This window comes from Cupressus sempervirens, chromosome 9 (genome assembly GCF_028749045.1).
Source record: "Cupressus sempervirens isolate cs-2001-9-10 chromosome 9, ASM2874904v1, whole genome shotgun sequence".
NCBI lineage: Eukaryota > Viridiplantae > Streptophyta > Pinopsida > Cupressales > Cupressaceae > Cupressus > Cupressus sempervirens.
In genome coordinates, this window is record NC_143126.1 from 651,305,055 (window position 1) to 651,377,143 (window position 72,089).

At 33.0% G+C, this 72,089-nt stretch overlaps 3 pseudogenes; 1 reads left to right on the forward strand and 2 right to left on the reverse strand.

Annotated features, from left to right (window-relative positions):
* Nucleotides 1–16,072: 16,072 nt before the first annotated feature.
* On the reverse strand, nucleotides 16,073–31,560 carry LOC149540416 (TOM1-like protein 4 pseudogene; annotated as a pseudogene).
* A 677-nt stretch (nucleotides 31,561–32,237) lies between these two features.
* On the forward strand, nucleotides 32,238–34,894 carry LOC149540417 (putative aldo-keto reductase 2; annotated as a pseudogene).
* Nucleotides 34,895–36,466: 1,572 nt separating this feature from the next.
* Nucleotides 36,467–36,948, reverse strand: LOC149540418 (geraniol 8-hydroxylase pseudogene; annotated as a pseudogene).
* Between the last annotated feature and the right edge of the window lie 35,141 nt (nucleotides 36,949–72,089).

Consider the following 72,089-nt stretch of genomic DNA (forward strand, 5'->3'; position numbering starts at 1 on the left):
CAGTGCAACCAAGCTACTCTATATAGGTCGAGTCATGTAAAGACTTGTGTATAAAACATGTATATACCGAGATCTATAGGAGTCAAGAAATTCTTTGGCCATCGATTATTTTTAATGTAAGCTTAGTCTAATGTTTATTGAGCAGTTTGAGCACATTGAAGTCAAGTTACATAGAAGGTGCCAATCATAGTAGAGATCAAGTGTTAGTAGTGTGTATAGTGAATGTCGAGTATCAAAGACAGTTAGTGTTGAGCAACAAAAAATTAACATTCAAGTCAAGAATGATACAAACTTTGAGGTAAACCATTTCAGTCCAACAGGGACAAGATATGTAATTCTTGTAGAATTTATTACACATTTTATGATGTGGATCACAGATCCCTATGTTATGTGCAACCAATTAGATGAAGAGGTGAAACAAGGAAGCATCTAAAAAACTCTTTACAAAATCTTTAAATAGAGATCTTAACCTAGTTTAATATCATGATGAAGAGTATGATGAGGAGTGAACAAGTTATTCATGCGATGCAAGTATAAATGTGTGAACATTTTCAAAGAAGGAAAAAGAGTTATGTTATTGTAGAATAGAAAAAATGACCTAATCAAAGTAGTGAAGGATAGTAAAGCTATATTAGATCAGAGATCAAATCAAACTAAAGAGAGGAGATCCAAAAATAGCTTACCAAAGCAAATTGAGGATAAGGTACTAAATCAGTTTTAACAGATTGAATCAGGGATAATCTATTAATATAGTGGTCTTAACATATCTTTGTAAACCTCCTAATAGAGTCCTTACTTTATTGTAAGTGTAAAATCCTTTAATAGTATAGGACTTAACATTCTTGAAGCTTTTAACAAGACAGACCCCTCCAAGGGTAGATCATTGGATATGGTCAAACATTATAACCCTAATAGCTTAACTTTATTACTATAGTAATGAAGATTTGTGGGTGTCATCCTCACCCCAATTTTACCTTCACCTTGGAGGGTTTCTAGGTTGGAAAAATATTTGTGTTATGTGTTTACATTTCATGCATGTAATTGGTAGATTAGATCTATATGCTATTACTATTTGATTTTACAAGCTATACATGCATAAGACATTAGACATGAGATGGTAAATGTAGTTAATGAAAAAGAATTTGTGAAAGGGTTTAAGTGTTACAGATACTGATATATCCCCCCTCTCCCACCCCCCCTCTCTTAGTATCTTGGTTTCCAATTAAGACTTCCAATAATTGGTATTAGAACTTAGTTCTCTTGGAGAACATTAACAACTTGGAGTTAAGATCTTGGAGATGAAGGCTTATAAATTGAACAAATTTATTGAAAACAAGGTGATTAGCATCAAACTCATACTACATCAAATTGAAATAGCAAGACAAGAACTAAAGAAATCCCTAAAAATGAGGAAGGAGTTGTCCATTCTACAAAATGAGTTTCATTATGAAGAAATTGAAAACCTAAGGATTGTTTGGGATTGAAAGTTAAAATGAGAATGATATAGAAGCTATAGATCTACTAGAAAAGAATAGAATCCTAACTAAGAAGTTGGAGGATTAAAAAAGGAGCATGAGATTTAGTTAGTAAGGCTATGTGAAGTGATCAAACAAAAGAAGAAAGTTGAGGAACACAAGGTTGTTGCTAAAGAAGACAAAAGGAAAATGGCAACTAGACTTGAACAAATGATATCTAATGTATAAAATCTTACAATTACTCATCTTGACATGATGAATCGAATTATGCTTGCAGATTAGGAATTGAACAGAAAAGACATGGAGATATAAAATCGGATATCATAGGAGGACTTACTAAAGAATGAACTAAAAACTAAGTAAAAACTTATAGAGAGATTCAAAAGCCTAATGAAGAAATGAGATAATTTGAATAACTAATGAGGTCATTTGGTAGTATTATTGGTTCAAGACATTCATCTACCAAGCAAGGAGAATTATGAATTGAGGAATGCAATATTTTCATCAACTTTAAGACTTCCAATAGTTCAATCAACTGATGAAGAAGAAGAAGAGAAAGACGGAAGAAATGTAGTAGAACTAGAAGAACAAGAAGATAAAGAAAAATTTGTAAAGCTAGAAGAAGATATAAGGCAATTGGTAGAAAGGAGTGAAAAATAGGATGTTTTCACCATTAAATATATTCCTGATTCATCTCCACCAAATCAAAATGTATTAACTGAGGAAGATTTGAAGAATATTGATATTGATACCTCAAACCTCTCTCTACCATGCACCAATCTAGTTTTGTTGCAAATTCAAGACTATCCAAGGATTGAAAGTGAAAAGACTAATGATTTTTAAGTGTCATCAGTTACAATGGTCTCTAACATTAAGTTTCAAGCAGCAGGACAAGGTAATAATTATGTTTCCACAATTTACCCATGTTACAAATGTCACCATAGTAAAATAAAAGGAGAAACAAATAGAGTTGGTAGAGAAACCCAAAGAACAAGAGGCTATCCAAGCTCTTATACAACTTTTGAATTCTATGCCAATAGAGGCATTAACTATTACACATGTTCAATAGGTTACATCAACTACACAGGAACTGAGATAGACATCTACATTGAGTGCTAAGGAAAAACAACCATAGGTATCACTACCTAGTGATAGCATGCCTTGATCATAGATTGTGGCATAGATAGATGTTACACAAGAGGAAATAGTGATTTTAGATCAATTAATTACATTGCTTATGTATGACTTGAACAATATGACTCTAGAGAAAATGCAACATTTGCAAACCTTGCTGAGTCACAAGACAAAGCAAGAATAGTTGAGAAGAGAACACAAGAGGAAATAGGCACTACACATTATCAAGGATTTTTTTTTTAATGTTTTTGAGATTTTTAATGTTAATGAGCAACATCAAATTTTGGACCAACTAGTGTATATATTTGATAAAGTTCAAACAAAAGATATGGAGACAATGAGAAATTGATGAGATGGTCTGAAAATAAATTTGAGCACAAAGTTTTGGAAAATGTCTCAACAGTAATTGCAATCAAGTGGGTTGAGCTTTCTACTCTTGTAACGAGTGTGGAAGAGATTTAGACAATAATTTATTCTTTATATATGATACTTTGTGATGTTGATTTCTTCACATTGGAGAACCAACACGCTATTGATAAATTACAGGTAGATATGAAACCTTATACAATTTTTTTGAGCAATAACGCAAGTTCAAGCTCACATTCTTACAATAAAATGACATATGATAAAGGGAGATTAGCCAAGTTGATGGCTAGAGGCATTAACATTTGGAAAAAAAAAAATCAATTCAATTTATGTTATTATCCCATTTGGAAATAATTTAAAAGTAATTATCACTGGCTCGGGATTTATTAAGGAAAGATCTCCATCTTTCAATAGTAGAGAGCCTAATTTGTCTAGTTGCTCAGCTTGAAATTCAAATACAATCATGGAATCAGTAAGAACAAGATGGAATAAAGGACTTGAAGAGATTTTGGCATTTGACAAAACATTTTTTGATAAATATCAATTGACCCTTGCAAACCCCAAGCCATGAGTTTCAAAAACAAGGGGTAAATATTCTCATGACATAAATAAAGTAAAGAGGGGTATGTATATAGAAGATGAAAGGGGGGAATTTCATAATAAACACGGGGAAAATGCAAGATCAGATGAGTCAGCATCAGAGTGGAAATATATATATTTATTTATTTATTTATTTATTTATTTATTTATTTATACTATAGCAAAGTCAAGTTTTTTGAAAAGTACATCACAATCTCAGGGGAGTACTATATTCTTTATATTTTTGATTACTAAGACATGAAAATGTATTTTTTCTACTAATGTCAAAGGGGGATATTGTTTATCTCTAAGCCCAAGTTGCTATTAGTGTCCAACACTAAGTCATTTCCAAGGTAGCATTGGTTGATCATCACTACAACTGAGCCATCTAGAGAAGGTCGAGCTACAAAAGACTTGTTTATACTACATTACATGTTGAACAAGTCAAATTATTGAGCACCCCAGTAGAGACCAAGCCAACATACATGCCAAGAAAAACAATGAAAACCAAGCCAAGTAAAGCTTAACTTATGTTGAGTGAGTTAGTATATGTCAATCCTATATAATCCAAGAGATAGCATGAATGTTAGTTATGACCGATCATTAGAACATTCAATTGTCAAGTAAATAAATTTTAATAAATGAGTTTGTAATGGCACAAACACTTATGTAAATCATTTTAGCCAACTTTTACTCAATATTTAATGATTGTAGAGATAATTAAGGATTAGATTGCACACTTTGGCAGAAGGCATTAATCCCAAAAAAAGCATATTAACCAACTAGAAAATTAAAAGGGATAAATGGAAAAAGGATGAAATATGGATTGTCGATTATGATCTAGAAATTTCTATGGTGATCTATTTAAAGAAGGGATCTAACCCTAAATTATCGTGATGTGAATAAGAATGATGATGGTGAATATGTGAAGGAGTGAACAAGTGAAGTATAGAGCAAGGAAGTCTAAATTAGAGAGAAGATTAGATAGAGCAACCTAATAGTGAAGGATATAACAAAGCATATTAGATAAAGAGATTAAATTGAGATATTGAAGAGAGGAGATCCATAAATAACTTTTAGAGAAAAGCAAAGGATTAGGTAGTAAGTTTTGATAGATTGAGTCAAGAAAATCTCTAAACATAGTGATTTTAATAGACCTTATTTAAATCTCCTAAAGAGTCCTTACTTTATTGTAAATCTAAAATCATTTAATCAAGGTAAGACCTAATAGTATTGTAAATATTTTAATAGATTAGACCCCTCATGGGGTAGATCACCATAAGTGATCAAATTGTAGCCCTAACAGACAAACTTTGTTGTTACAATAGTAAATATTTGTGGATTTCATCCCCACCCCAGGTTTTCCTTCACCTTGGAGGGTTTCTAAGTTACCAAAATCTTTTGTGTTATGTATTTATGTTTTCATGGATGTTATGCTTAGATAGAGTTCATTTCAACATTACAAGTTTATGTTTATATGGTATGAGAATCTTTTGTGTTATGTGTTTATGTTTTCATGGATGTTATGTTTAGATAGAGTTCATTTCAACATTACAAGTCTATGTTTATATGGTATGAGATCTAACATATGAGATGGATTAGAAGTGAATGTGGTTAAATTGAGATATTATTTTACCAATGAAAAGTTTTATAGATCCTTATTCAGCCCTTGGCCCCCTCTCAATATCTTGTTTCCCAATAAGACTTCCAACATAATATGCATAGCATCATCATATTTCAATAATCATTTTCATCTAACTAACCTCACATTACAAATCAAATACTCAAAGTATTAATGTTTTACATCAGTATTAGATATTAATATAACATCAAAACACCACAAAATGCACCTAGAGGTGTAACATACACATGAAAATTTATCTAGAAGAGTTTGACATCATCAACTAAAATGATAGAAAAGGGGTGAGTATTACATCCTTCCTCTTCCTTGCTCCTTTTAAATTATACTTACTCCTAGAATTCAACAACTACAGCTATGATAAATTGAAAGCCAAAATGTACTATCTATACATGTCATACTTAGAATCATACAAAGGGATGAATACAACTAATTTTTCCAAATATTTGTATATATATATATATATATATATATATATATATATATGAATAACCACTAGGTGTTAAAGAGCTACTAGATAGGGTCAAGCAAGAAGACTCCATATGATCTCATAAGATCACTATGAGGAGAATATAAAAGATAAACATATAGTCATTTAATCATGCAATCACACTTCACATAATAACTAATAAAAAATGTCATATTTATCCATTCTCACAAGGAAATTCATAGACAAACACTAAGAGAAATATAATCATATCTTAAGTATAGATCAAGAATCATATTCATCGATCATTCATTATTTAGAAATTTCTCAAATAGAGCTAGATATTTTTTTGTTCATCATCATAGAATGCATCTAGAAATTAATTATATAATGTACAGATTTGTATTTATATTGAATAGTAAATTGAAACAGTTATGTGGTCCTAGTTAATACAACATCCATACAATCATGCATTTCACTTTCACATACAAACATAGTGAAATATTTGTGATATCCTCCCTTATACATGCTACCAAAGTACCTTAATGAACATTATATACATAAGACTTATCACAAAACAGTGTCAACAATACAAATTATTCAAAATAGCCACCTCAAATTTTTAAAGGGTAAAACCCAATCAGGGGAATCCCAAGTTCAACAACAAATAATAATAAAAAGTGCACACATCCTTTCAATAGTAAATCAATTGTGACTAATATAAAAAATTAGATAGACAAGATAGTCACATAACTAAGGCATAAGAAAGTTTAAAAATAATAATGATAGCCCAAACACATGACAAATGAATGATTAATAACCAAAAAACAAATGTATCAATCATAAAACATTTTAAAAAAATCCAGCCACACCCAAGGGATTAATCACTTCCTAAAGCCTAAGAATACAACATCCTAGATGCATTAGAGATTGTACCTAAACACAATTGACAATGCTAAGCTAAGATGCATCTAATACAAATATAACTAATTCAATTTGTAAAATATTGCAAAATGGCTATAAGCTACAATGGTTCTCCTATGAATAAAATGTATAAATCAACTGGGGATTCAAGTCCTTGACCTAATTTGTCTACTATGAGAAAATACACATCCTAATCTATAGATACATAGTAAATGACCTATTATTTTAAATCATGCAGAAAGAATTTCAGTGTAAAAGAAAATTAAAATAATCTCATAATTATTCTTATCCTTTCACATTTCCTTGCAACATCCAAATAATAATATATTAAACACTCAAGCATGATCTAATCAATAACATATGATTCTATCCATTAAATAAAACATAATATCAGGTCATTAAGAACATAAGCAAAAAGATCACTCAAGAATCATAAAATTCTTAAAGGAATATGAATCATGAAATAAGGAGTCCCTCAAACTAGAAACACAACACTGAGGAGGGTCACATAAACCTAAATACTAATATACATCAACTATCATGTTGAGTCAAAGAGGCAATCCTATTGCAAGCATGAATGCTAATGATATTCCTATGGGGGAGTATTGTAGATATGTTACTATGATGATATGTTACATTCATGACTAAGTTTGTCATCGATGTCAACATAGCAATTTTCTGTGGTATCTAATAGAAGACCAGTAGAAAGATCAAGATGGCACAGATGACTAGTTGAGTATTATAACTATAGATGGTTATGAGAGATGTTTCTAAGTATCTAGTATATGTAGTTAACATCAAAAGAAGAAATGATAATTCTAGAAGCGGTTATGTAATTTTTGGTGATGTATGTTCTGAGATAGAGTTTACATAGGCATGTTCTAATAAACTTGTTATATCTTTTAGTAGAGTTGATATTCTAAGGATTGAGATTGAGGAAATCAAGAAGAGATGTAGGTGATGACATGGCTAAGCTCACTTGTCATAATATTGTGTGTACAAAAAGTTATTCAAGTTGTAAGGTGAAAGATTAATATTATCACTAAGTGTAACATTTTTTTAATGTGGTCCTATAATAATTAATTGAGAATGTCTAACAGTTGACTCATGGAATTGTTTTGATGACTCAATATAAAGAATGGATATTTTCCTTTATCATATGACATGGTTGATATATGATGTTAAGCAGCAGTAAGAGTAGAATGCAAAGTTGAGCAGAGTAGTGCGGAAGTGAAGGAAACTTGATTGTCAAGGTTTTGCTGAGTGATCTGAGTTTGGTGACCTAGTCTACAAGGTCTAATAGTGATTGGTTTGGTTAAAAAAATAGAGAAAGAAGAACATAATAATAAACTGCATGTTTGAGCAATGAGCTCTTCTTATAGTTGAAATTGCATGTTTGGGCAATGGGATCTTCTTGCATACATTGTACCATAACTCCTAACAAGGTTAGAATCTCCTAATAGGGATTCAAATTCTCCTAATAGGGACTCTATGTACTAAATTTTTTAATAGACTCCTAATAGGTTTCATCTTCTAACAAGGAATATTTATATTAGTACATCATCTTGTGGGCATCATTCCCACTGGGGTTTTCCCTTTGATCAAGGGTTTTCCTAGTCAACATATCTGATGTAATTGTCTATGTGCATCTTATTATGGTTGTTATTTACTTTGGTTGAATTGTTAAGTTTTTTTAAAGAAGATGAATGTTTTAATTTTCAAATAACTAATCCACTCCCCCCCCCCCCCCCTCTTGGTTATCTTATTGGACTAGTATTTCTAACAATTGGTATTAGAGCATTAGGTCCTTGAAGATAAAGTTTAACAACTTTGGGAGATCCATGGTGAACATGTTCATGAAAGACAGTCCAAAGTTTTATGGAACAAGTTATAATAGCTAGAAGGAAAAGATGAAGACACATTTTTTGTGTATGGATTTGGGATATTGGATCTTGACAAAATCAACAAAGACAATCATTGCGAAAAAGGATTTGGAAACTTATACCGAGGTAGAAAGAGATCTTTTTATGTGCAACATGAGAGCTAGAGAAGCACTATTGATTGCACTTCCTAAAATTGAGTACAATCAGGTAAAATCACTTGCTACTTCACATATGGTTTGAAAATATTTGGAAAATAGTTTGGAAGGTGATGCACATTCTAAGAAGTTGAGGCTACAAAGTTTTATTTGTGCATTTCAAAATGCTAAAATGATGGAAGATGAATTTGTAAGAATATATATATGCAAGATATTAGAAATTACTACAAGTATCAAAGCTCAAGGAGGAACCAAAGAAGATGATGAGGTTATATGGAAGATATTGAAGACACTAACACCATCGTTTACATCAGCAGTGTAGATGATATGGTTGTTGATATCTTGTACCAAAGGAGTCACTGCTCGAAAGACTTGAAGTAGTTAATAATAAGCTTACATGGTCTAGAGAATTGATCAAAATAGAGATAGCTTTCAGTGCACTGAATATTCAACCTAGTCTATCAAGGAGCACAAGTGTTAGAGAATATTTTGCTAACAGCAATAGATCTGAGGAGCATAGAAAGATTGGAGTAGCCCTTCTAGTAAAAAGAGAAAAAAGAGGTAATAAAATATTTAAATGATGGACTTGTGATGAATATGGTTAATATGCATCTAAGTTTCCTAAGAGAGAGAGAGAGAGAAATTTTAAGGGAAATTACAAATCTAGAAAAGACAAAGAGTGTTTGTATGCAAATGAAGACAATGATTCTGATAAACAAGCATTAAGTACTAGTGATGATGAGATTGGATTTGTGGCAATTAAAGAAGAAAGTCTAGAGGAAGTAGGTTTGGTGTCACTAGTTGAGAAGAAATCTGATTGCATAATTGATAGTGATTTTTCACATCATATGACTAGTGATATGAACAAGTTTGTTAACTTCAAAAGTCAAGATAGATGCATTGTCAGAGTTGGAAATAATGTAGCATGCCAAGTTAAAGGTATTGGAACTATAACTTTTGATGGTAAAACTAACATTGAGGATGTATATTTTGTTGATGGTTTAAAGCATAATCTTTTGAGTGTTGGAAAACTAGTGGACAAAGGTTATCAGTTGCAATTCATAGAGAAGACATGCATGATCAAAGACAAAGATGGAAAGGTAATTGGAATAGGATCTAGATCTAGAGGTAATGTATTTTAGTTGAATCCTACTAAAATGACATGTTTGGTTGCAAAGGAAGATGACAATTGGTTATGGCATACGAAATTTTTTCATACAAACTTTGATAGTATTGTGAAGACTAGTAGAATGTTTGCAGTTAGAGATTTTCCAAAGATTGTAAAACCTACTAACACAATTTGCAAGGAGTGTGTTTTGGAAAAGCATAAAAAAACTTCTTTTCCCAACAAGAAGTTTACCACTACAGTGAAGTTGGAGATTGTACATATAGATCTCAGCAGTGCTACAAAGACTAAAGGATTCTATGGTGAAAGGTATTTTATGATTCTAGTTGATGACTTTTCTAGGATGATGTGGGTTGCATTTATTAAAGAGAAATATGAGGCATTTGATAAGTTTAAGATATTCAAGAAAAAAGTTAAGAATGAATCTAGTATGAAGATTAAATGTTTAAGATTAGATAGAGGAGGAGAATTTGCTTCAAATGAGTTTAACATGTTTTGTGAAGAAAATGGAATTAAGAGACAAATATCAACTCTAAGAACCCCTGAGTAGAATGTCATTGTAGATAGAAGGAACATGTTAGTTATAGAAGCTACAAGAGCTATGTTAGTAGAGAATGATGTATCCAAGATGTTTTGGAAAGAAGCTATGAATATAGCAGTCTACACTATAAATAGAGTGCAAATCAAGAAAAACACAAACAAGACCCCTTATGAACTATGGTTTGGTCACTCACCTATAGTTAAGTATTTTAAAAGTTTTGGCAATAAGTGTTATATCAAAAGAGATGATGATATTGGTAAGTTCGATGCTAGAAGTGATGAAGGTATGTTTCTTGGTTATTCATTGAAAAGCAAGGCTTGTAGATGTTATAATCAGAGAACTGAGACTATTATGGAAAGTGCAAATGTGAGAATTGATGAGAAATTTAGGATACAAGAGAGAATAGTTTATTACAATTCAGATAGTGATGTTTTTACTAAGCCAAGGAATGATGAGGTATTTCTTGAGACTTAATGATTTGTAGAATGAAGGAGAGACAAGGTAGGAACAAAGCTCAGAACCTTTAGTAGAGCCAAGAGTTGAGATATCAACTCCTACTTTAGGAAAGAATATGATAAAGAATCACCCATCTGAGTAGATCATTAGAAGCAAAGACAAAGGTGTGATGATAAGAAGTAGAGTAAATAAAGAAATATGTTTGATATCTCAATTTGAGCCTAAGAATGTAGATGAAGCAAGTAAAGATGATTATTAGAAACAAGAAATGAACAAGGAATTGGATTAGATAATAAAGAATGAGACATGTGAATTGGTCCCCAGACCAGCAAACAAGAATGTGATAGGAATTAATGGGTATTCATAAAAAAAATGAATAAACAAGGTGAAGTTGTAAGAAACAAAGCAAGATTGGTATATAAAGGCTACTCATAGCAAGAAGGAATAGGTTATGAGGAGACTTATGTTCCAGTGGCTAAAATAGAAGTAGTAAGATTTTTCTTAGCCTATGCAGTAAAGAAGAAATTCAAAGTATATAAGATGGATGTCAAGTTGGCATTTTTTAATGGAGAACTTGAAGAAGTGTACATTGAGCTGCCTGAAGGATGTCCTTTGATAGATGGCAAGGACATAATACATAGATTGAGGAAAGCACTACATGGATTGAAGCAAGCACCTAGAACTTGGTATGCAAGGTTGGACAAGAATTTGACAAAGCTTGGATATAGCAAAGGTATGACAAATAGCAATCTATATTGGAAAGAAACTAATGATGGTTTGATGATTTCGGTAATATTTGTTGATGATATCATATTTGGAGGAAATGATGTGGAAAGAATTTGAAATGAGTATGATAGGAGAGATAAAATATTTTTTAGGATTGTAGATTGTATAGAATAAAGAAGGAATCTTTATTTCTCATACTAAGTACTTGAAGGATTTACTGAAAAGGTTTGGTTTGGAAACATGCAAACCCATTGGAACACCTATGGAAACTAGACACAAGTTATCCACAAAGGATGACACACCTACTATTGAGCAAAAAAAATTATAGATCTATGATCAGAGAATTGCAATATCTGACTCACACAAGACTAGATATAGCAAATGCAGTTGGAATTGTTGTAAGATTCCAAGTTGATCCCAAAGAAGCACATTATGCAGTAGTCAAATGGATATTTAGATATCTGAAGGAAAAATCTGAGTTTGGATTGTGGTGTGACAAATCTAATGACTTTACTATAAGTGCTTATATTGATGTAGATTGGTCAGGCAGTGTGGATGATAGGAATAGCACCAGTGGTGGAGCCTTCTTTCTTAGAGGAAGATTGGTTTCTTGGTTAAGCGAGAAGCAAGATTGTACATCACAAAATATAGTGGAATCAGAGTATGTTAAAGGAACAAACAATTGCAATCAAGTCATTTGGATGAAGTAGATGCTAAAGGATATAAGGATAGAAATAAATGAACCTATTGTCATACATTGTGACAAAACAACCACAGTAAATATATCTAAGAGTCTAGTGTTGCATTTTAAGACTAAGCATATTTCTATTTAGTATCATATGTTGAGAGAGAAGGTTGTAGAAAATGAATTTAGATTGGAGTATGTGAGCCCTAAAGAGTAAATTGTAGATATATTCACTAAGTCTCTTCCCAAAAGAGACTTTTGAGTATTTGTGACCTATGCTTGGGGTTATGCCCCTTCCTACATCAAAGTAGAAGATGCAAGAGTGCATCAATCCAATGTAATAGAGAACTATTATTGACTAAACTAAATGTTGATGCTTCTTGTATGGGGGAGTATCTATGATGGACAAAGTCATATAGGACTCTTGTTGAATTTATTTTTGAGCAATATCTTTTGACACTCAAGCTAAGTAAGAATTAGTTGTTGTAAAGTTTGATACAGAAAAGTTGGTTGCTGAAATCTTTGATATTGATGTCAATGGGGGAGATGTTCGGCATGAAAAATAGCATGGAAAAATAGTATGCATGATAGTTGGAGAAGTTTGGCATGAGTATAGCATGTTCAAAAGAAGTATAGCATGGAATGGCAGTTTGACAAAAGTACATTAAAGCTGGAGAAGTTAGGCATGAGTACAGTATGTTTGAAAGAAGTATAGTATGGAATAAAAATTTGACAAAATTACATTGAGGCATATCAATGAGGTAGAATTATTGATGAAGAGGATTTGAAAAGTAATATGAACAGTCTTTTGTTAGTATTCTTGGAACTAGACGTTTTCATCTATGTTTCCATCAATGCCAAAGGGGGAGATTGTTGCAAGCATGAATGCTAATGATATTCCTATGGGGGAGTGTTGTAGATATGTTACTATGGTGATACGTTACATTCACTGAGTTTTTCATTGATGTCAATATAGAAGGTTTCTATGGTATCTGACAGAAAAGCAAAAAAAAGATCAAGATGGTATAGGTGACTAGTAGAAAGGATAAGTCTAGAAGAAGTTATGTAAGTTTCAGTGATGTTTGCTCTGAGATAGAGTTTATAGAAGCATACTCTGGTAAACTTGTTATATCCCTTAGAAAAGTTGATATTATAAGGATTGAGGTTGAGGAAATGAAGAAGACATGTTTTTAATGGCATGGCTAAGCTCACTCATCATAATATTGCATGTAAAGAAAGTTATTCAAGTTGCAAGGCAAAAGATTATTGTTATTGCTAAGTGTAACATGTTCTTAATGTGGTCCTATAACAATTAATTAAGAAGGTCTAATAGCCAACTCAAGGAATTTTTTTGATGAATCTATATAAAGGAAGGACATTTTCCTTTATCAAATGACATGGTTGATATTTGATCTTAAGTAGCAGTAAGAACGAAATTCAAAGTTGAGTAGAGCAGTGCATAAGTGAAGGAAACTTCATTGCTAAGGTTTTGCTGAGTGATCTAAGGTTCGTGACCTAGTCTACAAGGTTTGACAGTGATGATGGAATTACAAGTAGGAAAGATGAACTACTGGGGGGTGAATTAGTATTTTAAACATGAACCCGTAAAACTTTTCAGCACTCATCCATCTCCTGCATTCAATACCTAAACTTGAAATAACATACAAATCATAAACATCTAAAGTATGTAAACACATAAGAAATCACACATTTTAACATCTAATATGATTACCTAAAAACCCTCCAAATGAGAAAGTAAAATTGGGGTGGAGATGATACCCACAATTCTTCACAACTATAGCAATAAAGTATCACCAATTAAGGTTACAATGAGTTGACCATGAGACATGATTTGCCCTATGAAAGGCTTGCCCTGTTAAAGACTTACAAAGACTATTAAGTCCTACCTTGTTAGAGGATTTCAACACTCTATTAGAAGTGTGCTTGACTAAAGGACTTCAGAACATCCACTTGGAATGTCACCCTGTTAAAGGATTTACAACTGTATGTTAGGACTACTCTGCCTAGGAGATTTAACCAAAATCACCTATTAGGATGTTTCAACATTGATCTTGTGATTAGCTCTAGTAGCCTGATTAAAGATCAAATCTATATTGTGTCCTTCTTGATCCTGTCTAATCTAACATGTCAATGTTGTATCCTCTATCCTTTGTTCTTCTCAAACTATTTTTGCGATTTGCTCTCTTACAACTTCTAAGTCTCTATGCAAACTTCGTTGTTCTCTACTTTCAATTCTTTTTGCACACACTCTTAATGAATTTTAGGGTTTTTTCATCCTTAAGAAGACTAGAAGACTTAGGGTTAGGTATGAATCTACGGATGAGATACATCCATTTTGTCACTTAATCCTTCCCTTTTTCTGATTGGCTGCATGTAATTACATAGGAAATCCACATATAAATTCATCTTTATCTTCAAAAGATCATATTCTCTGTCTTTAGGTCAGCTAAAAAATGGTTTACATAGTCCACTAGTATATTTGAGACCATTTTTCGACCATTATTGGTCAAAATTTTGACCCAATTTTTGACCAAACTTTGACCAAGCTTGACCAACCCATTGGTCAAAAAAAAATTGGTCAAAATTTCGACCAACCTGCTGGTTGGTCAAAATTTTGACCAATTAAGGTAGAAATTTTGACCAATGAAGGGAGAAATTTTTGACCAATAAAGGTAGAACTTTCGATCAATAAAGGTAGAAATTTCGACCAATGAAGGTCAAATATTTTGACCAATGAAGGTAGAAATTCGACCAATGAAGGTCAAAAATTTTGACCAATGAAGGTAGAAATTTTGACCAATGAAGGTCAAAAATTTTGACCAATGAAGGTAGAAATTTCTACCAACGTGTGGGTGTAATTTTTTTTTAGGCATTCTATAAAACAGTTCACATACCTTACATATGATATGACATTTTGCATGCATCTTGCACTCTCTCATTCAGCTGATGATGGAGAGTGGTCTGAAATGATGATGCTACAAAACACACACAATCAATTCCAAAATGAAATTGCATTAAAAATGGATTGTAGAAATCTGATATTGTTAATTTTGCATGCATGTCTACCAGGACAATCACAACTTAAACATATATATTTAAGTTTATATGTTTAAGTTGTGATTGTCCTGGTAGACATGCATGCAAAATTAACAATATCAGATTTCTACAATCCATTTGTAATGCAATTTAATTTTGGAATTGATTGTGTGTGTTTTTTAGCATCATCATTTCAGACCACTCTCCATAATCCATCATCAGTCGGATGAGAGAGTGCAGGATGCATGCAAAATGTTAAATCATATGCAAGGCATGTGAACTGTTTTATAGGATGCCTAAAAAACATCAACAGTAACCATTCTTTCCTACTCTTATCAGAAATAGTTCCATCAAGATAGCTCAAGTCCATACCAAATGTCTTAATGATTGAGTTTCTATATATAGTAATCTTATTTTAGGGCACCAAAATGGGTTTTATCCCCTCACACAAGTAAAAAATCTATTAAAATATCCTAGATTTGTAATTATAAAGCTTTGCTTCGAACAAAATGCCACAATCAAATTGTGAACTAGAGAATAGTGCAAGGCCACACAGGCAATTACTTCCCACAAATACTACGATAAGAAAAGATAATGCTCACACACTACTTGAGATCTGAAACAGAACAAGCTTTAGCAATACATTGCAATATATATATGGATCTTTTGGCACTGTTACTAAAATCATTTACCTTCTAGGTAAGAACATAAGTTTGTTTCAATATACAAATCTTCAAAAGGAATTTCATATCAGAAAATAAAAGTAACAAAAAATAAATTAAATTGCAGTGCACTAGGAATAATATAGCACATAATGAGTACTAAACCTCAATTGAACAAAAGACTATACAATAGCTTCAATAAAACTAATGCTACACCTAAACCATCACTTGTAGCTTTTAAAAAAAAATTCTTTTACTGGGTGAAGCTTTACTTTTTGCCTTGGCAAAGTCAACCAGGTCTTCAAACAGCTAATCTTCAGGTTTAACTTGTTTGCTGGAAGTTAAAGATTGTTGTGGATATGCATCATTGTAAGTTCCATCATGAATGGAGATGTTTTGTGTCATTGATATCAACTCATCATGTGTGGATTCATTGTAACCATGTGTAGGCTGGCCAGAACCCAAAGCTTGTTGCTACTAAAAAAACTGTTGTCTCTGATTGTACTTTGCTAGAGGAGGGGGAATAACTGTTATAACATTGCTATCATATATGGGAGGTCCTTGCAAATTATCTACACCTTGTGATGTATTTTTTGATTACTTCACTTCCCAAAGAGCGAGAAGAAGGCTTTCAGAAGTCTTTTGTGTTGATGCCTTTGAATTCTATGATTGTGGCCCATATAACAGATATGCCAATCAACAAGTATGCCCCTCATATTTGCATTGATCTCCTATTGAATTGTTTCAATGTAACAAGGTAATGCTCGTTGTTTTAGCTAAAAAATTAATTGATGACTATAAGTATTAATCAAAAGAAGCCTCAAGAAAATGTCACAAATTTAGTCTAGCTTGACACATGAAAACCGGTAACTTTTTTGCTTCAAGTACCTATATTACTTCATTTAAGCTTAGAACATTAACAAAAAAATGCAATTTTTAGTGAAGATATTTATCAACTAAATCTATATCTAGCACACCACATAAAAAAAAAGTAATTCATAGCTTCCTCTATAGAACATTGCAGATCCATCCAAGGATCTATAGTTATATGCCTAGAACATTGCAGATCCATCCAAGGAGCTAATCAAGAGTAACTCCATTTCCAGATAACAACTTGACTATTAATTTCCAGTTTGAGTTGCATGTTATTTCAGAAGAGAGTAAAACTAAATTACTTGATTAGGTAGTTGTAAGTAACTGGTATAACAATGCCTTACAAATTTTATGTAACTGTTTTGTAATTTCACTGTTGGCTAGTTAAAATCTTGTCTTCTGTGGGATGAAACTTGCTGTTTAAGGTGGTCAACAGTGACTTCACTCACAGATTATTATCGGCATCTTAAATCCCAGTCTGATTATGAATGCTATTTTGGAAGAGGTTAAATGCAATTCTACATAAGAAGAGAACTTACTCACTATTTGGCGAGATGAAATGACAAATCAACCTGAGATTACAATTCTAAAATATCATATGATGGACTTCTAATAAACATGTAGTAAGAAAACTTTGACACCTTTGCTCAGTGAAAGGTAAAATATCCATGTCATTTTTACATATATATACTTAAATGAGCATAGAGGAACCAACATGCAATATAAAATTGAAATACTAGGATGTCACCTGAACACAAGTAGCAGACACTATATCAAGAATTGTACTTTCCATGTACTAGTTTGATTGTAATCTTATATGCCTTGGTTCAATATCAACTAAACTTTTTGCCCAGAACGTGTACACTGATGGATCTGTCACCTGAGAAAAAGAACTGCTAGATCAATATATTATCTACACAATTGTAAAGATTACCAACCTGACAAAAAACACAAAAATAATTAGTCAACTATTCTAACTTAGGAGTGTATAGATTATCACCTCCCATCTTGTTATAGTGTCAAGCGGGTAGATTCTCAATGTTTTGAAGGTATTGGGGTCCAACATCTGAAGTCCATCCAAACCAATCTGTAGAAAGACATAATTCAGATAAGCCTTTGTAATCAATATGACTAAAGAAAGGATACAAAATATATATGGATTACTCAAGTAAACTTTGAACTACAATTCCACATTACAAAAACTACAGGAGTCGATGTTTGGAATAATAAGACATGTAATAGATTCTAGAAGCAATAAAAACAAGTTTTTTCTCTATTAACTAGCCACTGTTCCTCAGGTACAGTCATAACCAATACCTCTGAAACGATAGTTGAGTTTGGCTCTCAATTGATCATGATGTAGGAATCTTAAGGAAGTTGTGTACTATTCTTTTCACGCATTTTCTTCCTTATTTCATAGTTTTTAGATTCAAATAATCGGGCTGGTGTTTGTAAGATAGTGATTGGGGAAAATGATTGAAGACCTCAAAATATGAAAATAGGAAGACCTACAACCACTAAAGTCAATTACTAATATAATGGTCAATTACATGAATCTGAACTAACAATGTATTTTACAGAAACTGGTGAGTTGTTGGCATAGGATGACAAGAAATTCAGTTGGATTTCGCTATAAACATTATTTGCTACATTTTGAGACAATAAAATCATCACCAAGGTCTATTTCATAATTACTTACTGACATGCTCCTTAAAATGATTGGATCACAATCAATCACTAATGACTCAAACACGTAAACACACTATCTTTTTTATATATGGTAGACTTAGTTATCATATGAATTCAATAAAAGAACTAAGTTGGTCTTATGTAAACTCGGCAGTTGACATCAGAAACCTTGAGTTGCAATTTGATGCTACAAGAAAGAGTCATCCTTAATATGATAGGTGTGCAAAAAGAATTGAAGGAGCAAGTTTAAAGATTAAACATTGAATATTATAATCCATGTACGACACACTAGAAGCAAAAATTAATACACAATAAGGGAATGCAAAGAGATTAAATGTACATGGTGAGAGTGTCAAAGTAGTGTGCTAAGTACAGGCTGCCAGAGGTATAAACTTGTATGCGTAACTTTCATGACTACACATTAAAGTATCATGCTACACTAAGAGTTAATATATGTGTGTGTATGTGTGTGTGGGAAGGTACAGTCACCCTTCGAAAAGAGATAGTATAAATGCAAATAGTTGACATGCCAATGCAGTGTGCTATAGTGCATAGTCTGCCAGAGAATATTGCACTGTATAAGCAAATCTCAAAAACACTTGTAATAGTGCACATACCACATTAAAAGCCTGCCATGGAAGATGTCATGATTGTGGAAGCAACAATACACTCCATTGGTAAATAGTAACTCATTCAATTTCTCAAAGTCCCGAAGTTTACAAGTTAAAAACTAAAAAAAAAACAATTTCAAATGAATTCAAACTTTGTGAAAGGCACACAATTCTAGATCAATAAAGAAACTAGAAGTGCATAACAGAGAGTGAATGCTTCTCAATCTCAACACCCTCCCAGCCCTCCCAGAAACCACTAAAAAAATCCTTTAAAAAGTATATCCATTATTTCTCCTAAAAAATGGGAAAGAGTTAGAGATCACATTATCAATTACAACTTACTTGTGGTTGTTTCATGCGAAAAAATTCATGACCTCTTAGTCCATTCTCTGCAGTCCTTTTTTCTTTATATCTTGTCCACTTTTCTATAATTGAACTTGATGCATCTGTTCCAATTTTTTCATCAAATTTGAACTCTCCAAGCATTGAAAATTTCTCCAGTATATCAGTAGTAAATGTTGAGAAAACAGGAGGTGATACCAATTGAGTCTCATGTGCTTATTGTGAACAAACCAATCTGGATCATAAGAGAAGTGATTAGAGATTATTATGAAAGGGTGCGACTGAAAAGAGAGATAACTCACGTCATTTATGACATGACTAATCATTTCTAATGAAAGCTGTAAAAAGGTAGTTCTATCATTCAACTCAGGATGATTGGAAGAACTTATTATATTTTGTATCTCACAATGATCGCTCTGTAAGAGAGCATATTGCCTTTGGCACCCATTCAGTGCAGGCATATAAAGTCTACCATCAGAAATGGCATCATCTTTGAGTATATTTATATTGTCATATCAGAAAACTTATCACATTATTTAGAGCATAAATATAAAGTTATATCAGAGACAGCCTGCATATTTGCAAATTCTTACTTGTATATCAGACACAACAAACAGTACAAGGTACTGAGAATTTCCTTAGTCATTGCATGTAATTTCATGTATATCAGAAATAGCAAATATATATCATCTTGATTGTTATGCAATCATAATTATTTTGATTTGAACCATACTGTATATGCATTTGGAATTAAGAATCATTCAAATATTACTTTAATACAAGAAACTATTTCTATATTCATTGAATTGTGAAGAATTCAAGTAGTATCTCATAATCAGAAACATAAGGAAATTACAACCACCAAATTATGTGACTGAGAAGTGAGTCTATAGAGTCTGCAGTTGCTCATTTTACTATAGATAGCATTTTCCTAAGAAGCTTTACCCCAGTCAGGAATTGATACTCCAATGACACATACTCACAACCACTAGTTTTCTGTCCACCAGGGTCCCTGCCAATATTTGAAGGTTGCTCAAATATATTTTTCTCTACATGGATGGTTCCTCAAATGTGATGATCCCTCTCAATATCTGCTATAATTTTTCTTATCGTTTTGGTTTTGAGTTATTGTGATTGAATATTCATTAAAAACATATATTAAAATGCAAGTGCAATTCTGTTTGACAACAAAAATGAACAGCATATATCTTCACAATAAAATATTGTTATAAAGAACATTAAGCAGATATGAAGCTTCTAAATATAATGGAGGTTATAGATCTACTATAACAATTCTCCCTTTATATGAAGCTGTATATAGATATAAACATTATAATAAGAAATTAAATATATTATTCAATTACTATGAATAGAAACATTTCACTTAACAAAAACTAATATATCAAGTACCTCCATTTGAAGAAAAATTATCACTTGTTGCTCGAACATCATGGATACTTAATTTATGAGTAAGTCTTGACAATAAAGATGCCTATTTTTTGAATCTCTCACGTTTCCTTTTTGCATTCTGATCTTCTTGGAGAAGTTCTTCAATCTTTGTTGTACTCTAAGAGCTGTTTGAAGTAGAATTGAAAAATAATATGAGGAACACAAAAAACAAATATAACTAGTACCATGGCCATATTAGCCACATGTAATTAACCTTCACCTGACAGAGCTATAAAGTTGAGTCAGCATTTCCTCTTTGGCTTTCTCAACTTGGCAGAGCACCACAGCCTGTCAATCATTGAAGGACAAGTTAATACTCATGAGAACCATATAGAAGAATGCCTATTTTTGTAGTACTTTAATGCAAGGATGTTCTAAGGTTCTTACTTTGGGTACATTTGCAGCAAGACTATTCAAAACAGCTTCCACATAACCACATACTTCCTGAGACATCAACCTTAAATCCTCCTCTGGATCAACTGGTCACCTGGCCATTGTATCCTAATTACAAAGAACATGAATAAATTGAACGTTAGCTTTGCCTCATTATTTAATTTGTGTCTTGTTAGATAAATTAAGACGCATCATGATCAATCAACCTTACAGAAGGAAAAAACCATTCCTAGCATTTTCATTAAATAATTAATAGAAAACCAGCACAAATGTTTTTTACCACATTCCATAAGTTTGTTTTAAGAATGCAGATTGTAAAGTGTAGAGCTACTACAATTTTATTGTAAAGCAACTATGAGAAATAAATTGGCACATTGTTGAAAAGTCATGTGAGCTCCATATGAATGGATATTCCTAATAGTACATGATTTTGTGTCTCATCTCACATTTAAACTCAGTGACCTTCATTACCTAAGTTGAATTCCTTCTAAAAGGTAGCAACTAAGAGATAAAAAGATTTGTATGGTTGATAAATGAGAATAGTTCCATAGGGCAACTAAAGGGGAATCTGTTTGTCCATCTCACATTCAAACTAAGGTTTTGCATATCATCTCCACAGTTGAGTCATTGTCTTTACCTTCGAAATTCCCCTCACCCATGGACTTACTTGGAGTAATGTGCACATTTTTCAGGCTGGAAATCCTACTTCCAATGCAAGAGGACTTCTCTGAAGGTAAGTTCAACATTTTGGACATGGGCATTAGAGCTGAGATACTATGTTCCCAGCTTGACTTTTGACTGTATGAAATGATTCCTGAGACAATTTGGCTCAGAATCAGAGAGAAAATTGGGACTTGAATTAGAGTTAATAGTATTGTTTCTGGCACGGGCATCCTTGAACCTGAGGAGGAGCATCTTGGCAGTCTCTTTGCCCCTCAAAAGGCAGGCTACTTCATCCTTTGCAGTGTCAAAGGTGCCCAACAAACTAATCTTTTGAATGTTGTCTTCTATCTCTGCAACCCATCTCCTTGATGGCCTTTTTCTAATAGTAAGACCATTAGTTATGATAGAAGAACCATTTCCTGTAAGCAATATGTGTTGACACCAATAATATCATATCTGATTCTCATCACGTTGAATATACATGGTTTAATCTTCAAAACATTTGTGAAGTTCAAGGATTTCTTCTTCTGTCAGTTTAATGTTTCCTTGTTTAGCTTCTTCTTAATCAGAATACCAGCAATCTTTTGAAGTCAGTTTCTTAGTGAGATATTAGATGATACACATTCTATTATCCTTGTCTTTTTGGCCCACTACCAAGAAATCTCTCTTCCAATTGTGGTAAAACTTTGTACATCCCGGTCAGGCTTGACAAAGCAAGGTTTCATAGACCAAAAAGCATGTAGAAGCCCAAAAACAATTCCATAAAGGAAAAAGCATTCCATCCTAGCATGTATAGAAGATATAAAATATTAATTGTTAGCTGTATTATTTCTTGAATTTCTAGAGGCCTGTATGATTTACTCTATGTTCTTCAGATTCGTATATTTGCACTTTTTTTTCTCATCAAACTCATTCTTTGAATATCGTGAATAACCTTCTTTTCTTTGCACTTAGTTAGAGCAGTATCTTATTGTTGGATTAACGGTCAACATTTTCTTTTGAAATTTGTGAGATGGCTTAACTCTTTAAGTTCACTCACCAATTCCACTCGCCATGTCGGCTCGCCGAGTCAACTCACCAAGTCACCCCTCCAAGTCGCTTGAAGCAAAGAAAAATTTGGTGTATTGTGCAAGTCTAAATAATGCTATCATTTTATATTTATAAAAACACTTACTGGGAAACATAATGAAGTGTTCTCACATGTTGGTCATAAAATTCATAATTACATGAAAATAAAAGACACCATTGTGCAAAAATTAAATTTTCTCAAGCAAATAATTATCTTAAGCAATTTTAACATACTCATCCTCCTCTCCATTACTCTCTTCTATATCTTCTTCCATATTATTAGTGTAGTTTGGATCATAGCTTATGTAGTCCAGAGCAAGTTCCAAAATCGTATCACAATAAACAACCACATCTCTGGCACAACATAGGAAAAAACTCTCCAATGCCTGAAAATTGCATCTTTAAGGTGATTATTTATAGATTTTTGAATAATCAGGGTTTTCTATTTGAAGAATGAAATCTGAAGATGCATTTCACAAAACATACATATACTTTCAATATAGATGATATGAACTTTTAAAATGGAACCACTAATGTTAACAAATAGTGTGAGATGAAAATACATAATTTCTCTACAACCAAACTCTTTTAACACCTGAAAGCTATATTCTCTTAGCTCCTCATCAGTTTCAGATGCACTTTTACAATAGTTAATAAGTAGGGGAACAGTTTCATTTAGATGCGGTCCAAACCTATACCCAACAGCTCGACTGCATGGGGAAAGGACATCTATTAGAATAAGACTATAGCTTATATAGCTAAAGGCCATTGATGATACATTGATGAACACGTGGAGTACAAGATTAAAAAATGGAAACAAAATATAGAATCACATTTTTAAGTAACATAAAATTTCACAAATATTATATTGTTTTTATATTTTCTATATTAGTTACAATATTCAATTATTTTTCAAAAGGCCTTCACTTTTTTAGCTTCTAAAACCATTTTTCCCATAAGAACCAACCATTAACTACCCAACACGGCAATATATTATTAGTAAGTAGGAGATATTTTCCACAGCATGTCAAATTATGATATTGCTATGCGGATTCAACTTTGTAGATTTTAAGTCAAACTCATTGACCCATGTTTCATGAGTAATAGTTCACAAGGACTCATCTTTCATGAGAATGAATGGAACACTTAGCACTCATTGCAATTAGATGATGCTCATAGGTGGTGGATAAGATAATATTATAATTTATTAACTATAAACTAACACTATGGATCATAAACAAACAAAAGACTAGTAGACTGAAAATGTGTTCTTACCAAAAATAGTTGTTTGTAATGCCCTGCCCGGAGATCCTTGGAAACAAGGATTCAAATCAAACCAAGATATTTTTTTTTACAAGTATGAATGCACAAGACAACATCATACAGGGATCACAAAGATCGTAACGGAAGACTTCAACACAATCCTGGCAACCAACGAATCTCTGAACGCCACTACCCAACTGACACACACAAACAAAAGCCAACAACCACCACAACAAGATGAGGGCACTAGAAATGACCACTCATCAACAAAACACCAAGCTGGGGTAAAATGCAGAATCCCAAAATTTGGCTAAGCCTGAAATCCTGAAGCCCTGAAAATTGGCTAAGTTTGGATTTCTGAAGCCCTGAAATTTCCTAGAATCCATAACTTATCTCCGAGAGGTCTGAAACCTATCTCAAACGATTTTTCGCATTTATTAAAATATATCTTAAGTATAAAGAATTAAATATACTTAAATGATATATTTTAAACCCTGAAGGACTACAACAGAAACCCAAAAACTGAATTTCAAAAGAAACCTCCTGAATTCAAAATGCAACAACATAGGCTTGAAGAACGCCCAAAAGGGTATCTAGATCAACTCTCAAAAAGATTAGAACACTACAAAAAGTGCCTGTTGTTGGCATGCACAGGTTTTAACCAAAAGGTGTGCAACACTTTTCACTAAGGGAGGGTGACACTTCTCCCTTACTGCGTGTGACACTTCTCAAGAAGGCGTGCGATACTAGAAAAGTATCACGCGACATTTCTCATAAAGTCATGCGACACTCTTCCAGTGTCATACGACACTTCTCTAGTAATGCTTGCGACACTTTATAGTATCGTACGACATTCTTTCTATGGGCGTGTGATACTTTATCAGTGTCGCACAATGCTGAACAAATGTCGCCCATAGAAAGTAAAAGCACTTCCAAAACTCAAAAACAGGGAAAAACTGACAAAAGAACCTCCACACCGGGGAGTACCAAATCCACAAAGGCTCAAGGAATGAACACTTGAGTGCAAGAACAACACAGAAAGGATAACATCTATCCATCTAAACTACAGCAGCAAAGAACACACTGAAATAAACATCGCAAAGAACAAAAGCAACATCACAATGTATAGAAATACATCTCAGGAACAAAACAACCAAACTAAGTACGCAGTTCCTCCCAACCGTCAATAGCATCATAAGACCATCGTGGATCCTAGCCATCCCCCACGCGTAACATCCCAAGCCACTGACCAGGTCATCGATACTTTCGTAATAGGGACGTCACTACTAAAAACATGCAACAATATAAGCATAAGGAAAACTAACATGCTAGTAGAAAAGCATAAGATAATCCTACAGTAGATAACATCACCTATCACATACTAAACAGCAATAAGCAACAGATATGCTAGTACAATAATTCACAGCATCTAATCATATGCTAAACATCATAATAAGGGAATGCGCCAAATAAAATAACATCATCTAAACATGATATACAACATCCCAATGAAAGCATAAATCACAAGAAAGCATACTCCAGAACCCGAAGTACCAAGTGAAGACATCCAGCAACGGTCGCACTAGGACAAGAGATCATCTCTTTACACCGATCCCTAGCAGTGGTGAAGGTAGCTACACCTCCCAACCATGTGGCACCCGTAGGTCCACACCCACCGTGCTGATGGAGATAATGATCTAACCACAAACACACATAAAACATAACATCCATGGCTAACACTCACGCCAGACAATATGATGGCTGCAACCAAGAACCTAAGACAATGCAAGCAGTACAGGTCTAGGTCAGACACTCAAAAGGCTACTAAGTAGGGGCTGACATCATGGAGAGTTGCTTGGCATCGAAAAGCCCAAGCTTGGATCTGTGTAGCTCAACTCCCTCAACGAAAGGCCAATACACCGTGTAGCTCAACTCCCTCAATGGAAGGCCAATACAAAAAAGTACCATTTTATTATCTTAAGTTTTATTACCAAACACACATTTTCTTTAATTATCACTTATTCAAGCTCCTCTCAGCCATACCCGTGGCGTCATGATTGTCAAGCTACGAGATAGAAGCCCCCTCCATATGCTACCCTACCCTACCCATGCTCATCCTACGACAAGTGCCCGTGGGCATGCATAATCCCATCCCAACCCCACTGATCATAACTTCCGGCAAATCCACGAAAGATCGGGCCTCGCAAGTCACCCAACAAATGTACGTGCACGTACTCGTGTGTGGCACACCACCATCACGAAGATCATAACACAAGGACAGGAATGAGAACATAATGCAAAGAAAACACCCAACTGAAAGAAACATGGGAAGGACAGATTCTACACGAATCCCATAGCCAATAAAATCATACATCATGAAATCACTCAACCGGCCTCAATCTGAGAGTATGGATTCTACACAAATCCCAATGATGTAACAAGACCAAACATCATGAACTCACTCAACTGGCCTCAATCCAAGAGTATGGATTCTACACGAATCCTAGCGTTCATGAGCAAAAGCAAAGGTCCAAAAGAAACCATAACAAGTATAAAATCACTCAACCAAACACAACGTCGGGAGTACGGATGCACCACACATCCTAATGCAACAAAAGGTGCAATAGTGGTCTGACTAATATCCAAACAGATCATCCAGGTCCACAACCCACATTGTGCCAAAAAAAACCCAAGAAAATAGGGTGGCACGCAAAATGAGGTAAAAACCCCAAAAATTTGGAAAACTTCAAAATTAAAACCCATTTGGCCTTTGGGTTCAAAAACCCCAAAAATCCAAAAATAAATGGAATCAGACACCGTATGCAAAAACGACCAGCATAACAGCATAAAATCCCAAACCCTCATCCCAAAAAATAGGGAAATGTTCATACCCGCCCAACCAGATAGAACTAACATACAAAAACGGAGGGGAACACTAGTTCTCAGCCTCCAAACAAACGGCTACCAAAAATAGAAGCTGAAACGGAGCAGAAACAATAAAACAGAAAAGCCCTACCTCACAGCCAAAAGGGAAAAATGAGAATCTGAACCATAAAATAAATATCTCGCAGAAGTAGCTGAAAATTGCGGCAATCTAAGGTTTCCCCGAGCTGGATCCAACAAGCCCAACCTCGCGATGATCCCACGCTCGTAGCTCCCACAACGAACAAAATAGTAAATCCTCATGAAGAGGATTTTGGATTTTACTCTCCAACTTTCCAATTCAAAAGTGAGAAGTGAGGAATTAAATTCCTCTTTGGATACTTATTCACTTTTTGGGTGAATAATCGATTAGGGCATTTAACCAGCCAATCTAGTTAAACCCCGAATCGACCCAAACGAAAACAGGCTATTCCTATAAATAGGAATTCATCTATGGCAAAGCTACCAGAAATATAAAATAAATCAATTAAAAATCCCGAAAACCCAAAAACACATAAATCTCCTTAAACAACTTTCGCGACAATGCGAACCTCTAAATGCACAAACATGCTTACTGGTCTAATCACATAATGCAAATGAGTTTAGATTTAATAATCACCAAAAGGTTTAAAGTAAACATTTAATAAAGGATACATCGACCAAACAAGGACGACATTGGTAAAATATGAAAGGCTGAATCACTAACTCCATGTGCCACTGCCAGGGATATAATCCTGCACACTAAACAACACGATCAAGTGCAATTGCATATAATAATATAGCCAAAGTAATAAATGCATTAAATCACCTAATTTAACCATTTATTTAATTATATTAAAATAATCTATTTACATCACTCATGTTCACAAAAGGCATAGCAACGCAGGAATGAAGTAAATAACCATAGCATTAAATCCATCACATAACAAAATCAGAGGTATGTCCAAATACCAGATAACCAGATAACATCATAAAACACACTGTCATCTCAAAATGGCATCATCATGCAATATGATTAACTGAATAGCATAGTAGTCTAAAATCCATGATACTGGAATCAAAGAGTAACTTTTGACCCTCAAGTCATCTCAAATGTAAAACGTCACATAAGAACAAATATCTCTCAGATGAAAATAAAACAAGGTAAATGTCCGCAGCACATAACCAAATAATCCAACAAGAACAATCCATTCTAATTACTTAAGCATTTAATAATGATTGATTATTGTGCATTAAAAATGCATTTAAAACACATAAGCAAGCACAGTCATAAACATGACTAACCACTGCTACAGGAACCTAGTCCAATGTAGCATGGTAAAAAGTGCACAATGCAATCTCTGCACACATCTCAAGGTAATCATGGAACAACCTCATGATACCACATTGATCCTGGTAACCACTGGCACAAACCTCAGTGAGCCAAAATCACATCATAATCTCAAAGATCAGTCAAAAGAATAACCAACGCAACTGATAAAGAAACATAAATCCAAACACCTCAATAGTGTAGACCACTCAGGGTCACGATCATGATCCATCACAACAAAAGATCAGGAAGGGTGTATCCATCAGGACGACTAACAAAAGTCAAATGGGAGAGGCACTACATTGTCTATTTATTTAATGTGACAAGAATGTATTCAGAGCCATGCATGAGAATCTCAAAAGAAGTTCAGCTTCATTGTTTGACTGTCATGGCTATACTAGGATAACTATGGTACAAGGGGTGAATTGATAAATGTGTCCCTACAATTGGGACTGACAATAGCAACAAATAAATAAGCAATATTTGAGAGAGCTTTAAACAACATAGATCACCTGGAAGGCTCTTAAGGTTGGTGCTAGATGACAAAATCAGAGGTTTGAAAAGCATAGTTGAATTACTAGTCACAATGGGAAATAGAGGCTTGTTGCCTACCACTTGGAGAGCTAATGTGGATCCAGAACTGTAACATTTCTCATTCCTATACATGTGATTTGAGATATAACAATGCCTTAATATTGACTATGAAACTCAATCTTTGCTTCTTTATAGTTAGTTCTGCAATTTATATTGCCAAAGCATTGATGAGAAATATCATTCAGTGTGAATCTATAATTTGCTCAAGTAATCTGGTTCTAGATGTTTGGTGTAACAGGATCACAATGTACTAGTCATTTGAGTTCTTAGCTTTCAATATTGGAATCAAATTAAAAAATCAAATTACAGTGTCATTCAAACTTACCATATCTGAAGGGATATAGTGGCTGAAAGTGCATATTAGATTCGTGGCACTGAATATAATGGATGGAAATTGCATATCAAATCCATGTAGGATAATATCAATCTTTCTTTTGCAGATCATACTTCATATCATACCTTAAAGTGGTCATTTACTAGTCCCAAAGTGGTCTACAGAAGCCTACAATAGCTAGCTAACATCTGGATGTGATACATGTTGATTATATGGCATTAAAACCTATCGATTGAATTGTTACAGTTTGATTTGTGACTGATAATAGGTCTGTAATCTCTCTTTTCAGTCTTAGTAGTAAACAATAAACTCATATTTTTCCATATCATTTAGCTATACATGTTTTCATTCATTGCATAGTCATTTCCTTTAATCATTTGTAATCTGTTATCATAAACAAGCATCAAAGTGAACTTAGCCAAAGTTAGATCAGAATTGCCGAACTTAGAAACATCACCATTCCTGGGAGTCCAAAACATACATCAAACCAAACAAAATGGAAAAATTGGATCGGGTTTGGGTGGGGATCTTTCACAAATACTTATTGATGCTTAATCTATCTTGTGGTCTTGAGGATTTGCAAAACTTCATGGAAATCAAACTACCATGTTTGAATTAGAAAAGAATCGGTGTATAAAATAATAGCAATAAAGAATATAATAGAAACTAATTGGTATGCAAGTATTCTTCTATTAATCTCCATATAAATTTGTTAAGAAGATGCAGTAGTAATGGTCGTCCCTCGTCAAGTATGCCAATCGCGAGATGGATGGACTAAGGGTTCTACTCAGAGGCTCATTCCATGCCCTTGGCCTTGGTTGAGGAAGAATATCTTTGATCCTCTTAACAAGGAACATAAGATTAATAACTATTTATTTGATTTCCATCAAACATCATATTTGGGATCAATTTGAAAATGTTTGATAGAAAGATGCACCAGTACTAGTTCTGTCATTAAATACGACAACTACAAGATGATAGATGTCTTGCCATTCTCATGGCCCAAGGGGCCATATGACTTGGACACTCATTATGTGCCCTTGAGTTTAATTGAGGAGGATAGTCTCAACTCTCCCAGCATCCTATCAAGCTTTTCCACTAAATTCCTAATATGGTCAGCTATTAGAAGTATGCAGTGAAATGGATACAATTGAATTTAGGGTGTTCTGTTTTCAATATCATTTGTATAATGATCATAAATCCTTGATAAAATTTTCTCTAAATTGAATTGCAATTAAGTATTTTATATATAGAATACTATTTATAAATAAATTGTGTTGTGGGACTTGTTATTTTGGGCAAAATCCAATATATCCCATAAAGAGATCATTATGCTGCTTGTGCAGGAGCCCCATCATTCTGAAGAATCATACCATTTTTGGTAGGCACCTAAAAGGCAATTTCCATAAGGAGTTGATGTCTTCCATTGGTTAAGATAAAAACTTAAAATAGATCTTTGAGGAGTGACTGCAGAAGATACTTGAGCAACCATAACACAATTATTGTTGTTTTCTGGAAAGCCTTAGAGCATCTACAAATGTAGCAAACTGAGGCAGGCAATCACATTTTAATATGCAATAACAAACAATTCATGCACTCTCTCAGGTTACCATACTCAAGGCCCTAGAGCCACTGGGCTCTAAAATGACAAATAAAACTTCAAACTAAGAACATACAGCATGAAATTAATTACTAACTAATGTCATTATCCCAACATCACTGCTGCACTGCATCCTGGAATAGTTTAACAATATACACTACTTCCAAATGGCATTTAAAGTATGCGAGCTAGAAAGCAAATCTAGATAACAAAAATGATGGTCAATCTCAAGGTCAATGTTTTACCTTGCCATTGGCAGAGTCAATCAAATATATTCAACCTGCCCTTGAAAAACATGAGATTTGTTGAACATCCTTAAGATTCATTTTTTTTTTTTTTCTTACCTATAACTTGTGGTATGCAGAATAATATTGTGGATATCTTCCATTTGACCCCCCAAAAGCTTCCTGACATGTATCTAGTAGGACCAAGATCTTTTCTCTAACATTTAAATCAGGCTACAAAATAAAATACAAATAAAACCCACATAAAGGACTGTTGAAAATATGCACTAAGAGCACAAACCGAAAATTGTTTAAGCTACAACCCAGAAAAACATGTGCAAGTTACACAAAAGCTTTTTTTACAGACCTTTTTCTTTACTATCTTGACCATTTCATGTAGCACATCTCTCTCGGCAACTTTCAAGTGAACAATATCACCACAATTTTTTGTAAGTGTCTCTAATAGCTGCAAAAATAACCAGGCAAATATTAAATCAAAGTTATCCATCAAAGTCAATCATAAATGAATTCTTACTATAGTAAAATTTTTGCACTCAGAATTCAACCAAATATCTCAGTAATGATAACTTAAAATAAATCAAAATGTATATAGAAATTTATAATATTATTCAATACTAACCGTCAGAGAAAGAATTTGGATCTTAGGATTCTTATTGGCAATGTGTTTCTTAATTGCTTTGATTACTTACTTTGCTTGTTTGTTCCAACACAATCATATTGACCAATATAGACCCTTCATTACTATCACCATATCCAAATGTCCATTTATAAGAAAGAATTTAGAAGAAAAAGTTATTAACCTGCTTTATAAAAACCATACCAACATCTCTTATGCGAACTCTATTCATATAACAAAGATGGGATTACATTCTCCGAACATGGACTACCATTAATGCATAATACAAAGCAACTACCAATCAAATAATGTCAAATTGGATTTACAAAAGAGGATAACAGTGTATCAATATTTGCAAAGCATAATCAAGAAATCTAAACCTAAGGTGGATTAAAGCAATTTAGCATGATTCTATGCCTTGTAACTCAGAGATGAAGGTATTTCCAAATATTTTGTATGACTTCTCATGTTGGACAAAAGATTAGACAGACACATCTTATAAATATAGCCAAGATAGAATATATGACAAAAGGAGTAAGATTTCTTTGTGTCATTCAAGGTTCTTGGATAGGCAGCATGAATAAAATGAAATGCTTTCATTTCCTTAAAAATTATTGAAATCCATGTTTGATTGTGACTACCATACATGTTGATCTGAGCATGCCTGGCTCCAAGTTACTGCTATGATATAGTTTAAGATTACTACTGTAACTGATAAGTGGTGATGTAGATGAGAAAATTTGGATAACAGTTTCTATATGTTAGGTGTCGAGAAGCTTCACTTTACAATTTAAAAAAAGGTTCTACCATACATGCTATTTTATTTTGTGTCATCTTGGAAAACATTGGATCATTCATGTAAAAAAACCTAATAAGCTCTCTTGTGTGTTTATACTTAAGTTCTAATGTTTCTTTTCCAGCCTGCACTAGAAGACTCTTTTGAAAAGTAATTCAACATTATAACATAATTATGAGCTGCGGAAGCATCAACTGTACCAAATCCTTACATAGTTGAAAACTATATAACCCATCACTGAAAAGTGATCAATATTACTTAAAAGATGCATTTGTTAAAACTATTGATTGATCAAAAGATGCACATCTTGTTTCCAGCTCGTACTGTTTCCATTTCTTAATCTATTAATTCTCTAAGCTTGATTGTTCTAACACCATGCATAATGCTTTTATTGTTCCTTCCTAAATAGGCTTTGAAAGGTATCAGAGAGAAGGTGCATATTGTAACTAAGTTTGGATTGACTTGGAGTAATGGAGAATTTGGTGTGAAGGGAGACCCTGCATATGTCAGGGTTGCTTGTGAAGCAAGCCTCAAGAGGCTTGATATAGACTACATTGATCTTTATTACCAGCACAAGGTGGATATTATTGTACCCATAGAAGCTACTATAAGTCTTCGGATTCCAAACCCTTAACCTTGCACCAAAATAGTATTTTGTCATGGCGCTATAAGTTTTAAGATTCAAAATCTATACTATTGTAACAGGTTTTTTATTTTAATCTTATTTATAAAATTTTGGGCAATGGTTTTTCTCCAAAAACTACATAGTTGAATCTTGAATTTGATTTGATGTGAGAAATATATTTTACATATCAATTCTTGATATTGATAAGTATGAAATATTTTCTACAGCAAGTCAAATTGTGATTTTACTACAAGGATTCAACTGTGTGGTTTTCTAGTGAAACGCATTGACACAAGTTATTTTAATAGTGATTCACAAGAACTCATTTTTCATAAGAATGAATGGAACACATAGTACTCATTACATTTAGATGATGCTCATAAGGTGAAGCATTAAGCCTTTCCAGAAGGTCACTAAGTGCAATACTACTCCAACTTATTGTCATGAGAGATGAGTTCTTATGAAGCTAATGTAACATGAGTCAATGAATTTGTCTCAGAAAAAAAAAAATCAAAATTTCAAACCTCTAATTTCACTGGAAAATATGTGTCAAATAATCAAGGTTGTATGGATTTGGAGGGCAAGATTTTATCCCTCTGGCTCTTTACCGATGCCTAGCAAAACATAAGAAATATGATAACAAGCAAATCAGTTTTCCTTTTATACAGATGAGTGAATTGAAGAAGTTGGTAGAAGAGGGAAATATAAAATATGCGGGTCTATTTGAAGCCTCTGCTTCAACAATCTGTAGGGCCCATGCAGTGCATCCAATCACTGTTGTGCAGCTTGAATGGTCTCTCTGGAGTAGGGATTCTGAGGCCCAAATTATTCCCACCTCTAGTTAAATGTTGTGATGATATAATACCTCAACAGTCAGTGATTCAATGTTTACTTTATAGATTGCAGAGAACTGAGAATAAATATCTATGAATTGGGTTCACAGTATATACCAAAAGTTGAAGTTTTTAATAAGTTTTTTTTTGAACTTTGTTCCATTTGAACTTAGATAAGGAATACAAGCTTACTTATATTTATTTTATTTCATTTTATTCCATTCACAGGGAGTTGGGGATTGGGATTGTTCCATGCAGTCCTTTAGGCATGGGTTTCTTCAGCACAGGAGGAAAACTTCTTCAAAGTGTGATAGATAATGACTTCGTAAGGTAAAGGATAGGATTTTTTTTTCCATTTAATAATTGTACCATTTTAAATATGATCTGATGTTGAGTTCAAACATTGAGACTGAACAAAAAAGTAAAATCTAAAAAAAAATCTACATGACAAGACTGACAATAAATGTGAAAATTAATTTGATTTGATTTTGTCATTGTTGATTGTTTCATATCATAATAATTGATCTATTAAACAGGGGAATCTGAGGTTTTAAGGTGAGAATCTTGAGCAGAACCAAGATCTATTACTAAAGCTAAGTAAGATCAGTTTAAGAAAAGGGTGCAACCCAAGCCAAGTTGCTCTTGCATGGGTTCAAGACCAGGGAAATGATGTTGTGCCCATTCTTGGAACCACCAAGATGAAGAACCTGGATGATAATATCTTCTCTCTCGATAAAATTGACAGCAGATGACATGAATGAAATCAAAGCCATCTTTCCTGTAGATGCTGCAGCTGGAGACCGACACAGAGCTGTTGATTTGCAATTGACCTGAATAAATTTAGAAACGCTCTCATACAACACTCTTCATTGAATTAAAGCACGTAAATGTTTGTGTTCCAGAGCAGAACATTTGCAATTGAGCTAGATGAATAAAGGGCTCCGAAGAGTTAGCAGCGTTTTAAAAAAAAAGAATCTAAATAAATGGATTTTTTAGCCTTGTACTATATCAGTTATAAATGCTTATTATTAAAAATGTAGTATTTTTAAAGTCTATTAATAGAGTATTTTTAGAGCCTATTAATAGAGAGCTTTTGGTAAATGACTCTATAAAGAGTTTTATAAACCTGGTGGAAATATATTTCGTTAATAATAATGATACTAGCATTTTAACATTTATGCATGACAATATTTATGGACTAGTGATAAACCCAAACCCTTCCACATGGATCTTAAGCAGGAGTTAGTAATAAAGATCCAATAAATGAGTCGTAATGTCTCCAAGGTTCTCTCAGAGACTTCGATATTCAACCATTGTTACTCCACATAACTTGTGGGCTTGGACATCAGGATAACAATATGCCATTTATTATCAGTGCATGCCAAGGATACATTAGAGGTTTTCACCCCATATGTCAACAAATTCACATTTCAAAGTAGATAATCTAGAATGTCCATCCGGTGCCAATTACATGTTTTATTATCAAGACAAAGCACAAGAACCCGTAGCTACAAATAAATCCAAATTTCCTTGAATTTCCTTGAAAAAATATGAAACACACTCAAAGAAGTGGTATAACATTGAATAAGACCCATATTACATTACAAAAACCATATAAAAATCTCAAAGTCTTTCTAATACAAATTTCAAACTCGTTTATGATCATATTAATTTAAACAAAAATAAGTATATAATGGTAAGAAGTTGCATGCAAAAATTATTTATAATATTGCATTCAAATTCATTGATATGCATATAAGTAGTGCCATGTAGAGTGCGGGAAGGGTCTACGTTGTATGGGTATGTCTCTCTTGATACAGAGGTGTGACACCTGAGAAAGAAATGGTAGCCCTCATTCACTATGTTGTGTACACAGATGTGACTTTTCTTGATACTTTAGAGTCTTAGACACTAATAAAATTATTGTAGGGAAAGTCAGTCAACTTACTAAATCTATTATGACACCTCCATTCTAAACGGCATTATCATATTAGACTTTGTCATCCAACGTATTGAAGAAATTACCTTAATATTGAAGAATTAATACAAGTGATGTTGCAGGTGTAGTGGGATTGCTTCCAAATTCTGACTCTTCCACAATACCACTCTAAATATATAGTCCATGTCTAGTTCCTTTGTGCTCATTCCATTAGGAAGACTCCAGTCGAAGGAGTGAACCAGTGAAGCCAAAATTAAATGAAGCATCTTATCAGCCAAAGGAAGCCCTAGGCATATTCTTCTCCCTACTCCAAATGGTATAAGCTCAAAATCTTGTCCCTTAAAGTCCACAGTAGCTCCCTCTCCCTCCAAAAACCTCTCTTGCATAAATTTGGAAGGCTCCTTCGAAAACAACAGGATCCCTCAAAATCACCCACACATTAACCCATACTTGTGTGTCTTTGGGGATCACAAATCCCCTATTTCACAAGATCTTGATGCCTTATGAGGGATCAAAAGAGGACCAGGAGGATACAGTTGAAGCACTTCTTTCACCATTGCATGAAGGTAAGGTAGATGATCAATATCAGATTCCTCCACTCTTCTACTATGACCTACAACCTCCTCTAACTCCCCTTGGACTTTTTCCATTTTATCTAGATTATGAATGAGTTTTACCATTGCCCATTCTATTGTTGCACTAGTGATGTCGAAACCAGCAATTAACAGATCCTGCATTATCAAAACACCCCATCCTCATTAATCAACGCCGCCACTCTCATCTTCAACCCTAACTTGGCCTCCTCATTAGTAGATGACAACATTGATTGCAAGGATTTCATTAACACTGTTGCTGCCACACCTATCTCCACGCACCCCCTATACATAGATGCCCCCTTCTCAAAAACCTTCGCCTTTGCCTCCTCCAACCTGTGAAACCCTTCCTCCATTTTCGTCCTCAGCAACAATGAGTTTTTCCCACTTTTTAAAAAATTTTAACATATGAAGCCTGTGTTGGTTGAAAATTCGACCAACACGGGCATGGATTTTTAAAAAAAGATATTTTTCCTTGCATATTTTGACCAATCTAAAACATTTTAATAGATGGTCAAAAATTTTGGTCAAAAATTGGGGTCAAATGTACTAGTGGTCATTTGTGCAATCTCAAACAATAATGTCAAATCTATGTTACTTGGCACTTAAGGTTACTAATGCTCAGCACATACTAAAATTTTGTCTTTGATTTGGCACCTGAACTGCTCGGCATCTACTATTTTCTCGACACTTGAATCACTTGGCATGTATTGTCTGCTCGACACTTAAGTGACTCGGCACTTAGTGCAACTTGACATAGTCTATATTTACATATTATACTCAGCATATATTACAAGTTTAGCATGGACTTAAGAAATGACTTAAGTGTGTTGACACTCAATTGTCAAAACCAATCTGAGATCAACAATCTCCCCCTTTGACATGAGTGTCAAAAAAACTTAACTGTACATAACAAATCTATTCTTCTTGAGTATAATATATTCACAACTCAGCATATACAAACCTTCAAAAATTTTAAAATTTTATAATAGACTACATGCCTCAAAATTTATAACTTCCCCTGAGTTAATGTGCATGTATTAACCAAAAAATATGTTCTCCATTCTGAGTAAGTTTGTCTCATGCTAATACTCTTTGTCTTCAAATATGTTGAATATATGCTAAGTTTCTACTCTTCTTGATTTTGGTATATCTCCCCTTTTTGTCTCTTTCTTCTTTTCTCACCCTTTCTTCTATCTCCCTTGCATGTATTTGTCTTATATCTCTATATCTCCCCCTTTGAATATTATCTCCCCCTTTTCATATTATCTCCCCCTTTGTGACACTTATGTCAAAGGGTCTATGCAAAGATGGTGTATTTGTCCAAGAAGGACTTATGGACTTCCATTATTATTTTTAGAGTAGCATCCCAATGATCAAATGCAACATCAAGGGACTTGATTTGGATGGCTATCTCTACTACAAGGTTAACTCTTCCATCTGAAGTGGAAAGATTAGGGTCTTTCTTCAAAAAAATTTCTAAAAGGTAAGTTCTTTATGGAGTATCTCCATATGAGGGGTTAGGGAGGCCTGAATTTTAGTCAACTTGGCTCTTATATTAGCCTCTTCTATTATTAGCATAGCTAGTTAACTCTATGAGTGAAGCAATGAGTGAAAATGCTTCTCACTCTAAGTAGGGTTTTGAGATAGTTGCATACCTGAAACTTTGAGATTTCTCTCTAGACTTAGAATTCTATGATTGGTTTCTTTTGTGAAGATTGTTGTGTCAAATATTTTTGTGTACAATGAGAATGTATTCTCAAGTACCTTCTTTACTTTCTGAATTTTTTTAGTCAATTCAACTTGTGCTAGTGTTATATCACCAGATATCTTCTCATTGACTTTACCTTGAAATTTCCTTTCAGACCATTCCATAATTTTAGCATTTGTATCTTGGTCTTCACTAATTGCCTATTCCACAATATCTGATAGTTTTTCTAGTGTTGGCTTTTATTCTTCAGGTGTAGGCAAACCGAAAGCATCTAAAAATATGTCTTTTATTTCCTATAGTGCTTGCCTTTGTTTATACTTGTTTTTTAGTATTTCTTGATTTTTATTCTTTTCTAAGGGTTGTTGCATTAAGCCTATTTGTTCCAAGAACATATTCATATTTAGGTATCACTATTTCTTCATCTAGAGTTACATGTCCATAGTGAATCACCTTTGCAACCTTGGACAAACTAGATCCTAGTGTTGAAATCTGTAGTGGTATAGCTTTAGTGCTCAACTCCTAAAGGACTTTTGTAGGAGAGCCAAATGTTGGTAATGTGACCAATGCTTGTATGGCTTCTTGTTCCTTCTCCTTTGGTGTGTCCTTTCTTTCTTTAGGTTTGCCTTGATCAATCATAATGATTTGATTTGCACCTTGATCTTGTGCTTTAGGTATAGATGCAGCTATCTATCCTATTTTATCTTTCTCTTCTAATTCAGTATGCTTCTTCTCAATAGTGTCAACTTTTACAAGTGTGTCAACCTTAGTAGATGTATCAATTGGTTTTTGCATTAAAGGTTTCACATGAGTAACTAAAGGGATGGAAAAATGCAGTTCTTGTGTATTCACCTTGTCTCTTGTGATATCAATTACTGCCTTTTGGAGCTCATCTACACTGACTGATATTGGATTCTCACATAACTTTGCATGGAGTGTAGACTGATCCAATATCCTTCAAGTCATCTGTAGTTAAAGGATTGATGTTCTAAGGTGAAGCATCATAAATGTCCTTAACAATAATTGTCTCTATTGGCTTGTCTATGTCATGTGGGGGGCTAACACTTAGCACTTGTGTGTCCTACACACTATGTTCCTTTTGTTGATCATCAGTTGTTGTCGTGTCATCATCTTGTCTTTTAGGTTATTCCCCAATAGTATTGTTTGTCCTCTCATCTTCCTGCATATCATCATCATCTTTGTCATCATCCTTGCTATCTTTCTTATCCTCACTCTTATCATCCTATTTTTCTTCAGATGGATCAACCTCTCCTTGCTTCATAGTGGTTAACCCATAGATTAATTTCCATATTTGGGTTGATTTATTAACCACATCATCAATATTTCTTTGTAAAATGCTAAAGGCTCTATATTTAGGTGTAAACCTAGCTGCATATCTCTTCACTTCCTTGGCAATCTATCCTTTTGTTAGCTCTGGCATCACTCAAGCTAATGTTAGCTCTCTTATTTGTTTCTCAAGATTTAAACAGTAATGCCATTTTTCCTCAACAATATCATATAAACTTTTGGGTATATTGTTGGCAAACTCAAGTGGAGTGTTCTTAAACTTGGACATCATAACGTATAATGCCTCTTCCATTGCATTCTTTTCATCTTTACTCAATTTATCAAAATCTAAATTTTTCAATCTAGATAAATTTGCATTATTCTTCACATTATTACACAAGTTTTCAAAATCAAAAAGTGGTTTATGACTTACCACTTTGTATTGATTAATGTCATCTGATTCTGTCTTTTCTTCATCTGAATCAGGCTGAGCAATATATTTCCTTCTCTATTTCTTTTGCTCTTGGCCTCCTTGTCTTGCCTGCTTGGTTTTCTCCTTAGCCTTTTGTGTGGTTGATCTTATGTTGGCTCTAATGGTAGGAGTTATAAGCTTTTCTAGGCTAGGCTTGATAGTTTTCTTTGCCTTTGGTTTAGTCACAGGTTGAGCCTTGGCCTTCCTCTTCTTTGGTGTTGATTATGTTGTGCTTCTTTGATTTCCTCTTCCTCCTTGACACCTTCTTCTTCTTGATCATCACCCATGCCTTGGGTTAAAGCTAGAGGTTCTTGTGCTTGTGCCTCTTTTTCCTCTTCATTCTCTTCATCATCTTCTTCCTCATCACCAAATTGGGCCTTGAGTTTCCTTACCAATTTTTCCTTCTTCTTTAATGTAGAAGCTAATTTTAACTCCATTTCCACTTTAAACTTCATTACATCATAATTACCAAATATTTTAGCATCTTTATCAATCTCCTCTACTAGGGGTATAGTAATGGTAGCTAAGGCTTCATCAACATTAATTTCATAGCCTAGAGGTCTTATCCATCTAACCCTAGGTATTGTAGCCTGTATGTATGTGTAATCAATATCAACAAGGAAACATATGTCATTATAATGTTTTTCTACTAAGGAAATAGGTATCCTCAATATGTGCTTTATAGACTTCTTAAAGTCTTCAAAATAACTTTTCATAATTGACTCAAAGTTCTCTCCCATTTGCTCAATATATTCATTGATTTGGATAGCCATAGATCTATTTGTCTTCCATCCAATTTTTCCAAGATGGGAACTCATTCTTTACATAGAAAAATGTGCACACAAGGATTGATCCAAACTTACATTGTGCACTTTTTGTCTTTGTGATGGCATCTAAGTTTTCATTTATCTATTGAAATTGAAGTTCTGCAAGATCATAGGTGTGATCTTTCTTCACAATTTAATATCCAACATCGAGCGCTATATAGGGAAAACTATTTAACCTGCTTGATTGGTAGAACTTGTGGGAAATAATTTTGATAGTAAAATCAAGCAAAGGATCTGTAATGGTATCTATGGTCATACCACACTTATTCTATTTAGCACCTATGTTTTTCTCTATTGCCTCTTTGGAGTCGCTACATAGAGTCTTTGGCTGATCTAGGGTTGGAAAACCTATTACCCTATGAACAATCCTTTTTGAAATCTTGATCGGTCCACCCCCTAACCACATACATCCATCTTGAATTATGCTCAAAACTATTTTGATCCATTTAGTTTTGAACACCATGGGGAAATCTAGGGCACGGGTCAAACCCTTTCTCTCCAAAATCTTGAATTCTTCCTTCGGGATTATTTTTTCACACAAATTATCATATGCCTATCTTATTTCCATGTCACCTATTGCTCCTACTTTGTAGTTGTAGCATTTCCTCACATCTTATACCATTATTACTTTAGGCAGGATCATGGATAATGCTCCTGTTGGGTTTTATTTGTAGGAAACTTTTTGAATAGCTTTGAAATATGGTTTTTTAACTTCATTGCTAACTAATTGAACATCAAACACCTCTTTCTCTTTCATAATTTTTGAACTAGAAGCAATTCTGACAAACTAGGGTTTACCAAACTTAAATTGTGCAACTCATCTTATGAAGAATACCTTTAAGATTTGATAAATTGGTGCTTGATCATCACTAGGATCCTTGCAAGTGCTTCAAACTAGTTTGTAGATCACTTCTTTGCTCTACTCATTTTGACTTTGAATTTGTAATGACAAAAAAAGGAGAAAATTGACCTTATACCCTTTAGAACATCGCATTTATTTCTTGGTCATGTATAGCTATAAAACTTGGCATCAACATAATTACTATTCCACTTGGCTTCTATAGATATTTCTATTCACTCAACTAGTGCTACTGACTTGGCTCCAACAGTCTTTAATCAGCAGCTCAGCATTAACTAGTTTTTCACTCGGCATACACAGAAGACTTTTCATACTTGGAAATAACATGAAACTTGAATATTTTAACCTTGAATTTTCCATGAATTCTTGCATCTTAATTCATGCTAATGGATCATTTTAGTGCTAATTTCTTTTGGAAGTGATGTATAATGCAACACTTTAAGTATCAATCCCACATACCTCTTATTTGCTTAGTTTGATGAAGTGTGACCACTTGACCCATTGGGTGAAGTGATCCCTTCTCCATTTGATGCACTACCTGCATCTTTCTTCTTCCATGTCTTGTTCATTTCATTCTTGATGTGTTCAACATTTACCTTGCCTTTACCTTTATCAAATTCACAACTTGGTGCCTTGGACCTAGTTGGAAAATGCTTGCTGATGTGACCAGTCTTGTGATAGCTAAAACATGTGTTTTGATTGAACCATCTCTTGTAGTTACCACTAAAGTGAGTCCTAACATAGTTTTTAGGTATATGACCATATTCCTGACAATAGTAATAGCTATATCTTGTATTGCAATCCTAGTTATAGGAGTTTTTATAGCTTCTTACCTTTTTTGGCTTGTTTGATGACCATGTGAACTTGGATCTACATTCAAAGTCTCTATGTCCATACTTCTAACAATTGTAGTAGTGTCCTTCAAATTTTGATGCATGCATCGTTCTAGTTCTGCATTCATGTGCCTGATGACCTTGTTTGTTGCACTTGTGACAATGAGTCATGTTCTTAGGCTTAACATTTTGATTTGCATTCTTGCTCCTGCAAACATTAGTTGTATGTCCTTTCTTACTACAATAATGACAAGTAGGTTTAGAGTTCTTACCTTTATTTTTCTTTTCCTCGGTAGCTTTGGATGATTCTCCTTCTTCTGTGCTTGTGTAGCCCAATCTTGATGTATCTTTACTAGATCTAGGGGACTTCAGTAGTTGCTCAAAGTACTTGATGGCTTCATTTGGCTTGTCAAAACTTTCATCAAATTCCTTTTCTCTTTTTAGGTCATTCTATAGTTGTTCATTCTGTAGCTTCAAAGTGGTTATTTCAATGTCCTTAACATTCAACTCATGATGAGCATTCATCATTTGGCTTAAGGTATCCAATTGCATGTTTGATATCCTGGATAGCTCTATTGATTTTTCCTCCAATCTGTTTTCCAAAATTCTTGTCTTCTTCAATCATGGCCTTGTATTCTATAGCTTTCTTCTTTTGTTTAGTCACCTCACATAGTAGTATAGCTTGTGATTTTACTCCAACTTAAGATTTATGATACCTTTAACTTGTGCTTTGTTATTTTCCATTAGATCTACAATTGCTTCATTGAATTCACTGGAGTTACCATCTACAAATAGCTTTGTGGTGTCAATCTCTTTGTATTATGTTTCATTTTCTGTTATAGCAATCCTTTTCCTTCTCTTTAGGGAACCTTTCAAAGCATCTCTAGCTTCATTCAGTTGATGTGGTATGAGATGTATCTCAATCTCCTAGTTTTCAATGGTCTTTCCTAGCTTGTAGACTTCCATTTCAAGATCTTTCCTCTAAGCTTCAAAGCTTCTTCTTCGTAGAACTAGGCTCTAATGCCAATTGATGGAATTACAAGTAGAAAAGATGAACTACTAAGAGGGCAGGTGAATCAGTAGTTAAAACATGAACCCATAAAACTTTTCATCACTCATCCATCTCATGCATTCAATACATAAACTTTGAATAAAATACAAAGCATAAACATCTAAAGTATATAAACACATAAGAAATCACACATTTTGACACCTGATATGATTACCCAAAAATCCTCCAAATGAGAAGGTAAAATTGGGGTGGGGATGACACCCACAATTCTTCACTACTGCAGCAATAAAGTGTCACCAATCAAGGTTACAATGAGTTGACCATGAGACATTATCTACCTTATGAAAGGCCTGCCCTATTAAAAACTTACAAGGACTGTTAAGTCCCACCTTGTTAGAGGATTTCAACACTCTATTCGAAGTGTTCTTGGATAAAGGACTTCAAAACATCCACTTGGAATGTCACCCTGTTGAAGAATTTACAACAGTCTATTAGGACTACTCTGCCTAGGAGATTTAACTAGAATCACATAGTAGGATGTTTTAGCATAGATCTTGTGATTAGCTCTGGTAGCCTAATTAAAGATCAAATTCATACTATGTCCTTCTTGATCTTATCTGATCTGATATGTCAATGATGTATCCTCTATCCTTTGTTCTTCTCAAACTCATTTTGCAATTTGTTATCTTACAACTTCTAGGTCTCCATGCAAACTTCATTATTCTCTACTTTCACTTCTTTTCGCACACACTCTTAATGAAGTTTATGGTTTCATCATCCTTAAGATGACTAGAAGACTTAGGGTTAGGTATGAATCTATGGTTGAGATTCATCCATTTTTTCACTTAATCCTTCCCTTTTTCTGATTGGTTGCATGTAATTACATAGGAAATCCACATACAGATTTGTCCTTATCTTCAAAAGATCATATTTTGTCTTTAGGTCAGCTAAAAAATGATTTACATAGTTGTTTGTGCAATCTCAAACAACAATTTTGAATCTATGTTACTCGGCATTTAAGGTTACTGATGCTCAGTACATACTAAAATTTTGTCTCTGACTCGGCACCTAAACTACTTGGCATCTACTATTTGCTCAGGACTTGAATCACTCTGCATGTATTGTCTACTCAGCACTTAAGTGACTTGGCACATGAGTGACTCAACACTCAATGCAACTTGACATAGTCTATATTTACATACTATACTTGACATATATTACAAGTTCGGCATGAACTTAACAAATGACTTAAGTGTGTTGACACTCAATTGTCAAAACCAATCTGAAAGCAACAAGTGATTGGCTTGGTTGAAAGAATAGAGGAAAGAAGAACATAATAGTAAACTGCATGTTTGAGCAGTGAGCTCTTCTTGTAGTTGAAATTGCATGTTTGGGTAGTGGTCTCTTCTTGCATACATTGTAGCACAACTCCTAATAGAGTTGGAATCTCCTAATAGGGATTCAAAGTCTTCTAACAAGGACTCTATGTACTAAATGTTATAATAGACTCCTAACAGGGTCCATCTTCTAACAAGGAATATTTATATTAGTACATCATCTTGTGGGCATCATTCCCACCAGGGTTTTCCCTCTGATCAAGGGTTTCCCTAGTTAACATATCTGGTGTAATTTTCTATGTTTATCTTATTATGGTTGTTGTTTACTTTGGTTGAATGGTTAAGTTTGTTTGAAGAAGATGAATTTTTTAATTGTCAGATAACTAATTCACTCCCCCCCACTCTCAGTTATCTTGGTGGACTATTGTTTCTAAAAAATCCAACCATGATCTCCAAGTATTCATACACACACACCACTTAGGGATACATAAAACAAGCTAACTACTCACTCATAACAAAAATATTGCATAGATAATTACCAACTTCATGAGAGACAATGTAACTAGATATCCTAGTGTTGTAACATAAGATCTAGCAACAAATTAAGTTTCAATAATGATTTTACCTATGTCAACCAAAAGACAAGAAATATCCCAAAATAAGCTAGGAGATAATATGGGAATAATGTATAGTTTTTAAATTAAATGGTTCCAAATATAAAAGTGTTATGTATGTATGTTTTTGTTTCAAGTTTAACTACAAGACACCTAATGGGCTAACAAAATCATATAGTTCCCTATGTAGAAATGAAGGCTTTGATACAATATGTAACAACTCTCTAGCTAAGCCAAGAGAAATTAACCTAAAACATGTTACTAAGTTTATTTAATATTTTTTTCTTAAAACTTTACACAACAAAAATGATAACAATGTGGAATAAATGTAATAAAATTCAATACATACACATAAGTGTAACTCAAATAGATTTTAATTTTCAAGGGCATCATAATGTAGAATTACATATATGTTTATTAATGATTTAGAATAACTACTAAAAAAATTACATACTCAATTGAATAACAAGTACATCATCACATAAGTATATAAAAATATATAATTGATATTATAAGGCATACACAATGAAACAATATCCACTGCACAAGTTGCAAAGTATGTAATAATAACAAAGTATAAGGTACAATACAAAATCCCAGAAGTATCATGTAACTTATACACTAATACATAGCACAATATAAAACATATGAATATAAGAGAAACTCTCCAATAATAAATAAGAGAATACAATTGTCAAAAGGATCATCTAGCATTGGTATCAATATGTCCAAATCTCAAATGGTAATATAATCACTACGAGCCAACTATATAAAACCAAAGGTCCACTCCCACTGTGTTGAGGAGATAACATCAGACCCCACTCAGATATCAAATACCAAAATAAACCACAATACAAACTAAGTGAGAGCTCCTTAAATCTCTTTATCTTGAGAGGTACTACTTATACTACTAAGGTTATATATACTATACTATAGTCAACCAACACATGTAGGAAACTAAGATGCATAAAGCAAAGTGTTAGCACATATTTTTAACCCTTGGGATCTTGGAAACCTCTCTTGATCATGGTTCCCAAGTGACCATTGTGACTCAATAAACCACTCATGCAAACATGGTTAATAAATATGTTATATCCAAGTCCTCTCAAGATGACAAGCATCATCTTACTTTCCATCCTATCCTATGCTAGTGTTAAAGGAATGTGTGAGGAAGATAAATCATCTTATTAGTTAATTTAAAACCCCTCATTTAATGTATCATGTTATCACTTAATTATCTCACTTGCAATAAGTTATCTTGGTATCCACTTGTGGGCCCCAATATTCATTGTATTCCACTCCTCATCTATACACATAGATAACCAATTATAAATGTAGTACCTATCCTTTTTTTTATCATTGTAGATTTATTTGTTAAACCCTATTAGGCCCTCTTATGATCATGTTAGCTTTTAGTAATCTTCAATATGCAATACCTTAATACATAGAGTATTCAATTATATTAAATAGTGATGATTACTTACCTAGAATTTGATACATTATATTCTCATAGTTAATGATAGTAACTACTTCCATGGTGATTTCATACTATGTATCATCAAATAATTTTTATGGTTATCTTCATGATGATGGGATACTTATGTTAGAATATGATGTTATTTATACTTGTGATTTATTGATGGTACTTACCTCGTACTTGCATGTGTATAGTGTGCATGTATGTTTTAGATTATATTTGGCATGCTTGATATGGTTGAGGGAGGGATTTATAGTCACTTATAATTTAGGATCTATATGATCTACTACTCTTCACCATTTCCTATTTAATTAGATATATGCATATTTGTGCATGGTCATCTTGTATGCAAGTGTGTAGGTATTGCAGATTGACTTCCTTGACTTGTCAGGATGAGTGTGCCCTATCACAATAATTTAATGATAATAGATGAGAGATAATGTTTAGGTATTAATCCTAGCCTAAACCTAATTATCGTCCTAAGGAGGACATGTGTCTGATTGACTGCCCTTTTTCAAACCCATGAGTTTGTCTTTGTGTGTGTTATTTGATTTTGGTTTTGGTCTATTTTTCTTATGTTGCATTTATGTGGTTTAGGTAACGTGATTTGTTGCGTATATGATTTGATTTTAATATTTGAATAATCATATGATAAATGGATTAATAAGTATGAGTTTAATTTAAAATATATATAATATTAATTAATTAAGTTGGAATTGATTAAATATATGTATTTAATTTAAAAGTCTAAATATGAAAGTTAGAAAATGTAATATTAAAAGATAACATATCACTTTTTGCATTATTGTTTAATTAATAATAATAAATTTAGAGTTGCACCCGATTAGTGAACTTTAAATACTATTATTAATTAAAATAATATAATGCTTTTCAAAAGTGTTGTGCACAAATAAATAAAAAGAGAAAATAAAAAATAATATAATATTTTTAATTAAAGCGCTTTAAGTGTGCATTAAAGAATTAGTAAATTAAAAGCATTTGTTATTTTATTAAAATGAGTTTTTTTATTAAAATTAGGGATTAAAAATCCTAGTAGGGTTAGGGCTCCTTATTAGAGGCTTTTGGGTTCGTTTAGCATGGACAAGTTTTGGGAGAGAAAATTAGTGGATTACTATTAAAGACATTGTTCAAAGTGTAGGAGTTATGTGGATTGAGTCAATTAGATTATCTCATATTTCAGTTGTTGGTTTGAGGTAGGGTTTGAAAACCCATTGTAATTTCATTTGAAAAGATCTATCTACCTCGTGTTTGCAAGATTATTGGAAATTGATTGTTGAAAATTATGGAATGTAATTTCTAGAACAAATATAGTTTGTAATTTGGAAACAAAACTAAAATCCTTTATTGATTGAAAAACTCTAGGAGAGATAAATAATAGTCATTTTGTAGATATTTTGTTGGAATCTAGACTTGGAGAATGTTAGAGATACTTGAAAGATAAATGATCTAAGTATCTTGCTGGTAGAAACTTTGCTAGAAAATTTTAAAAATTGACATAAAAGAATTTGGAGAAAATAAAATCATATCTAAGATTTCACTTGCAAATTTTACATTAAAATCCTTCCAAATTTTGGATAGTAGTTTCCCTCAACAAATTTATATATGTTTGTATCAAAAATCTAAAACTAGGAAAAATCCTTTATTTAGGAAAATTTATTTCAGGGTTCATATTTGTAAAACAATTATCTATCAACCTTATAACAACAGGTCTAGTTTTAAAAATGTATTTAATTAAAAATATCATAGTTTTCTTAGTTTAAAAAATATTTAAAAATATATATTATAAAAAAAATTAAATTGAGTGGAAGTCCCAAGCCCCACCCTAGAGCATGGGTAGTGGTTACAGACTAAAGTGATATCACGGATAGCATTTGTTATCGCATGTAGTGTACAATTGTGATCTAAAGGGGAAGGGTCCTACAAGAAAAGGAATAGAGAAGAAAAATCATGGTGTATCCTAGGACTTAGGTCATGCATACATGAGAAGAGTGTCAAGAAGGGAAGTAGGATACCTCGGATACATTGCCTCACAAAGAAGGCTTTAAAGAGTGTTCCCTCTTATTGTAATCTAAGCTACATATGCCTCAAGATGAGTACTTGGAAGGGCATACCCACTCTTATAGAGAGAAAGGCTAATCCAATATGAATAAAGAGAGGATGATAGGACATATCCTCAAAAATTATTGGACTATAATTGTCTTAATCAAGAGGACTAGGGTAGCCATACTTACCTTACAATATAAAATTTGAATGTAAAAAATACATAGAGACCATACTAGAAATCCACAAGAAGGACCATCTACATTAATAAGGATAAAAGAATATTTTGAACATAGAGGAGGAAGCCATACTTGCAAGGGAGAAAGCTTCACACATCTTGCAAATGAACTTGTACATACAACACCTTAATCCCACAAAAATTGGTGAATGTTTTCATGGTAATAATAAAATTAATGCATAATTATTTCTAGGATTGACTAAAATCCTTTTGTTAAAGATAAATCATATTAAACCAAATAAAAGGATAAATAAATCACATCCCAAGAATTTTTCAAAAAACAATGCAAAAAACTTCAAGCACCTGCAAGTCAATCATCAACTAGAGTGGAAAGAATCAGAGATTTATGATCTTAACCAAGTTGTTAGTATCTCTAAAGTTAGTCGAGAATACAAAATCAAATGTTCTAGAAGTTGAAGCATTAATAAAATCAAAGACCAAATACTAGAATATTACAACTAATTACAATAGCTTTCAACATAATACTAAAAAAATTATGCAAAGAGAAAATCTTCTAGAAATTATGCATATTATCAAGATACTATCACCCAATATCATCTATTTGAAATGCCTCTACAACATTATGCTACTTATAGAATGCCAAATCATATGATAATTGATAGTAGAGATAACCCCTTTTCAAAGAACATTCTAAGGCCATTAGAACATACTAATCACAATCAAGGTCAAGAAAAATGCATTTATTGTTCATCATACCTCAAAAAATTATAACCATAACATTTTTTTGATAAAGCTAATTATGGAAGTTACCAGTATTAGGATTCAAGGGGTTAGAAGCATCTAGGGAACACTTGGAAAAATCATAATTTATAGATTAAAGAAACTAAATGCAAAACCATATTAGAAGCATTTGAGAGCTAAACTATAATTATCTAAATTTATGATGCAAGAGCATCCTACGATAGTTGGCCATCCTACATGTTGGAGGTATTTTGGTGGAGTTTTGTAGACCTATTTGGTTCTTGGTTAAATTTTTTTGATGTATTTAATAAGTGGTGTAAGCCTTTTAAGGCATTTGGTATTTAATTTATGTAGGAGGCCAACTTATAGCTCTACATGTGATTAATGTAAGGGTTATTTAATTTGTATCTTACTAGGCCAACTTGTGGCTTAGTTAGGTATAAGTAGGGGGTGTGGTGAAGTCTTTATGGATTTATTCATTCATTTTGAGGAGTGAGTCTAGAGAGTAGCTAAAGGGAAAGCTTTTCCTAAGTCTGTGGACATAGCGCCAAATTTGAGGTAGATTATATTGCAAGGTTTTCATTGTTCATCCATATTGAAAAGAGGATGTGGTAGAGGAGAGAATTTTGGAGAAGAGCTAGTAGTCAAGGCTTGGGAAACAAGGATATTTATTAGTGGGCTTGTGAGCACAATTTTAGATCTTTCTTGGAGGTTTCTATTAGAGTGTGGATCTAGACTAGCTAGGGTTTGGATTGGATCATGAGGGATCTTGGATAATTATTACTTGTTTTGTATTTGGTCATAATTGGGAAGGCCTTACAGACTGGAACATTATGTTTAATTAGTTATTTTATAAATAAAGAGTTGCAATTTGGTATTAGATCTTGCATTGTTGTTGTGTTTCCATTGTATGGTAAATTTTTGGGGGATAGGACATCTCCTTTGGGAATTCTCCTACATTGAATTTCATCAATATAGGAGAGGAGGAAGCTTCTAGGAAAAACTTAGCAAAATAAACAAAGACTAACGAAAGGAATCCATATATTGGAAAGAGATGAATAAGTCCATAGATTGTGATATTATATTATGATACTATGTAAAGTTATTAAAACATAGTAAAATTATTTCAAGTGCCAGAAATAAAAGGTTATGACAAAGTCTTTGAAACTCAATCATCATTTAATTTTCCTCTTCATCTAAGGAAGATGCAACTTCATTTTCACATCATCTACCTTATTCTCCTTCATAAACTATTCAAGGCCTTTCCATTCTAGAGGACAACGGATATGCATTGTACTTAGAAGGAACCACTAGTTCCTTTTGATGGAAGGGCCCCATTTTAAGAATGTAGAGATATTATTGATGACAAGGATGGGGTGTACCTCTACCACTCTATTGATGACTCCAAAATTATTGAATTTAGGGATATAGAGGTTATCAATATTATCCATAATTGTCTCAAGTTACACTACTAGGTGACTTTTAAAGAGGATTATGCAGAGATCTAACTTACCTATTGTATACTTGTCCACACATAAATTTGTGGCCACAATGACTATTACAATTTTAGAGTTGGATTTAATTCTTACACTTAATAGGGAGAATCCCTTACCAAAAATTTTCCTAACTACTCAAATGATCAAGTTGTGGGATGCATTCATCAACTTTTTTAGGCATTTATTAGTCATTACTCCCCAAAATTGCATCTTCCTTTTACCATCTTTCATGTGGATGGAAGTTTTCACGGAGAGATGGGATGAGAATTAAAAGGAATCAACCTTGAGAGTTCTTAAAGTTTCTACAAATAGTCATAATCCATGTGATCCAAGAGTATAATAATGATTCAAGAGTAAAGGGGCCTTGGGAAGATAAAGAGTAAAAGAGGGGGGGGGGGGAATGTGATCAAAGAATAATGTTAAGAGTGAGAGGAATGGGAATTTATTTGATTGAGATTCCAATAGTTAACAACATCCCCAAAATAATATACTTAATAAAATAAACTATCCCAAATTATGAGGGAGGATAAAATATTCTACCCCAACATATTAAGATAGGGGTGATGTTAATAATTGGAAAATAAACCTAAGGGAGAGGGAGAGAAATGAATGTAGGTGCTAGCTAGGAAATTCACTTCTTTGTTACATTCTTCATATATATGAAGAATTATAACATTTGGAAAATAATTTAAAAGGCCTATATCCCTAGTTAATCTAGATTAAAGATTCTAATTAAGAGTGAAACTTTTCCCACAAGAGAATTTAATATTATCTCATATTCACTTTCAATTTCTAGTCTCTCAATACTAAGTTGTTTACAAGCAATCAAACCTTCCATCAATGCCTCAATTTCAACTATATTAATGGAGGCTATACCAATAGGTTTATCTATCTTACCACATATCTTACCATTTTAGTCATTTGTGATACAACCAATACTTTCTTATCCTAAATTTCACCTATAGGCACCATCAAAATTTAATTTATACCAATTCATCAAGGGGAAGTACTATACACAATTTGTCATTCTTGGATAACAATAGCGCCACCTTTTCCTACACAAGAGGGGGAAACTAATACAAACCATTCTCTTTTCATAATAAAATTCCAATCTAGAAAGGATCCTTTAAAGTGAGTTCTACTTTTTTAATTTATTAGTTTTAATCTCTACAATACTAGCCTCAATCTTGTTGTAAAGAGAGAGAGATGGTCATTTTGACAATCTTGAAAGATTCTATAGTTTTGTTCCTTCTATAGTTTCCAAATCAAAATATTAGGGGCTACATTCCATAGCAAGTCATAAGAGTTCCTTTAAATTTTGGATTTGGATGGCCAATCTTTTAATAAGTTATTATTCATTGTTCAAGGGAAATGGAGTTTTCTACAAATCCAATTCCAACATTGTTGGCCATAGGAACATTAGATCAGGATATTATCAACTGATTCTTCTATATTTTTGGAGAGGACACAATGTGAAGGTCCTTCAAAGCTAATTTTCGTGAACCATTCAATTGTAAGAAACATTTTTTGAGAAGAAACCCATATGAAAATTCCTTCCTTGGTAAATAAAAATGTATCCCAACATGAATGAAGAGGGATATTAGTGCCTTTCCATTTTTTTATGTAGGAAAAGAGTATTATAACCATCATTGACATTGTAGTTGTTGGATTTAGCACCAACCCATACAAGGGAATCCATCTTGGATTTTGGAAATATCTATCGAGAGCTCATAACATATGCAACTTCTTCCTTTTTAGTAGGACAGAGATGAGTATCATCCAAAGGTCTTCATTCCAATCGAGGCTAGGATCCATAAGTGGGAAATTGATATAATTATTTAAAATGGGACCCCTTTTTTTTAAGTGAGACCATAATATTTAGAGAGTTTAGGGAAGAGGGGGGAGGATACCCTCCCTGTGAGTCTTCCCAGAAAAGGAATATTAGAGGATACCCTCCCCATGAGTCTTCCCATGATTCTTCCATTACCAATATCCTAGGAGAGTTTTTGGCATATCATATTTTTGTTGTCTAAAATGAGATTCCAAACTCTAGAGCCTCTATGGGAAACCTCATTTTGGAGATACTAAAGGGGTCATGTGGCCTTAAATATTTATGGAATATGATTCTAGCCCATTTAATGTTAGATTCTTTAAAGAGATTGTATACAAATTTAGCCCCAAAGGCTTTATTTTTCCAAAGAATTTTCTTAACCCTAAGTCCACTAGCTTTGAATGGTATATAGATATTCTCCCAATTAGTATAGCCTCCAACAATATAAAATTACTTTTTGATTTATGGGTAAGGGGAAGGCTTGACATTTTATATGTGGGAATAGAAGAAAGGGTATATTTGATCATGGTAAGGAAACTTGTACTAGATAACCATTTGGATTTCTACTTATCAATTTTATTGTCAAGTTTGGAGAGAAAATATTCTCAAAGTTTATTTGATCTAACCCCTTTATCTAAAGGCATGCCTAATTATTTACAAGGGAAGGATCTCTTCCTATATCTTAAGATATTACACGTTCTATCTTCAATAATGGGATCATAGTTGAGAAAAAAAAAATCATACTTGTCTCCATTGATAATTTGACTCAAGGCTTTAAGATATAGGTCAATGATGGATTTAATGTAGTGAGCTTCTTGAGTTGAGCACTAAGAAGGGAGGATAGAAAACTACTGATGAGTAGTATTGGAAACCCCATCCATAACTTTGATTCCTTGAATGAAACCCCTATCTTGGGTAGACTTGACCAACCTCCTAAAATATTTTGTTGTAATGAAAAATAGGAAGAGGGAAATGGGGTCTACTTGTCTAATACCTCTAGATGTGTCAAAAAATCCTCATGGGGAGGGGGGGGGAGTTAAACTTTAGGGGAAGAGATGCACCAAAATCTTCAAGGCATTTGCAAAAGAATCTACAATCCACTTGATCAAAGGCTTTCTAAATATCTAATTTGATCAACATATAAGGTTCTTATTTGTTTGGATAGAATGGATAAGTTATTGTATAATAATTATCCCATCCATGATGGATCAAGCAAGTATGAAACTTTTTTTTCTTTATAGATGATAAGAGAAATCAACATTTTAATATTTTGGCAAGAGATTTGGTAAGAATCTTAATGAGGCCAATCTAAGGCCTATTTGGTTCATATTTTTATATGTTTTTATGGCTAAGACTTGGGAACTTTATGAGTTTTTGATGGACTTGTTCAGAATCCTTATAATTATACTATTATATGTGTGTGCACTTTGACATTTCTAAGATTGGATAAATATGTTGTGTGTGTGTGTGTGTGTGTGTGTGTGTGTGTGTGATATGATTACATAGAATGGAATGATGTATCTTTCTATCTTGCATTGATTGGGTAGTTCTTCATGTAGCCATGTGACAAGAATAAAGCTAATATAAGAAAAACTTATTGTGAATTTTATCTTGGATATCTATTATGATTTTTGCATGTGCATGCTAATCTTTTGCAAGGAGATGGTGAGTCAACAATAGAAGAAGAAGTCAACATCAAAAGACAAAGTGTTGATAAGAAGTTGGTTGAATGCTTTGAGTTCATAATGATTTCATGATTTTTTAGTTATCAACAGTTATTGTTACAAGTTGAGTCAAAGTGGTTATCAATCATTATGGAGTAGATCTAGAAGCCATGAACTTTTGAATTCATATGCAATTGAGTGCAACATGTTATCATATTAAATGATATTTTTTGTATCTTCAATATTGTCATATCCCTGATGTTCGAGAATCCTAGATTTAGGGAGTTTTATTTTATATTGATGTTATAAATAAGTTGGAGTTTAGATTCCTAAGTTTGTTAGTTTTTGTCTGGATTCTCTCATAATCCAGTAGTAATGATAAATACAATTATGTTGCTACAATATGTACTTATGTGTTACTCATGAATTAAATGATATTTACAATTCTTAATCTTGGAGTTTTTATTTATGCATTCTTCCATGGGGAGTCATGCAGAAGGTGAACTCTGTTCATAGCTAGGTAGTAATCTGTCTTCAATTTTAATAGAATACAAGTATTTTAGAACTATGTTGCTCCTACAACCATATGGTAACAAAAATGTTGGTTATTTCCTACAGCATAAGTAAATAGTGTAGTTTCATGTTTGTAACATTATTTATGAGTGCTAGGTTAGATTGCTATTTCATTCCCTAGCTTAGTATTTCTTGTAGGATTTATGTTGGATAGTTATAATGACATATAAGATGGATTAGAGCATATACTTTATGGGCATCATTTCAAGTTTACTTCCGTGGTTGATAACTTAATGAGCTTAGTTTGTTATTCTAGTATGATATTTGGCACTGTTGAGATGCAAAGCCATTATAAGAAGGATGTCCAATCCTTAGTTATAGGGTCATTATACTGACCAGCCAAATCTTATAAATGGTAGATCAAATGGAAATGAGTATGAAGTAATTGGAGTGTACTGCCTCTTCTCATTTAAATATTAATGTAATGAAGGTATTATTTATTTCTCTAAGCAAGAGAATAGAGTTCCAAGTGCCTTCCAAGGCTTTCCATAAATCATCACCCACAAAATGCCAACATTTTTTGATACAACCAACCTAAAATCAATCAAACCCTTGGGATTTTTCATGATTCATTTGAAAGAGAGTTATTTTAATTTCTTCTTTAGATAAAATCTTATTGAGCATTGAGTTATTTTTCTTAGAAATGCATTTTGGAATCTTCTTGAGCAAAGAAGATTGAGTATTAAGATCTGAATATTCCTGGTTATAATTCAAAGTAATCCACTATTTATTTTATTATCTTTATTGGATCTTCCAAGAAGGCCCCTTGGTAATTCCTAAATATGTCTATTCTATTAATTCTACCTCTCAATTTTGTGTTGTTATGGAAAAAATTGTATTCTCTATTTGCTTGGATTTATGACACGTAGCATCATCCTAATCACTGTAGGAAAATTACTCCTTTGTATGCCCATATAGTCCCACCTTGGACATGTGTCTTTTAGTCATGATGTCACAATAAGTAATTTCCTTACACCTTTTCTTGGTGACATTGTGATGATTGTCAATCTTCTAATACATAGAAATCATCTAGTCATGTCCTCCTTAGGTTGACCTACCACATGGAAACCTATCACATTATATTTTTAGATTGGCCACGTTAATCATGACACTATGACCACTAAACATGTGTCCTCTTTGTCCAACTCAACATCTTGGTCACTACACCACATGTCATTCACTCATTTAGTGAACCTACCACCTTGATGTTGTCTCATCATATCTTATGTTGGGTACCCTAGTCCCATATGTGGCGTTTGTTATCATGTCATAATATCATGATGAATTTTCAACTTCTCCATTTTATTCATGACATTGTGATGACTTTCCATGTGTCTCCTCTTTACCATGTTAGTACCTTGATCCTCACCATGTGGCACAATCTTATTTGTCCATTGCACACCTCATCAGTACTTAGTCACCCCTGCCCCACAAACATGTGTCATAACATCATGATGTCACCTTGGTTACCTTCCTTGCAAATTTTCTTGGTGACATTATGACAACCATCGATCTTCTACCACTTGTCATGATCATGTCATGCCATCTCCTAGCTCGATCTTCTATGTGTCATCATGTCACAATGTTGTCATGAAATTTTTGAACTACCATTTCCTTTGCAACATTGTGATCTTTTCCACCTGTATATTTTCCTTTTCATGCACCTCAACCATTTTTCCATGTAGAGCTTTCTCAATCATACACCTATTCATCACATCACTACCATGTCATCAATTAGAACCCACCTACCAAATGGCATTATGTTGCATTGTTGTAATTAAATTTTTCAAAGCCACCACCTCTTCATGAGAATGTAGAATCCTTCCATACTTCCACCTCGTCCATCTGGCTTTCCTCTATCTATGTGTCACTTGGCCATCTCTTATTGGTCATCAGATTCCATGGCATCTCCAAGTTGTCAATTGCTTTGGTCAAGGTTTCCTTTCGTTGGTGCCAAATTACATACTATAGAACTTGCACAAGCTTCACATTGTCTCAAAATTTTAGGGCTTTTAGACAATGATATGGTGTCCATTCACATATAAAAGTTGATAAACATTCTGAGACCCCACCCATGTGAGATAATGCAGAGGCTCCATCCTACATATAAAATATAGTCCATCACCTAGATTTTTCATATATTTCCCATGTGAATGCACCAAACCAATGTAATTCATTTTAGAGTGGAAAAGAGGATCTCATCTTGGTTCACCATTGAATTGTGCATTTCTTCATATGCATGTCTTGGAAAAATATTTCAAATTGGTAGACAGTTAGTCGCATTCTTGTTTGACTTTTTTATTTTCCTTCATACCCATTAAATGTATCTAGCCTTGCTAAAGGATGAGATGATATTGTGTGAATTCCAATTGGACTGAGGTCATTTGGAACAATCCACTTTGTCATTCCTTATGTTTTTTGTCAGTAGAAAGACAAAAAAATTGAAACTAAAAATCATCTTCAACAAATTATTTGTTCATGCTATTAATTAGAGACACAAATAATTCATATTAAACTTGATCCAAAGAGTTACATATATCATAAAATTTCAACTCTTCTTGTGCATCTAGTTGTGAAGAATATTTGAAATCTGATTCAACTCCATTTGCAATACCATAAATTACTAAATTGAATTTAAAACATGTTGATACTTGTTTAGAATCATCAAGAAAATTATTAGAAACTAAATGCAAAGAACCATCATAGAGGTTCTCATAAAGTGAAGACTAACTTGAGATAATGTCTTCACCAAAAGGCCATTAGAAACACTTGAAAATACATTGAAATCACTATCATGAAACCCATCAACATAAGAGGAAAAATCAAACTCAAAATCATGTCCACCTTCAACATTGTTCACTTCATCAAATGACTGATCAAAACTAAGAACATATGTATACAAATTACTATCACATGTCCTATCCCAAGTTGATGAATAGAACTCTGATTCCTTATCATTTTAAATATCAAACCTTAAGGAAGTAACTTCAATTAGATTAAAATCAGCATAAGTAAAATCAGATGTAATACGTGTAGAAATACTCTTAATGACATCTAAATCATTTAAATATGATTCTACATTTGTGGCTTTAGCATTGTGCTTATCTTTATCAAACACATCCTAATTGTATAGTACCTCGTATTCATGTTCATATAAAGCTTCTTCTTCATAGTGTATATGTTGAAATGGAGACTTAGGAGAATCATGATATGCATCATATCTTGCATTTGAAATTGTAATTTGATTCTCATAAAAACTCGTCATATTTGATCTAAAGTTTCTACTTAACCTCTTAATTCTTCATCTTTTGTTAAAGAAAAGCCTCTCTCCTCTCTCCTTAATTGAAAACCAAATCTAATCTTCATCATTTTGCAACAAACTTGGGAAATCTCTCCAAATGATGAAAAGCCCTTTCTAGAAGGAAATTTAGATCTGCTACTAAAACCACAGCTAAAAGTTCCACCAAATGTATACAATGAAAAAATGATGGTGTTATAACTTTCCTCTCTAAATTTGGCTAACATCCAGGTGATGGTTTTTCCAAATGATTGCCTCTAACTCCCATGAGAGAACCACAAACAACAAAGAAAAATTAACTAAGAAAACACTCTAGTGTGAGAAAACTAGGAGAAACTTCTTACCACTGATGCCTACACATGTTTGGACTAAAAAACTATAAATTTCATCTTCTCCCCTTTCCAACAATATATGGTATGCCTAAATTTGCATTCCATTTATGCCTATGGTATTCATTTGAAGTTGTAGACCAAAAGATAGTGAACATGCCATTTAGCATTTGAAAATATTTCATTTACTATATAGTTTGAATTATACATAAACACAAACCCTTATTTGGTTGAAAGTGACCAATAAAATAGAACCTCCTTCTTCTCTATTGGTTAGTTTCCCCATGTGGATGCCACAATGTGCTTGTATATCCTTTTAATATTTTCTCCTTGTGTGTTCATCATATGAGAGATATTAATTTTTAATATAACCTTTGAATTTTAAATTCCATCTTGTTCATAGTCAAGCCTAATTGACCAAGGTTTGTGACACATGTCATGTTCTCATTGCTCATTAAAACCCTATTATTTGTCTTGTCGGTAGACCTCTAACTACAACCATCTCCCTATCATGTGGTAATTTTTGATTGGTTTGTCTACATACCTTAGCACTAAGTCACACTCTATTGCATGGGCCTATGGACACATGTTGAAAAATTGCAATGTCGCAATGGGTAAAGATTGTAGAGCTTCTAGTAGCAATTTCATGCACACCATCAAATATGATCAAATCTTATGCTTGGGACTTAAACAATTATTTGTCTTTCATGTCCTTCTTGGTTGCTCTATGTGCAACACATGGTGACCCTTTATTTTTTGCAAGATCCATCTTGGCTCTATTAACCTCATGCCCCACCTCTAACACATGCTACAACATCATAATATTACAATGGGTAAAGGTCTTGTAACTTTTCATAGCACCATCATGACCACCATAGATCTTATGTGATCCAACAATTAGGAAATAGGTAGAGTATTTCATTGAAGGGACCACCAAGGACATGTGTCTTAAAATTGCATTGTCGCATTGGATATATGTGGTGAATGTTATGATAGTGACATTTTTCCAACTATTGGATCTTCCTTGATTTGATAGCTTGTAAAATTCATCTTCTTTACTGTCTACAAAGAAGTTGGCTCATCACAAGACATGTATCACATTTTTGTGTTGTTGTAAAGGTTAAAAATCTTGCAAGTTTGAAAAGAGACAACGCGACATCCATTAGATCATCCCATCTTGGATGCTTTAGATTAAATTTCTTGTATGCTCCTTGTATCCCATCTTACTCTCTAGGATTTTGACATTTAGCACTCACTGAATCACTGAAAAAAATGCCTTGCTTTGGTCCCACCCTAGACACACATCACATTGTCACATTGAGTATCTCCTTGCATATTTTCATAGAGACATTACAACCATCATAGATCATCGTCACTTGGATGGTCAAGATCATGGGTATTTTTTTGTTGTGTGCTCTCCCTCTATCTTCTTAGATCTATGACACATGCCATCATCTTAATCATTGTTTGAAACTTAGTCATTCATATGCCTATCTAGTTCTACCTTGGACACATGTCTTTTAGTCATGATGTCACAACAAGTAACTTCCTTGCACCTTTTTCTTGGCAACATTGTGACAACCATCAATCTTCTAACATGTGGCAATCATCTTGTCACATCTTCCTCGAGCCTAACCTTCTACATGGCAAACTATTATATTATCACATTGTATTTTTAGATTGGCTACATTAATCATGACACTACAACCACTCACCATGTGTCTTCTTTGTCCAACTTAGCATCTTGGTCACTATGTCACATATCATCCACTCATTCACTGAACCCACCATCTTGATGTCATCTCATCATATCTCTTGTTGGACACCCCCAAATCAACATGTACCATGTTTCATCATGTCATAATGTCATGATGAATTTTCAACTTCACTATATTATTCATGATATTGTGATGGTTTTCCATGTATCTCCTCTTCACCGTGTCACTTCCTCAATCCATGCCATGTGACACTATCATATTTTTTCATTGCACACCTCATCGCTACTTAGTCACCCAGGCCCTGTAGACATGTTTCATAATATCAAAATGTCACCTTGGTTATCTTCCTTACAACTTTTCTTGCTGACATTGTGATGACCATCAATATTCTATCACATGTCATGATCTTATCACTCCATCTCTTGGCCTGCTCTTCCACATGTCATCACGTCGCAATGTTGCGATGAAATTTTTGAACTGCCATGTCCTTCATAACATCGTGATGCTTTACCACCTATCATATTTGTCTTCTTGTGTACCTCAACTACAAGGCCATGTGGAGCCTTCTCATTTATAGACCTATTCATCACATTACTCTATCATATCATAAATTGGAATCCACCTTCCACTTGGCATTATGTTGCATTATGAGAATGAATATTTGTAGACCCACCAACTATTCATCAAAATGTGAAATCCTTCCACAAGTCCACCTCATATATATGGCTTTCCTTTATCTCTATGCCACTTGGCCTTCTCTTATTATTTATCAGATTCCATGACATCTCTAAATTGTTCGTCACTGTGATCAGTGCTAAATCACATACTGTAAATCCTATGCCATCTTCACATTGTCTCAAAATTTGAGGGTTTTTAGACAATTATATGGTGTCTATTTACAAATAAAAGTTGATAAATAGTCTTAGACCCCACACATTTGGTATAGAGCCCACCCATAGTTTATTTTTCTATTATATTTATTAAACTCTTTTATGCCTATTTGTAACACCCCACCAAGGGACCCAAAAGAATTAACCTAAAGTTTTACTATGTTTGCCAACATTTTTTAATATTTTTTGAATTACGAAAGAATAACATGCATATCAAACATGTAGAAGCGGAACCAATAACATACAATCAACTAAAAGCATACATAACAAGTTACATTCCTTAAGGATCCCATGATGTTGAATTACATTTAAATCTAACTAATACTAAGTCTAACAACTACCACATCCACATGAAAGAATAATTATAAAGTCCAATGTCCATATTATACATTTGTTCTGAATGCCTCTTGGCAAATGAAATTCAAAATGCTCAATCATCCACTATACATGTCACAGGGTATGAAAGGCTTAAAAGAATATAAATGTGTAGAAATAGAAATACATCATCCTCCTTGGATCCATGATACAAAGTACAATAAAATAAATGAAACCATCTACCATACATGATACATCCATCAATCATAAAAGATATAAACATCCATCATAAAATACAACTATTCATCACAAAACACAACTAACTAAGTGCGCAGTTCCTCCCAACCATCGATAGTATCATAATACCATCATGGGATCTAGCCATCCCCCATGCATAACATCCCAAGTCACTGATTAGATCATCAGTACTATCATAATAGGGATGTTACTACTAAAACATACTACAACATACACATAAAGAAATCTAACATGCTAGAATAAAGCATAAGATGATCCTACAAAAGACATAACATCATCTATCACATGTTAATCATCAATATAAGGAAATGCATCCATAAATAAAATACATCATAAGATATGACCAACCATCAGTGATACAAGATAGAATGAAAGGATATGTAGACAAGAAATCTCCAGCCATGATGACTACTGATGGATCTCAATGGTAAGAGCAAAAAAGCACTACCACCCGATCGCGTGGAACCTAAATGGCCCACTCCCACCACACTGAGGAGATAGTCTCAAGTCCCAAATTAGATATCCAACCACATATCAAAAGTACTCTCTAAGTCTATGAAATTCTAAAAGTAATCTAACTCAAAGGTTCTAAGATAGGTCGACATCTAATTCCCAGAGGCACACAAAATACGTAAGAAACATACTATGTAAGCAAGCAAGTGTCATCGCATGAATCACACTTGGATTTACCCAAGTAGTCCCTTAGGACTCCTAGGTCCCTATTGGTTCCACTATGGCCACTAGTATCCTCTCTTACTAACAAGGCATACTACGGAATGTAAGGTCACAACTAAGAGTTCTCTCTACTCCCATCCTAGTTTGTACTAGCACTTGAGGCATGGATGAGAACATACAATTAACTCTTATTAGATTCATTTTAATCTCATTTAGTGTAATGTTATCACTTATTAAAAAACTTACAATGAGTTACCCTATGTAATGCCCTGCCAAGGGATCCAAAGAATTAACCTAAAGTTTGCCAAACAATTTTTTTTTTTTTAAATGAAAGTAAAACCATTCATAACATTCGCGGAAGCAATAGCAACAATTCAAGTAAACATAACTTACATAATAAGTTACATTCTTTTAAGATCCCTTAACTTTGAATTACATCTAAACTAAGTATTCATCTATTGTTACATCCTTAGCAATGATACGTCCAAAGTTCTTAAACAATATACAAGTGTCTTTTTTGAAATTTACATTTTAGTTTAGCTCAATCATCCACTGTACATCATACAAGGTATGAAGGGCTTAAAAGAATAAACATCTTTGTAAATAAAGTACATCAACATCCAATATTAATCCATGATGCAATTAAAGTAAATGAAACCATACATGATACATCATCACAAAAGATATAAACATCCATCATAAAAGTTAACCATATATCACAAACATAACTAACTAAGTGCATGGTTCCTCCCAACCGTTAATAGCATCATTAGACCATCATGGGCCCTAGCCATCCCTCTGTGCGTAACATTCCAAATCACTGAAGAGATCATCGGTATTAACATAGTAGGAATGTCACACCTAAAAAAACTACATCATATATAGAAAGTAATCTAACATGCAAAGTAAAGCATAAGATAACATCATCTAACATATGCAAATATCAATATAAGAAACATAACAGTAAATATATCCATCATAGGGTATATCATCTATCATAATGATCCAAGAACAGAATGAAGATATATACCAATCAAGAATGCATCAGCCACGATGTCTCAGATGGATCTCAAATGATAAGAGTGGAAAAACACTACCACCCAGCCGTGTAGAACCTAAGTGGTCCACTCCCACCGTGCTGAGGAGATAATCTCAAGTCCCCAACAGGCTATCAAAATCACATATCACAAATCTCCATAAGTCCAAGAATCCTAAAAGTATACTAATTCAAAGGTTCCAATCACAAAATTGACATCTAATCCCAGAGGCACAACAATAAGTACACCACCAAAGGTACACAAAATCTATAGAGGAGACTCAGGCTACATAGTAGGGAGTGTCATCACATGGTTGCTTGAGTTACCCTGGATTGGTCTCTCATTAGACCCCAGACCCTCAAGCATTGAGTTACCCTGGACTGGTTACTCTGAACCTCGAACCCTCAACATGGCACATGTGGAAACCAAGAAGCCCTCTCAAGAAGACAAGGCACTTCTCCCATCCTTATTCTATACAAGCACTCAAAGCATGGGTGGTTTAAATATCTCTAACTTATCTTTTTAGTGTGTTTCCCCCCATAAATTTTAATTACTAGATTATCACTTGTTACATAACTTGCATTAGGTTACCCTGGTACTGACCACTTTGGGCCCCGGACCCCTATGCAAGCCACTCCCATAGTCATGTACCTAGACAACCTCTCCTAGGCACATAAATCCACAATTTTGTACCATACCACAACACTCATAAATATCAAACTCGGTTCCTTAACAGGCAACCTGATAATAAGATGGCTCTCCCATCCAAGAACACATAAAAGCTCCACAAAATAAACCTCATAAATATAATCTCCAATATGAATCACAATATCCATTGGTTCTTAACAAGCAACCAAGAATATCTCAAAATAATACTGATCAAACACTCCAAAATGGTTGAGTCAAATATGTCACAAAATGACATCATCAAGAAATAAATCAATGTTTCAATCCCATCATGGCGATTGGAAGCAATCCGAAGATAATTGATCGATGACTCAAAAATGATTAGCTCAAGTGTCTCAGATAAAAATAACTCAGCTTCACTTAAGAAGACTGATGAACAATAACAATCAGTAATACAATTATCTCATCGAGCATACCATCACATAACCATGGTTGGGATTATAAAGATCAGAATTAAGACATCATCATGACATCACAATCATAACCCCCGAGCCTCTGGTAGACGTCCTATAACTGGTCAACACTAGTCAACCCAAAACCCAAAATAAGAAGCATATAGAATACACAATGCAAACACATGTTTTGGTTTACTAAATTCACATAGCTGAATAATGTGTAGAGGTTTCCAGTTTCAGTTTACTAGTATACTTCAAGTGTCTAAGTTTAATCATTTGACCTACAAGTCAACTTGTTTGTTCCCCGATAGCATTATTCTTCCATTATTTAAAATTACATTCTAAGAATAACTTAAGGGTAAATACTTTACTCATTAAACTGATCATCATTGACCCTTAATTAAATTGTTTTCTTTATTCAACTATGATCCATATTCTAATTGAATAACTCTTCTTTAATGTTACTTCAACTTTTCATCATAATCAAAGGATCATTATTCGTTTATAAGAGAACCAATTATCAATCTTCGAATAAGAAGATTGTAATGTTATTAAAAAACTCGATTAACATAGGTACACAGTCCATGACCTTCCAACATTCTATTAGTTCTCAATTAGAAACTTAATTAAGTATTACTAAAGTTTGAGCCTTTTAATTTATTCGTTATCATCGTTGACAACCATATAATATCTAAAGTCATTATTCAAGTCATGAGAGTACGACTTGTCAACTTTGATATACATACTTCACAACTTTGCTAGATGAATCGATATTAGCATATCAATTAAAACTTTATTACATAACTTAATTATTAATCAAATCTAATTAACTCTAATTAATTTAATTAATAATTACATATCCATGGCAACATTTCAATTAATATTAGTTGACTAATAACTAACTATAATTTTGTAAGTTAAAAGTCAACTATAATCTAGTATACAAATATTCATATTCATAGTTCAATAATAATAACTTGTTAATATTTAATAACAAGCTATATTGAGAATCTTATTAATAAATCTATAATGACCACATTCGTCATTCTTTCAACAATGTTTCCATTTTTATTTTAATAATAACAAGTTATAATAAATCCTCAATACCAAGTATTATTATCTCAAATAAGTTTCCCCTATGTACGTTGATTCAATTAATTAATACTCCTCCAAATTATTAACCAATTCAATTTGATTAATATCTTTTACAGTACTTCAATCATTAAATAATCTCCTCTAGATTAACTCTGATTGTATTAATTGATAACTATTTAAACTATTTATACTATTATTTATTAATAGTTTGTTAGACCCAACAAACATTAATAAATAATAAACTCATCAAAACTATTATTAATCGATCTAGAGAACTTTACATAAGCTTCATTAGTTAACTGTTAATACCATTAAGGTATATCAATAATTTAGTTAATAATATATAATGTATAAATAATACCATAGTAATTGAAATTATAACAATGTTATAACAATGACTCCATGTCAATTAAATCTTAATCCATTATCATTAAAGTCTCGTAATATAAAATTACCATCTCTAAATTATTTAATATATATTAAATAGTATTTAATATACATTATAAAAAGTTCACTATATAAACTAATTAAAATCTCTTTTCTTTTAATTTTCTCTCATTTAAAAAAATTCATTTACTTAGATTAACTAATAATTAATTACACTTATTCTACTATTAACTAATCTTAATTAAATTTGATTTAATTAGATTAGATAATAAACCATATAAAACTAATGTATATTAATAAGATTCTACTAAGAGAAGATTGCAATAATATCTTAATTCATTCCATGCTTTGATATATTATTTTTGTGAAGTTTAAGCATAAAGAATTCTTGGTTATTGGAAATGGAGAAATATTTGTCCTTGAATAAAATAGTTCTAGTACGAGGGCCATAGCTTTCTAATGAATCGTTGGATCAAGCTGAAATTGGAATATGTTGGAGAGAGCCAAGTTGTGCCAATTCTGATTGGAGCGATCGAATAAATTCGATCATGATAAAAAGTTATGAATGACTAAGTTTGGGTCTATCCAAGGGGCAAAGACAGGACAATTTGTGATGAATTAAGAATTTCCTCTTAAAATAATTGTTCTCTAAATTTAACCATAAAAGGGTTTGTTCATACGCATCTAAAAATATAATTGATAGAAAGATTACATCTAATCATTGGAATTTTCACCATAAATTTTCTATTTTAATTCCAAATCTTGTCTTTCTAGTTTAATATAAATTTGAACCCAAACCCGATTCATATCTAATTATTTCTCCTTAATTGGATCGAGAGTTTTTCTATTGTTTTCTTCTCAACCAAATAGCATATCTAGATTCCAATTTCAAAATTGCAGATCCAATCACAGAGAATATTCAGACACATATAGTAGACATGATGAAGACAGGGAGAGAAAGAGTGCAAATAAATTATGTGATTATCACGAGTGCACCAGGACACTGATTCTAATTTTTCATGCCTCAGAAGTCCATAGAGAATCTCTTCCTTCTCCAACATTCGCAATTCCTCCAAGATCCAAACCAACCGAATTCTCCAAGTGACTAGAAGTGCTAGAAGAAGCATGGAAGCATATACAAGCATATGAGCATGTAAAAATATATGAGCATGTAGAAACATATGAGCATGAAGGAGCATATGAGCATGAAGAAGAATATGAGCATGTAAGCTTGAAGCTTCCATTTTTAGCTTGAAGCTTGTAGCTTGTAGCTTCCATTAAGCTTGTCCAAACACACTTGGCGAGCCTCTAGTTAAAGGCCTCTAAGATGCATCTAGAGTGTCTCTAGAAAGAACTAGAAGATAAGCATCACAACCAAGCATGGGTCTTCTCCAACTTTCTAGATAAGTCTTAAGGTTGTAGAGACCATGTGCTCAAATAAAATGTTAACTTCTAAGTGTAGACAACTTGTGCATTCTTAGAGTACAAACCCCTGTGTTGTCTACATGATAACTCCCGAGAATTTGCCAACTCCTGTGTGAGAAAATATTAATATAATATTTAATTTACTTTTTCCAATGTAATTTATTTATTTATTAAATCTCATGCACTAACTTTAATAACTCCACTTTTCAATCTTAATATATTTATATTTTAATCACATGAGATTTAGAATCTTTTAATAATTTTAAATATATTTTCCACTTTTAAATTTCATTTTCCAAAACTTAATTGCTAAAATATTTATTAGCTTTAATAATATTATTATTTAGTCATTTATTTAAAAATGAGCTCCAAAGATATTATTATTAAAATAAATATTGTCACATTTCAAATTTAAACTTGTAACTTTTATTTTCAAATTTAATTATTTTATTTAATTAATTTTCCAATTAATTAAATAAAATAAATATTAAAATATGATATTAATTTTTCATTAAATTAAACCATTAATTAAATCTTTTAATTAGGCTTAATTAATAGAAAATACACTAAAGACTCACAAGAATAAAATATAAAAATCCATCATAGCCAAAATACATACAAAATCAAACCAAGGATTTATATCACGAATTACGTTATCCAACGTATTCGGAGGGTACTCAACTCAGATACTTGTCCTAATTTTCAATTAGAACAGATGGCTTAAAGGGTTGGGATTTGGACTTGAAAATTATCTCCCCCTCTCTTATCATTGAGATAATGTGATAGGGTACGCTCATCTTGGCAATTCAGGAAAGTCGATACCCGGTACTTGCAACTTGCATAAAAACCATGCATGTACAAGCACAATATATACTAACTAAATAGGCAATGGCAGGAAGTGGTGCATCGTGTAGATCTCGACTAGCAGGTGACTACGACTCCCTTCCTTAACCACATCAGACACATCATACAAAAGCAAACACGCACATCATACACATGAAAGTATGGGGTAAGTATCTATAAGAAAACACATATGATAATAAATCATCTTACTAATCATCATTAATAACTGCAAATACTGAAAATAATCATCATGCATACATGAAATCTAAAATCTAAGTGATCTCATCACATAATAAACTGAATCCATAGCACAATAGCTAATAGTCTCAAAACAATGTTGCTAACCATCAACATGAAACTAGTCTCAAAAGAGCTTGACAATGACAGCAAAAATGCGACCTAGGGGCAGGCACTACACATTGGTAGCCACTTAAGGCCCCAACCCCTATTACAAGCAACTTTCTGACACTACAAGTAGATAACCTACCCTAGGCTCAATAAAAGTACAAATCAATAATCATATAAAAATCACCTCAGTCCAATACAAGTGACTGGAAAGCATCACAAAGATAATCATAATAATCACATCAGTTCTTCACGAGCAACTCGAAGGCATCAAATGATAAATCACAATATCCATTAGTTCTTAATGAGCAACCAAAAAGTAATACCCATCGGTTCTCAACGAGCAACCAAAAAGTATCTCAAAATACTACTGATCAAAGACTCCAAAATGGTCAAGTAAAACATGTCACAACATGACATCATCAAGAAAAAATCAATCAAAACACCTCAGTCCTCTCAAAGCAATTAGGAAGCAAATCAAATATATCTAATCGATGACTCAAAAATGGTTAAGTCAAATATCTATAGCATAAAATCTCGCCATCCCACATAGGCACTAAAAATAGTAATCAACAATATAAACACACTCAACATAGAGCATACCATCACATACCATGGTTGGGTTTTAAAAGATCGAAATCAAAGCATCATAACATCGCAAACTCATAACCCCCGAGCCTCTAGTAACATCTTAAATTGGTCAACATCTAATCAGCCCCAAATAACATACAAAAACAAAATGCAAGTACATATTTTAGTTCATTATAAATCACATGGTTGGGTTAAATACAAGGTTTCCATTTTGGTTCCAATGTAAGTCTCAAGTTAAGAAGATCTCCCATTTACCCTATAGTTAACCCATGAATTTGTTTAATTAAAACAAAGGTTTACACCCCATATATTTTGAAATCAATTTTCTAAAATTTATTGAAGGTAATACTATATTTGGATTTATGACTTAACAAAAAAAATCTCTTATCTTACTAACTAATGCGCATAATCATTTGAATTAAATTTTATTTTAAATAAACTAATATTTATTAATTAATATTTAATTTATTTTAAAATAAATTAATAACTATATTAAATATCATTTATTACTTTTTCTTTTATAATTTAAAAACTTTTTAATAAACTTTATTATTAATATAAAAAAATTTAAATCATAATTATTATTATTAAAAATAAACTTTAATTAAAATTAAATTTTAATAAAAAAAATTTAAAAACTTTTAATAAAAACCAATTAACATTGGCCTACGTTTTTAATAAACTCGATGTTGTATAAACAGTCACTGACCCTTTTAAAGGGCGGTTGCCACGGCTCTACCATGGTAGTGGCTTGCCACGTAGCCTTTAAGGCTGTCGGTAGTCCACTGTCATGGATAGTGCTACCGGCTGAGGAGTGGGATGTGACTGCCCAACCCTCCAAGCAATTTTTTTTAATATATTTTATAAAATATTTTTAATAACTTTTTTCTATTTAATATAAATTTCTTTTAAAAGACAATTTAATTCATGAAATGCAGAATTATAATGAACTTCTTCTATAAAAAAAACTTACAAATTCCTAGCATTATTCTAATGGGAAAAATTTTTACGAACCCTCGATTAATGTATATAATTCCTTTCTTTTAATAAGAAGAATTCTCATATTCATTCAAACCCCTCCCAACTAATTTCTTATTTTTTTAATCTATTGAAGAGGGTTATATAGATCTTTTGGTTTTCCAATAAATAGAAGATTTAACACACGCTCTAGAAAATCACAATATGATAAATTTCATCACAAGAATTATTCAGGCATCCATTAAACAGACACAATGAAGACAAGAAAGAAAGAGCATATTAAAATATGCAAAAATCACAAGCATCTACCTAGACACTGATGTGAATCACTATGCCTCAGAAAACTGTAGAGAAAAATCTCTCCTCTCAAAACTTTCTCCTTTCCGAAAATTCTTTCCTTCTCCAAAATTCGTGGAGTGAATTGAAAATGAACCCCCAAGTTGTGATATGGATTTCTCTCCCAAAAATTGGAGCACTAATTGTGCATTCACCCGAGAGGACTCCTTGCTCACAAGACTCAACTTTCAATTAACTTTTATTAATCTTTCTTTTTATCTTCTCCATGCACATCAATTAATTAATTAAATTACTTTATTTAATTTTTACTTGACTCTTTTTAATTAATTTATTAAATTTAATCCCATGCGCACTTTATACAATTAAAATATCTTTATTAAATATACTTGTTTTATCTTTTTAATTAATTCCTTATATTCTAGTCTCATGCACGCATCATGTGAACTTAAAACTTTTAATTAAATTAATATGTTTTCCACTTTTTTTAAATTCATTTTTGAAACTTAATTGATAAAATATCTATTAACTTAAATAATAATAATATTTAGCAATTATTTAAAATTGAACTCTAAATATATTATTATTAAATTAAATAAATATTATCACATTCTACAATTTAAACTTATAACTTTTATCTCCAAATTTAATTCTTTTTATTTAATTAATTTTTTAATTAATTAATATAATTAAATATTAAAATATCATAATAATTTTTTATTAAATTAAATCATAAATTTAAATCTTTTAATTAGACTTAATTAATAGAAAATTTACCAAAGACTCACAAGGTAAAATATGAAAACCCATCATAGAAAAATTCATACAAAATCAAACTAAAGGGTTATAATCATGAATTAACATCATCTTATTCATTTGGAGGGTACAAGACTCAAATATTTGTCCTAATTGTCAATTAGGACAAATGGCTCAAAGGTTTAGGATT